At 36.5% G+C, this 61544-nt stretch overlaps 1 protein-coding gene and 1 pseudogene across 1 annotated transcript; one reads left to right on the forward strand and one right to left on the reverse strand.

Moving 5' to 3' along the window:
* Positions 1-25097: 25097 nt before the first annotated feature.
* LOC111148828 (transmembrane protease serine 11F) lies at positions 25098-60279 on the forward strand. The gene is made up of 10 exons (XM_022505649.1): positions 25098-25105; positions 26505-26656; positions 28357-28475; positions 43485-43549; positions 45151-45314; positions 47232-47270; positions 51428-51629; positions 53180-53439; positions 55405-55547; positions 60121-60279. The coding sequence occupies exons 1-10, from the start codon at positions 25098-25100 to the stop codon at positions 60277-60279; spliced, it is 1311 nt and encodes a 436-aa protein (XP_022361357.1).
* On the reverse strand, positions 33591-34321 carry LOC111149159 (annotated as a pseudogene).
* Positions 60280-61544: the final 1265 nt, after the last annotated feature.

The following is a 61544-nucleotide window of genomic DNA, read 5'->3' on the forward strand; positions in this document are numbered from 1 at the left end:
GTGATTCACAGACCTGTACCCCGGGGTAATAATACATTATATGTTAATAAAAAAAGAAAAAATTATATTAAAAAAAAAAAAAAGCAAACATGAACCAGAAAGGCTTTTCAGTAAAGACACCCAACTTTCTATTCAGGATAACATTAAATAATCATTGAATATTACCTGTATTAGGTACTCAGATTTCTTTTTTGGTGAGAAATTTCTCTTTTCATTATGACAAATATTTGTTTAAAATTTCGAGAAGGCACCTTTACCTACTGCCATGTTAACTGAAGAATACGAAAAGAGATTGGACTATTCAGTCTGTGAACATGATGTGAACATTTTTCCCTTGAGAGTAACTGCAGGGGATCTTTAAGGGATACCTTCTGATACTCCAGATAATTAACAAATGAAGTTTCCTAATTACAAACTTCCGTTCTCCATTTGGGAAAGTGATAGGTTTCCTCTACTCTCTAGAACAGACATTTCAAAGTAATGAACACGAAAAAGTTCTTATGCCATAGAGTAAGGTTTAAATGAAGTGTATTTTTTATGATTTTTCTCCCCCCACCTTGTTATAATTTAACATATGGAGATGGAATGGCCTAAACCTTGCTGAAACTTTCACCTAGAAATAATCTTACTATGAAGGAGGGTAATCTTCCTAAGTAAGGACTAAGACTTACTAAGAGAGTCTTAACATGAAAAAATAGCAAGCAAAATATACACAGGATTTTCCAAGAATACTTGCCACAAATGCATGGAACCCACCAAGATATTTGTTACAGAAGAAAAGGAGTTCTTTCCTTACATCTAAATAAATCATTTTTGTTGAATGTCGTTAAGGTCATGAACTTCATTTATAAGGGCCCATCCAGCTTAATAATGTGTTGCCAGTGACAACCTCAGGACATGGTGTTTCATGTAATAATCTGCATTGCTTTCCTGTTATCGACGCTAGAAATTAAATACCCTACAATATTTTCTAGATGCCATATATAGTTTCAATATATATTCTTTAAATATTTATTCATTTTAGAGAGAGAGAGAGAGCTCAGGTAGGAGGGGCAGAGGGAGAGAGAGAGAATCTGAAGGAGACTCCATGCTGAACATGGAGCCTGAAGCAGGGCTTGATCTCAGAAACCTGAGATCACAACTGAGTCAAAACTAAGAGTTAGCCATTTAACCCACTGCACCACTCAAGCACCCCTGTGGTCTCAATACTTATAAGCATGCACAAGTTCTCTTTTTCTCCACCATGTTTCCCATCAGCACAACCTCTTAGAAGGAGTTTCATAAATGTGTTATTTTCAGAAGTCCTAATTTCTATTTCACATGATTTTATTTTTAAAGGATGATCCTCTTTTTAACACTTTCTTTTTTGGGATTCGTTAAACAAGTTTTTGATAATGACACTACTCAGCATTATACTCTTTTCAGATTTGAGTCTAGTATTTCTACTCTAAGCTCATATGGCAATTCTAGGGGCCCCTTGATCATTTTAGTTTCCTTTCTTTGGACCTACTCTGTGTCCGTTAGCACTTTCCTTGAGTGCAGTCACTATAATTATGCATGATGTTCCAGAGGATTGATTTGCCTTTTATATTCATGAGAATTTTCTTCCTAATTTTCCTTTATAGTAAATTTATTCTTTTAGTGGTACAGTTCTGTGAGTTTTGACAAATGTATATAATCAAGATATAGACTTTATCCATTACCTTAAAAAGTTACCTGTGCCATTGATAGTGAATCTTCTATTCCTGCTCCAGTTTCTAGGGATCACTGGTCTGATTTTTGTTCCTAAAATGTTACCTTTTTCAGAGGTCATATAGATGGAGTCAAACAGTATATAGTCTTTTGTGTCTAATTTCTTTCTTAGTTTTTTGTATGTATCATAAAACCATTAAGAGATTTATCCTTCTTGTTGCATGTATAACATGTTGGCTTTTATGGCTGAGGAGGAGTACATTACATGGTTATACTACAATTTATCCATTTAGTAGTTGATGGATGTTTGGGTCATTTTAAGTTTTTGGTGATTATTGATTCTCTGTTTTTCTATTTTCAGTTTCATTAGCTTTTGCTCTTATCTTTATTATTCCTTTCTTCTACTTTGTCTTGGTTTACTTTACGCTACTTTTTTTCTAGTGTCTTAAGGTAGAGGTAAGATTCTGCCTGCCACTCCCCTTGCTTGTGTGCGCTCTCTCTCTCTCTGACAAACAAATAAATACAATCTTTAAAAAAATGAATAAATAAAAAAGCTATAAAATTTTCTCTTAAACATTGTCTTAGGTGCGTCCCACACATTTTTATACAGTAGATAATTTTTCCTTCAAAATATTTCTAATTGTAACTTCTTTTTAACCCATAAGCCAGTCACTTAGAAAGTTGTTATTTAATTTTCCAATACTTGGGGGATTTCCAAATATCTCTCTGTTATCAATTTGTAGGTTGATTCTCCTGTTAAGATTTAATTTATTTTTAATTTGTTGGGGTATGAACCAGATTGTGTTTTTTCTTGGTAAATATTCCGTAGGCAGTGGAAAACAATATATATTATGCTGTTGTTAGGTGGAGCATTCTAAAAATGTCAACTGGGGCATGATGGTTGATAATGTCCCTAAGATATTTTGTTTCCTTTCTTCAGTCTATCAATTCTATCAGTTACTAAAGAGTGTTGATATTTCAAACTATCAATGTGGATTTGTTGATTTCTGCTCTGACTTATAATGGTATCTGCTTCAGGTACTTTGAAGCTCCGTTATTCGTTACACACACATTTAGGATTGTTCTATCATTCTTATGTTGGTAAAATGACCTCCTTTATTATTATGCATCATCTTTAGTTCTCCATAATTCCCTTTTTTTGTGGTCCAATTTTGTCAAATATTAATAGAGTCACTCTAGCTTTCTTTTGATTGGTTTTGTAGAATATATAACTTTTCTATCCTTTTACTTTTAACTTATACCTTTATAAGTATAGTAGGTTATTTTATAGACAGAATTTAGTTGGGTCTTACTTCTATAACCAATCTAGTAATTTTTGCCTTTTAATTGGAGTTTTAAAAATAATTTACATTTAGTGTCATTACTGATATGGTTGTATGTATGTATCTAGGTATTTTGTTTTAAGTTTTTATTTAAATTCAAGTTAATTAACATATGGTGTAATACTAGCTTCAGGAGTAGACTTTAGTGATTCATCATTTATATACAACCTCCAGTGCTCATCACAATGTATTTAAATCTAACCATTTTGCTAATTGCTTTGTATTTGTTTCATCTGTTCTTTTTCACCTTTTACTCTTTTCTGCCTTCTTTTGGATTAGTCAATTATATATTTTTTCCACTTTATCTCTATTATATACTTTATCTCTACTATTAGTTATAACTCTTTCTTAAAAGTTTTAAGTATCTCTTTATGATTTACAATATATATCTTTATATTATTACAATTTATTTTCAAATAATATTATACCACTTCACCTGATATAAGAAGTTTATGCTGTATTGTTCCAGTTTTTCTCCCATCCCTTGGGCTATTTCTGGAAAACATTTTATTTTTTCTCATATTCTAAATCCCACAGTGTATAAAGCTCATAATATGTTGTTACTAATTTTGCTTAATACAATCATCTTTTGAAGCAATTAAAAATAATAACATTTTTTTATGTCTACCACTTGCTACTTCTTAAGCGCACCAGGCACATTCCTGATTTAGAGTCTTTGCACAAGATGTTGCCTCTGCCTAAGAGAACCTTTCCCTACCATATGCATGTCTTATTTCTTCACTTTAATATGGTCTTGCTCAAAGGCCAGCTTCACAGTGAGAGTTTCCTTAACCACTCTATTAAATGTTTTACTCCTGCAAGCTAATTCACTATTACACAAAAGTTGCTATATTTTTCTCCCATAGGAATTATTACCATCTGATATGCTATATAGTTTTTACTCATTTATTTTTCTGACTGTGTTAGAACATTCATTGTAAGCTTCATGAGGGTGACACTATTTCACTTACTGACATATCCTTAGGCTTATACCACATAGTAGGTTTCTATTTGTTCAGTAAGAAAGAGTGGTGAATGAATACTAATGGAACATTGTTAGCATTAAAAAACTTGTTTACTAGATTATTGGTCAATATGCAAATGTGTGTGCTTGTTAAATATTTAATTTTCATGGAAATAAATTTCTTTCAAATATCAGAGGCTACCAGAACATTTGGTCATTACACTGCTATGACTCTGTTTTTAATAATGAAATGGAGGTGTATCTAAGAGAGACTGAAATGATATCACTTTGTTATTACAAACCTACTGAACAGGTTTTAATAGGATGAGTTTTCAATATTAATATTACTGTGACTAACCTATTTCCATCTGTGGTTCTATCAAGTAAAACGAAAACTATTAATTTATAACAAAAATTTTACTAAAATGCTTCTTGATGGAAGAGTTTTATTACTAATCCTTTCTAACCTTTACACTAGATTTTTAAATATTTAAATACAAATTAATGGTGACAAAGCTCTGATGGGAAATTTCTCTGTGAAGAAAAGTGTTCCATGTGTCGTGACCCTCTCTCCTTGGGATCATTCTAATACCAACTAAAGGTTGTGATGCAGGTACTTCACCAACTGCTTCCAGTTAAATTTTTAAAGGAGCTCCTGGGTGGCTCAGTTGGGTAAGCAACTGACATGATTTCACCTCAGGTCATGAGACTGGGTCCTGCATCGGGCTCTGCACTGGGTATGGAGCCTGCTTAAGATTCTCTCTTTCCCTCTTCCCCTGTTTCTCCCCCACCACTCTCTTTTTCTCTTAAAAAATTTTAAAATTAAAATAATAATAATAATAATAAATATTTAAAAATAAAGAAATTTTTGAGTCAGAGTCTCTCTGTTTGGGTGAATTTAGAAGAGCATTTATTTCCCTTAGATGCTGATTCACTGCAGTGAACAAGAAAAAAATTAAATGTTACATTAAATCAATATGAGACACGACTTGTTCCCTTGAGATATTTACATTATATTTATACTACACAGCTGTATCTCTTGTTTAGCTGTATGTATATCTGAAAAATAATGAAAACAACTGAATACACCTTTGATATAAACTTGTAACTCAACTTGATAGAGGTTTGATTAATAAAATACTGAAACAGCAGCAATTGTTTTTAGGAAAGCAAATGTTAAGTTAAATGTTAAGTTCATTTATTCATCAGATGGTTACTTGATAGCTACCATCTATCTGGAATTAAGTTAATATATTTTAATGGAAGAGACAAAAATAAGTAAATATACATCATAATTTGAATAATGATAAGTACAACAAAAACAACAAAGAAGCACAAAGGGATAGAAACTGAAATGGGCTATTTTAAATTAATCAGAAATCCTCTCTGCAATGATTTTCAAATGGTCACCCGAATGAAATCATGTCATGAGACAAATAGATGTCTGGGGAAGGGATATTTCAAGCAAAAGAGCTTTTCTTTTTTAATTTGTTTCAATTTTTTTTTATTTTAGTTATTTAACATATACTATATTATCAGTTTTAGGAGTAGAATTCAGTGATTCATCACCCACATAAAACACCCAGTGCTCATCCTACCAAGTGGCCTCCTTAATATCCATCACCCATTAACCCATCCCCCATCCACCTCCCCTCCAGCAATTCTCAATTGTTCTCTACTGTTAATAGTCCCTTATGGTTTGCCTTCCTTTTTTTTCTTCCTTTCACTATATTCATCTGTTCTGTTTCTTAAATTCCACATATGAGTGAAATCATAATAGTTATTTGTTTCTCTGACTTACTTATTTCACCTAGCATGACACTCTAGCTCCATCCACATCACTGCAAATGGCAAGGTATCATTCTTTTTTGTGGCTGAGTAATATTGCATTGTATATATATACCATTTCTTCTTTATCCATCCATCAGTCAATGGATATTTGGGCTCTTTCTATAATTTAGCTACTGTTGATAATGTTGCTGTAAACATCCAGGTGAATATGCCCCTTCAAATCAGTGTTTTCCATCCTTTGGGTAAGTAGTGCAATTGCTAGATTGTAGGGTAATTGTATTTTTAAATTTTTGAGGCATCTCCATACTGTTTTCCAGGGTGGCTGCACTACTTTGCATTCCCACCAACAGTGTAAGAGGGTTTCCCTTTCCAAATTCTCACCAACATCTGTTGTTTGCTAAGTTGTTAATTTTAGCCATTCTGACAGGTGTGAGGTGGTTTTGATTTGCACTTTTCCTGATGATAAATGATTTTGAGCGTATTTTAATGTGTCTGTCTCTTACCATTTGTATACCTTCTTTGGAAAAATCTCTATTCGTATCTTCTGCCTATTTCATGATTGGATGATTTGTTTTTCTGGTGTTGTGTTTAGTAAGTTCTTTATAGACGTTGGATACTAACCCTTTATCAGATATGTTGTTTGCAAATATCTTCTCCCATTCCATAGGTTGCCTTTTAGTTTTGTTGATTGTTTCCTTCATTATCAGAAGCTTTTTATCTTGATGAAGTCCCAATAGTTCATGTTTGCTTTTTTTTAATCTTTCTACATGCATTTATTTTATTTATTTTTAGTATATTTCTAATTTAAATTCAATAATTAACATATAATCTATAATTAGTTTCAGAGGTAGAGTTCAGTGATTCACCAATCTTATATAATACCCAGTGCTCATTACATCTTGTGCCCTCCTTAATGTTCCTCACATAGTTATCACTTCTCCCCACCCGCCATGTCCCCTCCCCTCCCCTCTGAAAATCCTCAGTTTTTTCCCTATGATAAGAGTCTCCCTCTCTGGTTTTGTCTTGTTTTATTTTTCCCTTCCTTCCCCTCTGATCTTCTGTTTTGTTTCTTAAATTCCACATATGAGTGAGAACATATGATAATTGTCTTTCTCTGACTGACTTATTTTGCTTAGCATAATATCCTCTAGTTCCATCATGTCATTGCAAATGGCAAGATTTGTTTTTTTGATGGCTGAGCAATATTCCATTGTATATATACAACATCTTCTTTATCCGTTCATCTGTCAATGGACATCTGACGTCTTTCCATAGTCTGGCCATTGTGGACATTGCTACTATAAACATTAGGGTGAGGTGCCTATTTGGATCACTACATTTGTATCTTTGAAATAGATACCCAGTAGTGCAATTGCTGGGTTGTAGTGTAGCTCTATTTTCAAAGTTTTTTTTTTATTTTTTATTTTTTTATTATTTTTATTTAAATTCATTAAGCCAACACATAGTACATCACTAGTTTCAGATGTAGAGTTCAATAATTCATCGGTTGCATGTAACGCTGAGTGCTCATCACATCACTTATCCTCTTTAACGCATATCATCCAACTGCCCAATCCCCCCACCACCTCCCCTCAGTTTGTTTCCTATAGTTAAGAGTCTCTCATAGTTTGTCTCCCTCTCCAATTTCCATTCCATTTCCCTCCCCTTTCCCTATGATCCTCTGCACTGTTTCTAACATTCCACATAGGATGAAACCATATGATAGTTGTCTTTCTCAGATTGACTTATTTTACTCAACATAATACCCTCCAGTTTAATCCACACATTTGATAAGGATTGCATTGAATGTGTAGATTGCTCTAGGTAGTATAGACACTTTAACAATATTTGTTCTTCCAGTCCATGAGCATGGAACATATTCAATTTCTTTCATGAGTGTGTTATAGTTTTCTGAGTACAGATTCTTTGCCTATTTGGTTAGCTTTATTCCTAGGTATCTTATGGATTTTAGTGCAATTGTAAATGGGATTGACTCCTTAATTTCTCTTTCTTCTGTCTCATTGTTAGTGTATAGAAATACAACTGCTTTCTGTATATTGATTGTATATCCTGCCACATTGCTGAATTCTCCTATGTGTTCTAGCAATCTGGGGGAGGAGCTTTTTGGGTTTTTCACATAGAGAATCACGTCATCTGCAAAGAGTGAGAGTTTGACTTCTTCTTTGCAAATTTGAATGAATTTTCTTTCTTTTTGTTGGCTGATTGCTGAGGCTAGGACTTCTAGTTCTATGTTGAACAACAGTGGGAAGAGTTGTCATCCCTGCCATGTTCCTGACCTTAGGGGAAAAGCTCGAAGTTTTTCCTCATTGAGAATGATATTCGCTTTGAGCTTTTCATGATATGCTTCTATATATGGCTTTTATGATATTGAGGTGTATTCCCTCTATCCCTACACAGTGAAGGGTTTTAATCAAAAAATGATATTTTTCAAATGTTTTTTCAGCATCTGTTGAGAGGATAATATTGTCCTTTCTTTTGTTAATGTACTGTATCACATTGTTTGATTTGAGGATGTTGAACCATCTTTGCAGCCCAAGAATAAATCCCATTCAGTCATGGTGAATAATTCTTTTAATGTACTGTAGGATCCTATTGGTTAGTATCTTGATGAGAATTTTTGCAACCAAGTTCATCAGGGACATTTGTCTGTAATTCTCCTTTTTGGTGGGGTATTGTCTGGTTTGGGGATCAAGGTAAAACTGGCCTCATAAAAAGATTTGGAAAGTTTTCCTTTCATTTCTATTTTTTGACACAGCTTCAGAAGAATAGGTAGAAAGAAGAAACTTCTTCTTTAAATGTTTGGTAGAATTCCCCTGGGAAGCCATCCATCCCTGGACTCCTTGTTTGTTTGGAGATTTTGATTTCTGCTTCAATTTCTTTGCTGGTTATGGGTCTATTCAGGTTTTCTATTTCTTCCTGTTTCAGTTTTGGTAGTTTAATATATCCATTTCTTCCTTATCGCCCTATTTGTTGGCATATAATTGCTCATAATTTGTTCTTATAATTAGTTGTATTTCCTTGATATTGGTTGCAATCTCTCCTCTTTCATTCATGATTTTATTTATTTGGGTCCTTTCTCTTTTCTTTATGATAAATCTGTCCAGGGGGTTATTGATCTTATTAATTCTTTCAAAGAAACAGTTCTTAGTTTCAGTGATCTGTTTTGTTCTTTTGGTTTCTATTTCATGGATGTCTGCTCTGATCTTTATTACTGCTCTTCTCCTGCTGGGTTAAGACTTTATTTTCTGTCCTTTATCCAGCTCCTTTAGGTGTAAGGTTAGCTTGTGTATTTGAGATCTTTCTTAAGAAAGGCTTGTATTGCTATATACTTCTTTTTTAGGACTACCTTTGCTGTATCTCACAGGTTTTGAACAGTTTGTTTTCATTTTCATTTGTTTCCATGAATTTTTAAATTATTCTTTAATTTCCGGGTTGACCCCTTCATTCTTTAGTAGGATGCTCTTTAGCCTCCATGTATTTGAGTTCTTTCCAACATTCCTCTTGTGACTGAGTTCCAGTTTCAAAGCATTGTGGTCTGAAAATATGCAGGGAATGATCCCAGTCTTTTGGTACCAGTTGAGACCTGATTTGTAACCCAGTATGTAATCTATTCTGGAGAATGTTCAGTGTGCACTTGGGAATAATGTGTATTCTGTTCCAGTCCAATTTAGTCCAGTGAATCACTCAAAGTCCTCATTTCCTTGTTGATCTTCTGCTTAGATGATCTGCCCATTGCAGTGAGTGTCTCCTACTATTATTGTATTATTACCAATGTGTTCCTTTAATTTTGTTATTAATGGGTTTATAGAATTGGCTACTCCTAAAAAAAAAAAAAAAAAGAATTGGCTACTCCCATGTTAGGGGCACAGACATTTATAATTGTTAGATCTTCTTATTGGATAGACACTTTAATTATGATATAGGTTCTCCTTCATCTCTTATTATAGTCTTTGGTTTAAAATCTAATTTGTCCGATACAAGGATTGTCACCCCAGCTTTCTTTTAATGTCCATTAACATAATAAATGATTTTCCACCCCCTCATTGTAAATCTGGAGGTGTCTTTGGGTCTAAAATGTGTCTTTTGCAGACATCATATTTATGGGTCCTGCTTTTTTATCCAATCTGATACCCTGTGTCTTTTGATTGGGGCAGTAAGCACATTTACATTCATAGGAACTATTGAAGGATATGAAGTTAGTGCTATTGTATTACCAATAATGTCACTATTTCTGTAGATTGTCTTTGTTCCTTTCAGGTCTATGTTACTTTTGGACTCTCTCTTCATTTAAGGGATACCCTTTAATATTATTTGCAGGTCTGATTTAGGGATCACAAATTCTTTTAGTTTCTGTTTGTCCTGGAAGCTTTTTATCTCTCCTTCTATTTTGAATGAAACCTTTGCTGGATAAGTATTCTTGGCTCCATATTTTTGACATTTAGTATGCTGAATGTATCATGCTGGTCATTTTTGGCTTGCCAGGACTCTGGATAGGTCTGATGCGAGCCTAATATTTCTAACCTCATTATGGACCTCTTGTTCTGAGTTGCTTTCAGGATTTTCTCTTTGTCTCTGAGATTTATAAGTTTCATTTTTATATGTTGAGGTGTTGATCTATTTACATTGATTTTTTTTTGAAGATTTTATTTATTTATTTATTTGACACAGAGAGAGAGAGATCACAAGTAGTCAGAGAGGCAGGCAGAGAGAGGGGGGAAGCAGGCTCCCTGCTGAGCAGAGAGCATGATGGGGGGCTTGATCCCAGGACCCTGAGATCATGACCTGGGCTGGAGGCAGGGGCCTAACCCACTGAGCCACCCAGGTGCCTCTATTTACATGATTTTGAGGGAGGTCTCTGTGCCTGTTTCCTTCCTCAGATTAGGGAAGGACTTGAATGCCTGTTTTCTTCCCCAGATTAGGGAAGTTCTTGCTATAATTTGCACCAGTATACCATCTGTCCCCGTCCTCTCTCTTTCCTCTTCTTCTGGGATCCCAATTACTCTAACATTGTTTCACTTTATGGTATCCCTTAGCCCTCAAATTCTCCCCTCATGATCCTATAGTTATTTATCTCTCTTTTTTCTCAGCCTTATTCTCCATCATTTTGTCTTCTATATCTCTAATTTTCTCTTCTGCTTCATTTATCCCAAAAGTTAGTTTCCATTTTTTGGTATCCTATTAATTGCTTTTTTCATTCTGATTTGATTAGATTTTCATTCTTTTATTTCTCCAGAAATAAAGCAAGCCCAGCTAGTATGTTTATAATCATTATTCTGTATTCTAGTTCTGACATCTTACTATATCCATATTGATTAATTCTCTGGCAGTCAGTATTGCCTCTTGTTCACTTTTTTGAGGTGAGTTTTTCAGTCCTGTCATCCTGTCCAGAAAAGAATACATGAATGAGGTTGGCAACAATGACCCCAGAGAAATATACACTAAACAAATCAGAAGAGACCCAAACCTGAAAAAAAGAAAAGAAATAAAGAGAACATAATCAAACAGGTGAAAAGAACAGAGCAGTAAACTGGATCCTGTATGTATTTTGGTCTGTTTGTTAGAAAACTAGATCCCAAAATTGTAAAGAAAGAAAAACACATATAAACAAAAATAAAGTTAAATATAATGAAACAATAGAATGTGACTGTAAAAATGAAAATTAAAAGACAAAAAAAAAGAAAAAATGACAAAAGAAAGAAAAAGACAGGTGAACAGAACAGAGCAATATACTATATCCTGGTTATTTTTGGTCTGTTAGAAGAAACTGCATCCCAAAACTATAAAGAAAAACATATATATATATACAAAAATAAAATTAAATACAATGAAAGGATAGAATGTAACGTAAAAATGAAAATTAAAAAAGACTTAAGGAAAGAGTTGATAAAATAGGAAATTGTTTGACAAAGGAAAGAAAAAATTAAAATTGAAAGAGTAAAACAATCATGGGGTAAAAAAACATAAATTCTATGTACTGTATTCCCCTAGCACTGAAGTTTTGCAGTTCTCATTGATCAGTAAACTTGGTCTTGGTTGGATGTTCTTGCTGATCTTCTGGGGAAGGGGCCTGTTGTGCTGATTCTCAAGTGTCTTTGCCCAGGTGGAATTGCATCTCCTTTGCCAGGGGACCAGGCTAAGTAATATACTCTGGATTGTTCTATGTAGCTTTTGTTCCCTGCAGGCTTTCCATGATGCTTTAGAGAATGAGAATGAAAATGACAGCCTCCCAATCACCAGTGCTAGAGCCAAAACCTCAAGGTCCCACTCCTTAGTGCACCCTCTGGGAAAAGCAGTCAGTCACTCCTGTCTCCCTGGTCTCCATCCTCATTCCATGCTCACGCAGTCTGTGACCAAGTGTTTCTATCACAGCCATATTACCTTGTTTTGACTCTCTAAACCCTACAAAGCCCTGCAGCATGCACTCACACCTCTCCTCCTAGGGTAGGAAGGGTAGTCCCACTGTGGTTCTGCTGTTTGCTGGGCCCCTGGTCAGAGAGCAGTTGCCTGACCATATTGTTGTTCATGGTTTATGGCAACCCTGAGCTGAGAATCCACTCACTCCTGGGCTTGCTGATTCCAGTGGCTTTCATGCTTCAATGCCTGGGAACTCTGCCTCACTCAGCCACCACCCCGCTTCTCTCTGTGAGCCTGGGGATCCTGAGACCACACTGTCCCACCTAGGGATCTGCCCTGCTTTGCCAGTTGAGTACCTTTCAGGCAGGGACATTGCTCACCAGGGCAGACTTCTAAAAGTTCTGATTTTGCACTCTGCTCTTAATCACTTTCCAACAGCTGGCTTATGGAAACTCTCTTCCCCGGCAGTTTAACTTCCCATATATCACCTAAGATTCACTTCTCCACACCTCCTACCTTGCAAAAAGTGGTTGCTTTTCTATTTGTAGTGTTGCAGCTGTTCTTAGATCTCTGGTTGAGTTCACAGGTCTTCAGAATGATTTGAGAGCTATCTAGCTGAGTTCCTGGGACCAGAAGAAACCAAAGTCTCATACTCCTCTGCCATCTTAGACTCCTCTATCTCATGTTTGCTTTTGTTTCCCTCACCTCCAGATACATGTCCAGTAAGAAGTCGCTATTGCCGATATCAAAGAGGTTGCTGCCTGTGTTCTCCTCCATGATTTTGAGGTGTCCTGTCTCACATTTAGGTCTTTCATCCATTTTAAATTTATTCTTGTGTATGATGTAAGAAAGTGGTCCACTTGCATTCTTCTGCATGTTGCTGTCCAGTTTTCCCAATACCATTTTTTGAAGAGATGGTCTTCAGTCTGTCAGTCTTCAGTCTTCAGACTGTCCATTAGATATTCTTTCCTGCTTTGTTGAAGATTAGTAGAGTATAACAGTTGTGGGTCCATTCCTGGGTTCCTATTCTGGTCCGTTGATCTATGTGTCTATTTTTCTGCCAGCAAAAAACAAACAAACAAACAAACAAAAACCACTTTCAATGCAAAGATGCAGACTTAAAACTTTTTAGTGATTCGGGGTGAACTATTACAAAGCCAGAATAATGAGGACATATGACAGCTTGAATTATGAAATATTTGAAAATGTAACTATACACATAATCATTTTCTATCCTTTTATTCTCAATTCAGTAGAGAGTATGCAGCTGGAGAAGACATATAAGCAGAAGAAACACCATCAGAAAAGCACTTTTCAAATATTTCTGTTCAAGAGTGTTGGATAAATTGCCAGAGTGCAAAAGTGAAATCAAAGAGGATAGCTTCAACTCCATTCTGATTGTTCAGTAAGAACATAGTGAGGCAGACTTAAACCAAATCTCCGAGCTTAATTATTTATGGGTTTAATTAACAAAGGTAGATGTGTAGATTACAGAAACAATTGGAGAGTTGGAATCATAGTCCTGAATTCGAAATCTTTTCCCCATTTTTGCCAAAATTATCTTGTCTAAATTAATCTAAGTATTAGTTAAGTCATCATTAAGGAAACTATTAATAGCTACATGGTAAATTATTGGACAAATTTTAGATAAAATGTGTCAACTGCCCAACACCATGATTGACAGAGGGGAGATGTTGCAAAGTAAGAAACACACAAATCTGCTTCCCTAAATGTGAGACAGGAGACCTCAAGAATCCTAGAGGAGAACCCAGGCAGCAACCTCTTTGACAAAAGATTATTAAAAAGTTATCTGCTGGGCACCTGGGTGGCTCAGTTGGTTAAGTGTCTGCCTTCGGCTCAGGTCACAATTCCAGGGTCCTGGGATCGAGCCCCACATCGGGCTGCCTGCTTAATGGGGAGCCTGCTTCTCCCTCTCCCACTCCCCCTGCTTGTGTTCCCTCTCTCACTTTCTCTCTCTGTCAAATAAATAAGTAAAATCTTTAAAAAAAAAAAAAAGTTATCTGCTATCTGCAAGTATTAAGCAATAGGTTTCATTGTCTCTCAATACAGCAGGCAAGAATGTCGGAATTGTCCTAAGAGTATTCCTAAAATTTTTGGAAAGAAAATGTGTTTATTAGAGATTCAATGTGATAGAAGGAATGATCTCAGAAACACTTAACTGAGATGAGAGAAATTGTGATAGTAGATGTGTAAGTTTCAACTGTAAAATGTGGACTAGGCAAGCAAGGTAAAGAAAGGGAAAATAACTGTGTTCTAGAAATACAGTGCTGAGGTTTAATTATATTACAGTAAAATATCTAGTATAGTACAGGATTTATATAGAAACCACCTCTACTTGTTGAGCTTCAACCTAAATAAGGCATGAAAGAAAAAAATGGTATCAAAATGCATGATGACCATGGCTCTTTTGAGAGGACTTAATACTGTCTTTGAAAAATAATTGAATTGTTGTTACTCTCCATTCCCATCCTTAGAATTTACTAAAATCATTTTATTTTTCAAAGCAAAAAAGTCAAGTAAGAATGCAGAAAAACATTCTACTGAAGTGAGAATCAAAACTGACCATATGAAAATGACCATATTGAAAGGCAGGGAAGACACTTGGATTGAATTATACCTGGAAAAGCTGTCCTTTTTAAAAATGAAAATCAGCAAGTTAATGGCATTTTAATAATTGCAAAAACATTTATAGTACTCATGGCACTTTTCATATATAGTCTCATTTTATTTTCACAAGAAACTTATGAAGTAGTATTTTTTAAGGAAGTAGATACTATAATACCCATTTTGCTGATTTAAAAAAAAAAAAAAAACAAACTAAAGCACAGATACAGTTAAGTATCTTGCTAAAGTCACACAGCTAGTAAGCATTAAAATGGGAATTTAGAGGTAGCAAGCTCCAGAGGGTGCTTCTAAGAACTATATTTTATCTCAACTCAAATCACTCAAAGCAAACTTTATGCTTTTCAACTGACCATAGTGTGGACCACAGTGAAAGACAGGCCATTGTTGGTGATTTAATCCTACTGTGCCCTATATCCATGGCCAAACACCAGAGAGAGGCGGTCTAAGTCTATGGATATTGCTGAGTTTCACAAGTTCCTTGTGCATTCAAAATTGCATTTAAAATGAATATTATATTGTTTTCTGTTGCTGTTTCTCTCCAATAACATGTGTTCCTCACTATGTGTATGTTTTAAGGAAAGTTATTAACCTCAGTTAACCCATGTCATTAAAGAGTTATTATTAATCATGGGCATTACCAGAAATGAAGGCTTTTTGGCAAGAAGTAGAGAGAACTGTTCCCAAACAAAATATCTAATGTGTATCTGTGCTTCAGGTTGAATACAAATACGTTAAGACGTGTAAGACACAAAAAGAATTTCCCCTCAGGGTTGCTACTGTGAGAACACCTGATTAGCACATAAATATGTATGCTGTATGGAGGAGTGTGCATCATTTACCTTAAACTTGTTTATTTACATTTCTTTAGTACCAAGGATAATCAGAGATTTAAATTCTCATTCTGATGGCATCAACTATCTGATAGAGTCACTTCATCCACTTCAAATTAATTTTAGAGGGTTTCTTTATAACATTTAATGACATTAAGAACACAGAGATAATGCCCAATGAGGAAGTTATGTGAAAGTGATAAAAAAGATTGAATAATATTGGTCATACTCTGTTAAAGGATGTTTATATAATCCCCACAAAATAACTTCTCTTTTGTTACTTAAACCCTTAGCCAACTCTTCCCCTTTCCTTCATGTTACTGAGTCAAACTAACCGTATTCAACATAAATTCTTGGCTCTGTTTCTAATTTTGAGAGGCATCACTTACTTGGTTGATTTTAATCAAAGCCAAAGCCTTAAATTCAGAATGAAAAAAGCATATTTATAAAGTTATAAAGTTCTCAGGGATCTGTGCTTTCATCATTTATATTCACCTCTTATATAGTTCCTATTAATTTTTTTTTTTTTTTTTAATTCTTAAAAGATGTTTGGGAAATGCTTTCTCAGCTTATCCCTAACTGTCTTCCCTAGGCAGTAAGGACATTTAATCTTTTGGTTTGGCCAGCTGGTGGAAGAAACTGGAAGTCTTCACCCAATTTTAATTTATGTGATAACAGGGAATTAGGTTTATTAATCAGACCTATAATGGTGCTTGGCATACAGTAGGTGCTGGGCATACAGTATGTGCTCAGTAAGAACCTGTTGAATGAATTACATGTGACAGAAGGATTAGATCCATTTTATATAATCCTCAGGAAATATAACTAGTATGATAGATGTAATATTTAGGAATGCTTTCCTAAAAACCATCATCAGGTTACTTAAAGGTGAGAGGAGCTTCCTCAAAGAAGTTAAGAAGAAAGGGTTTTGGTTTTGGTTTTTTAAGATTTTATTTATTCATTTGACAGAGAGAGACACAGTGAGAGAGGGAACACAAACAGGGAGAGTGGGAAAGGGAGAAGCAGGCTTCCCCCTGAGCAGAGAGCCTGATGTGGGGCTGGATCCCAAGATCCTGGGGTCATGACCTGAGCTGAAGGCAGACACTTAATGTCTGAGCCACCCCGGTACCCCAAGAAGGAAGGGTTTTAAGAACAGGTTGGTCTAGAGTAGTGATACGATAAAGGGGACTTTAGCATTAGTAAGTGAAATGGATTAATAATAAGTTATATTTAACTATGAATTCTGAGAATCTACATATTCCTGGGTAAAGTCAAAAAAGGAGTCTTCATGTCCCTACCCCCATACTCTCAAATACATTTGTATCTGCAACCAGTTTCAATGGAAGCAGGTCTCTTTATCAAGACTTTATTCTCTAGAATCCCAGCTTTGATTTATCTCTTCTGAGGCCCTCTGACAGAAAGGGAATAAATGCCTCAGGTCAATGTCTACCACCTGATTCCTTACAGGTCAAAGCCTGCTCAGGAGTTTCCTATGTTGAAAAGACTTTATAGAGGTCCCACTTGAAAAAGTGCTCCTTGGGTGCATGACAGGTAAAGGCTGGAGAATCGAACTGAGAGAGATGATTAGGGGCTGTGTGACAGTTGTTGAGGGCTCCATCATAGGGAATCTTCAGGCTTATGTTAAAGAGTTCATAGGTCAGTGCGACATTTAGCAGTTGATTCTTGGGAATGTGTCTCAGTGAGGAAATTACATACTGGTAGAGTTCCGTATATCCTCTCTGTTACAGAACAGCTCTGTTTTAAATCAGTGTTATACAGTAGAGTTCCATGAAGCATTAATTTGAGAAAGGGTTTTCAGCCTCTTCAAAATGTTTCTTTCCCCTGCTCAGGCTAAACATGGTGGAATCCGCCTTAACACTTTCTTTCACATTCTGCACCAATTCATCAGCACGTCTGTCAGCAAGGCCTTCAAAATATATTCTGAGTCCAATTATATATTTTGATCTCCCAACTGCTAGCATCCGAGTCCAAGCCACCATCATCTCCCACCTGAACTTCTGCAGTGGTCCCCTAACAAGCTTCCCTACTTTTACTCTTCATGCTACTTTCTCCCTCTACCACTGTCTATTCTCTACAGAGTGATGCTTTTAAAAAGATCTTTCCATCCCACTGATCAAAACTCTATGATGGTTTCCCTTCTCACTCAGGATGACGTAAAAGGGTCTTTATAGTGGCTGGTTAGGTTATGAACTGTTATGTGACTCTCTCTGACCTCGGCTTCTCTCCTCTGCTTGCTCACTGCATCCTGGTCACATTGACCTTTTCATGCTTCTGTCAACATACCAAATCTGCTCCCGCTTCAGGATACCTATACTTACTGTTCCCTTTGTTTATAGTACTTTTCCCTCAAACATTTGCATGACTCCCTCTTCACTTTGTTGTGTCTGCTTGGATGTCATCTTTGCAGAGACATCTCCTCTGATCACCTTAATCACACCCCAACCCCATATTTATATATAGATTTTGTGTTGTTCACTGTCTGTCTTCCTAACCAGGAGACATGAGGGTAGAGAATATATCTTTAGTCCTGCTATATCCCTGCTACCTAAAATAGTGCCTGAAACAAGTAGATGCTGAATGAATATATGTTGACTGAATGAATTAAATCAAAGGTGTCTTATTAACAGTGTGTTTGGCAATCATAATAACCATAAAACCTTTTTCAGGCAGAAGATGTGATCATTCTAATGCAATTTTTTTAGTCATCCAGAAAATAAAAGATTTTGAAGAGCCTGGTGTGTTTTTGAAGAACACACAAAAACTATGGAAATGTTTCCCATATTTGTAAGAATTAAATTACCAAATATTATTGTTCATGTAGCTGCTTTCACAGAGGTGGAGCTGACCTTACCAATATTATAGCATGGGAAAAGGTTGCTTTTGGGTGCTTAGAAGATGGCAACCATGATTTTGAAGATAAGCTATAAAGGGGAATAGATCTTATGCTGGATCTAGAAATCATAGGTCTAAAAAAAATTTTTAAAGGGAGTTTTGGAAAGCCCATGAAATTATCACAAATATCCTAGAATGTCCTATATGCTTTTGTATTCGATTACATTATGTAAAGAGGATTTAATGCAATTAACATACCCACCCCCCTGCAATGTACAGCCTTATTACACATTACAATAAAGGAGCAGGGTGCTATCTGATTTCTGCCCACACTCTGAAACTTTGCCCTTCTCCATGACCTGCCAAACCAGTAATCTCTAGCTGATAGAGAACCCAATTTTGATGACTAACTTGTCCTTGAAATTCCCCCAGTTTCCCACCACTTTGCTAGTTCTTTATGCTGCCGTAGTCATTTACTATCACAGTTTTAGGATATGCTCTCATGGGCCTTTTGAACAAAAGGGCATTTCTTGTCAGAGTCCTTTCATTTGTGTTCCTAGTCTTTAAAATTCTTAACAAGTCTAAAGCATCATGAAAGTATGTGTCATCACTATTTAAATGACTGTATTACTGATTGACTGATTGTAATATTTTTTCACTTAAGTATAGCTGACATACAATGTTACAGTAATTTCAGATATACAGTATAGTGAGTCAGCTTCTTTATATGTCTTGCTGTGCTCACCACAAGTGTAGCTACCATCTGTCACCATGAAACACTGTTACAACGGTGTCATTGACTATATTCCCAATGCAGTGTTTTTTAAAATGCAGTGTTTATATTCCCAATTTCAGTGTATTCCCATGACTTATTCATTCCGTAACTGGAAACCTATATCTCCCACTCCCCTTAACCCATTTTGCCCCACCCTTCTCCCCTCTGGCAAACTTCAGTTGGTTCTCTATATTTATAGGTATGATTCTGATTATTATTTCTCTGTTTACCCACTTGTTTTGTTTTTCACATTCCACATATGAGTGAAATCATATGGTATTTGTCTTTCCCAGTCTGACTGCTTTTATTTAGCATAATATTTTTTAGGTTCATCCATGTTGTCCCAAGTGGCTTGACCTCATTCTTTTTTATGACTGCAAAATATTCCATTATACATACACACACACATAAACACACACCATATCTCCCTTGTCCACTAAAGAAATATCTGATAAGAGTTTAAAAAATAAAATAGATAAAAAATTTGTACAACTCAACACCAAAAAAAAAAAAAAAAAAAACAATAATGGGCAGAGGATCTGAATAGACATTCTTCCAAAGACGTATGAATAGACACATGAAAGATGCTCAACATCATCCCTAATCATCATACAAGTGCAAATCAAAACGATAATGAGATATCACCTTATACCTGTCAGAGTGGCTAAAATCAAAAAGACAAGAAATAACACGTGTTGCTAAGGATGTGTCAAAATGGAACCCACGTGCACTACTGGAAGAAATGTAAATTGGTGCAGACACTGTGGAAAAGAGTACGGATATTCCTCAAATTAAAAATAGAAATACAATATGATCCAGTAATTCCACTACTGAATATTCATTCACCAAAAAAAAACCCAAAAACAAAAACTCTAATTCAAAAAGATATATGCACCCCTATGCTTATTTTAGCATTGCTTACAATAGCCAAATTATGGAAGCAACCCATGTGTCCATCATAGATGTCTGTATTGTTTTAAATGCTGCAACAACCACAATGAAGACAAAGGAGAGTTCCTCTCCTTTACTACCCACAATCTGACAAGGTTTTGATTCACATTTTCTAGCATTGGCAAGTCTTCCCATAAAAAGAGATTTCTCAAAAAGAATCACACTACCATCAGCTGAACTAAATTAGACTGTTTAAGTCATTAACATGGTTTTCCAAAATCTCTTAAACTCTTCTTACTTATCTTCTATCCAAAATGCATGAATTGTTTTCTTTTGTTGGTTTTATCAATTTTTTATTTGCATGGTGGTGAAAAATACTATTCATTGTTTTGTTTTGTTTTGTTTTTGACTTCCCAATAAATTCTGTGGTCATATTCCTATTTAAAAAGGTGCTTTTATGATAATGATAAGTTGTTCTACTTGCAAGCAAGGAGTAAACAGGAGTAGGATGTATTTAACCACTATCACATGCTGGAAAATGCCCTTGACCTTCAAGGGCCCTGACCAGTCATCACATCTTCTAAGAAGTCTTTCCTGTATGCCTTCTTGTCCTTTTCCTAAACAACCTATATTATTTAATCCTCCATGTTTACTTATCACTGTACTTGGTAAATCTGTTATTTTTCCTATGACACTGTATTGATTTTATTATTTTATACCTTTCTACTCTACCATAATCTCCCTGAATACAAAGTGTATTTGTTTTTAAATTCTTACATCCCCACTGCTAGGAATATATTAGGTACATAATAAAAGTTTCTTAAGTAGAATTGAATTAAGTATAGCAAAAGGACATATAACAATCCTACTGACCAGATTATGCATCATGTGGGTCTGGGTATGTTCCAAACTCAGTACTAACAGAGCTTTGTCTAAAAATACTTGACATATTTTACATCAATAAACTAATTGTAATTATTATGGTAGTGTGACAATGTAACTTTGGGACCTTTAACCATGAACTCAATAGTCACACAGTAAGACTACGGGAGATAAAAAGTACTGGAAAAGCTTCTAGTCTATGTGGAGTTCAGAGAACATAGATAATAACTGAGTTTACAAGGAACAGATCAAGCTTTGCTTCTGCATCAACCAATAAAATACTATAATATAAATAATAGAGATATTTCATTTAATATTTCTATTAGTTATTGTTAAATACCTATTACATATATATGTATGTGACCTGAAAAGCATTTACAATTAGTAATTAGAGAAGCTGAGAATTAGTCTATCAATGTTAACACCAAGGGTAACACTAATGGTAAACCAACAAATAATTATTCAATAATAGCACAAATGCTTTCCAGTGATATAACCTTAGAGAATCAAGCGCGCGCGCACACACACACACACACACACACACACACACACACACACATCCACTGTAATATGAAGCCTAGAAATGGGAAAAATAATGTCAATGTATTTCAGTAATGAACTGTTTTAAATCCCAATTTCATAACTGAATTAACTAAAACAGATTAAAGTTTAAAAAGACAGTGTAGGGCGCCTAGGTGGCTCAGTTGGTTAAGCAACTGCCTTCGGCTCAGGTCATGATCCTGGAGTCCCGGGATCGAGTCCTGCATTGGGCTCCCTGCTCAGCAAGGAGTCTGCTTCTCCCTCTGACCTTCTCCCCTCTCATGCTCTCTCTCTGTCTCTCTGTCCAATAAATAAATAAAATCTTTAAAAAGAGACAGCGTACTGTGCCAAAACACATGCTGCAAAGTGTCTCAAATTAATGGCTTAAGTTATATCAAGTAAAATGACAGGCAGAATATAAATCCCAATTATGAACTTAAAAATTAATTCTTTTGCCATCTGACTCTTTTAATTATTCCATCTCAATAATGTCCAGTAGCTGTATTTGGTGATTAAGGAAGTTTCACTCTAGCTTGGGGGTGTCTCTTACCATGTGAGTGCCCTCTTGTGACTGGTACAGTCCACCTGAACCATATATGCTTACATATGTTTCTTTTTTTTTTTTTTCAAATATTTTATTTATTTATTTTGATAGAGAAGGAGAGAGAGAGCACAAGCAGGGGGAGCTTCAGGCAAAGGGAGAGGGAGAAGCAGGCTCCCCCTGAGTGGGGAGCCTAACTGGGAACTCATCCTAGGACCCTGAGATCATGACCTGAGCCAAAGGCAGATGCTTAACCAACTGAGCTACCCAGGTGTCCCCGCTTACATATATTTCAATTTAACTCTTTAAAAGGATACAAATGGATTAACTTTGAGAATTCTGGAATAAGAATAAAGTAGGCACTGGGGCACCTGGGTAGCTCAGTGGGTTAAGCCTCTGCCTTCGGCTCAGGTCATGATCTCAGGGTCCTGGGATGGAGCCCCGCATCGGGCTCTCTGCTCAGCAGGGAGCCTGCTTCCCCTCTCTCTCTGCCTGCCTCTCTGCCTACTTGTGATCTCTGTCTGTCAAATAAATAAATAAAATCTTTTTTAAAAAAAGAATAATTTAGGCACAAATAGACTATCTTCATTTTTTACAATTTAACATAAAAAACACACATGCCATTTAATGTGCAGATATATAATAAAGGGGGACTACTTCCTTCTGCATACTTCTGCTTAAATTATGCTAGTTAGAACCACAATTTATCTGCTATAAAAGTCTCTATTTTAAGAAAAGTTCTGTAAAAGAAACTGGGGGAAAGCAACTCAATTCCAGTTGCTTAAATAAACTTCCTTAAAGTTTAAGACTGAACTCTCTGAGAAGTGTCATATGTCCAAAAGTCAGCCATCTTCTATACAATAATCTTAGAGTTAAGTACAACTAGTTATTGAGAGGAGGCAAGCTTTCTCACCTATTTATTTAGGTATGACTACAGTGCTTATCATCAAAGAAACTGCCTTTAAAAGAAGACGTAGCTCTGAGACTTAATTGTTAATTCTACACAAGTGGCATGTTGTAGGGGGACTGTATTAGAGGTTATGTTTGTTCTCTTCATCAGACCATTTGTGAGGCTGTCTGCAGAGAAAGGTCTAAGATTGAACTTTTTTATGTACATCGTTTCGGTCTGGGATAATGTACTTAGTCTGCTGTATATACCGGAGTTAAATCATGAGAATGAAATAGCTGGTCTCTGGAGCGGAGAAGTCCCCAGGGAGCTCTTTTAGAGCCATTATCTGTTTGCTACAAACTCATGAGTCTTGTCAAGGTGAGCCTGGCTGGTTTTCAAAGCTAGATGTTTTGGGGACTCCTCTCTCAGGTTTTAAAAGTTGGGATGCTCAGTGTGGGATTCAAACCATTTGCTCCTCAAGAAAAAGCTCCACATTTTGCATTCCCTCCCAGTGGTGGGTCGCCATGCCAGGGTTGTGGTTTATGGTGAGATTATATCTCAGCTTCTCCTACCCACTTCCATGAGGTTTCCTTCTCACTTTCTGAGTAGTAGTTTTCAGGTTTTTTCAGAGTCCATTGTTCCATATGTAGCTATAGGTTCTGTGTGTCAGTGAGAGGAGATGAGTTCAGGATCCTCCTGGGTCACCATCTTGAACTGGAACCAACAGTTGCATCTCAGAATTATTTAGCTTTTGTATGCAAATAATTTTTCGGATCTAGGATCTGGACTGTGTTCCTCTCATTCATCTTTCATGTATTCAAAGAACAGCAACATTTATGTCAGGAATAAAAAATCTTCTTTACCATGATGCAATGTTATCATGACTTACTGTGTGTCTATAACCCCCCAAATTTGACAGAATTTGATTCCTGTCATTTTTTGCATCTTGAAGGGCTCAGATTAAAAAAAACCAAATCGCCAAAACTTAGGAAAAAAAGGAAGTGAGAAAAAAAAGTGACAACCAAAATATTCACAAACTAAATAATCAAGAATACTTAATACCACAGATTTTGTAGATGGAGACTTCAATTAGGGTGAGGAAGGAGGTATTGTATATGGGGATACTAATAAATTTTTTTTATTATATACAAATAAATTTTATATACAAATAAAATTTGTTCTGGGCTGTGTGGTGTCAACTTTAACAGTTGCTTTTATTAGAGTTATGCAAACAGGTGACACAACTGAAATAAAATAAGTCAAAGAGAAAAAGGCATTAAATGGGTACTTTCCATTTGGCTCAGACCCAAGTGTAAGGATAGCACATTGGTCATTATTAACATCATTGATGTCTGAATTGAAATCACTGTCTTTTCCTTTAATCCTTCTCATCTTGCCAGGAGGCACAATCACTTATCTAGACGTCAAAACAAGGGAGCCATAATCCTTTCCTTGTCCCACAACTAAGTAAACAGCCAACAAAAGTCAAGAATTGGAGCTAAATCGATCTCTTCTCCACCCCACTGCTTTGGCCTTGGCTCAGGTCCTCATCGTCCTCACCATCTTTCTCCTGCACCTTCAAAATAACCTTTAAACTGGCCTTCCTGTCTGCACTCCTGCTCTAATTCCCATCCTGTGATTATCCTAAATTCTCAGTCTGATTACAGCTTTTATTGGCTCCCCGTCTTCTACAGAGTCAATTTCAAACTTTTATGGGACTCCTCATGACCCAATCAGTCCACCAGCCTTAGCATATCCTCCTTCTAGTACAGTAGTGCTGAGAAAGAATGCAATCATGCACATACTTTGGAGACCACAAATTCCTCAAGGGCAAAAGCAGTATTTTATATTTTCACTCCCAGTGCTAATTACAGTAGCACCCCCCACACCCCCTGTTTATCAGAGACTTTACTTTCTGTGGTTTCAGTTACCTATGGTCTACCTGAAGCAGATGATCCTCCTTCTGACTTGTCAGAAGGTAGTAGTAGCTTGATGCTAGTCACAGTGCTTGTATCATTCATCTCACTTCATTTCATCACAGAGGCATTTTTTTCATCTCGCATCATCACAAGAAGAAGAATGAGCATGGTGCAGTAAGATGTTTTGAGAGAGATCATATATACATAACTTTTATTACAGTATATTGTTATAATTGCTCTATTTTATTATTATTGTCAATCTCTTACTATGCCTTATTTATAAATTAAACTTTATCATACATATGTATGTATAGGAAAAAACAGGGTTTCACACTATTCACAATGCCAGGCATCCACTGGGGATTTCAGAACATATTCCAAGGGAATAAAAGGGGACTACTATATTAGTAATGAATACCATTTCACATCCTTAGCACCCCCCCTTTTTTTGCACATGGTAATTTTTTCTGTTCTTTATGCCTGGAGAACTTTTAACATTCAAAGTTTAATCATGTCACCTGATAAAACAACCTGACACAGACCTCCAAAAAGTAAATTGCTTTCTATTCCTGCATCAAGTTTTATTTTGGCACATTTCACCTATATATTAATTACTTGATTCTACATCTGTATCCTCTTATAAAAGAGTGAGTTTCCAATAAGCAAAAAGTATATCTTAAAATATTTGTATCTATAGGCATCTAGAACTGCTCCTGAAACATTGTTGTAGTGTGGTAGGTACCATCCTAAGAATGCTATTATCTCATTTAATGAATAAGTTTACAATAAATATTGTTAAATAAGATTAAAAATATAAAAACATAAAATATCTTACTTGAATGATATTAAACACTGAATGTTATTCTGTTATTTGGAAAATAAAGTTAATAAATTTTGATTAATAAATAATCAAAAGATTGATAATCTTAATAACAAGATATTTTGAGTGGGGAGGTAGTACGTGAGTAGGGATAGGTAATAGTCAAATGGAAATAGTCTTCTTCGGGACTGGAGTCTTATCAAGTACAATTCACAATTTCTGATTTCATTGCGAGTGCTAATAAAATATGAAGAACCATAATCAGGTCTTCAAAAGTAATGTTGCTACTTTTAAAAGAAATCATTAAGAAAATTCTTAAGGTCATTAAAAATATTCATATAAAGTTTTTTTTTAATTTTTAATCAAGTAGAATTGATGAGATTATTGTATAATTCTTTTGCTAGAAACTCCCTTATTAAAATATGAAAATGTTATTTATAAATTACCTTTTTAATAACTTAATCTTTGTGTTTTACCATTCAAATATCAAATTGCTAATATGTCAGACAAAATGCCATAGGAAGATATTCTCACTTGAATGTCAGTATCAGTAGAACTTTAACCAAAATTTGTACTGTGATTGGGGTATTGGGAAAGTGTATACAAATTAAATCCTTGTGTTCTTTTCAAGATCTAAGTATCCTATTATTAGTTAGCAGTATAAACTATTTTTTTAGAGGAATGTAACAAGTGGACATAAAGTGGAATCATAATGACTTTCTTATTGTTTTCTTATTGTTTCTATTATCACAGACCACTTGAATTTTCAGAAGCTGATTACCCACGAGTTGAATATCAAAGAAGACAGCAGTTTTGGGATCCTATACGTCTAGCTCTTTTCACTTTGGCAATTGTAGCAATCATAGGAATTGCAATTGGTATTGTTACGCATTTTGTTGTTCAGGGTAAGTATCCAGGTCACATTTCTATTGCCTAATGCTAAGTGCTCTATGACTTAATATCTTGAAATTCTCTCGTATAAAAAATACTATTTGCATGATATTAAAATTTTAATTACTAATCTCTTGTTGATGTTAAATTATTGTTTGCTCCAGTACTGAGTTGAGTGTTACATAGTTCCAGCCAGTGAGACTTGCAACAAACATTATTGCATGGATAGACACATCGAAAAGTGATACAGTTTTGGGACACCTGGGTGGCTCTGTCAGTTAAGCATCTGCCTTCAGTTTAGGTCATGACTCTAGGATCAAGATCACTGTTCAGCTGGGATTCTGCTTCTCCCTCTCCTTCTGCCCCCACCCCCACTAGTGCTCTCTCTCTCTCTCTCTCCTCTCTTGCCCTCTCTCTCAAATAAATAAAAATTTTTAAAACTGATAAAGCTTTAAAATGAGAAAGAAGAGTGAAAATCTTAATCTTTAAAGACAAATCACACCATGTACCAAGTTTCATATTTTTTTTCCAAAACCAATATAAGGCAGCTGCTTAAGCTATAGCCAGCCAGTCAAATAATTTCTTTGATTTGCTTCTGCATCTTCTCTTTACCAATCTCCCCTTACTCCTGTTGGTGGAGGGGTCCTAATCACTTTTGGTTTGGTGTTGCCCAACTGGAATTACTATTTGTTCACATTAACTCCTGAAAATGTGAATGTGCCCCAGTTGATTTTTTTTTTTTTTTGAAGATTTTATTTATTTGAGAGAGAGACAGAGAGGGTGAGCAGAAGGAGAAGGACAAGTGAACTCCCCACTGAGCAGGGAGCCTGAACCCAGAACCCTGGGATCATGACCTGAGCTGAAGGCAGGTGCTTAACCAACTGAGCCACCCAGGTACACCAACCTAGTTGATCTTTTAACATCAACAAATAATTGATGGTTGAGGACATCCCTCGTAGGCTCAGCCAAAAGGGGTTATTTACATGACCTGAGCAAGGATTGAACAGTGGGTGGCTAAGGATAGCAGTAGAAATAAAGAGTTCTCCAAGGTCACTGAAAAAGTTTGGCCAGGGAGGAAGAAAGTTAGAATCTGGGTCCACAAAGCCTAAAATGGGGTTTCAGGGAATATGATTAAGGCTGAAAAACAATTAAGATTTTAAAAAAAGAAAAGTAAAAAGACCCTAAAAAAGGTAGCTATTACATATTACAACTGTTGTCCTTGACAACGGAAGTTTCAGTGGTATGTCAAGAGTAGACTGCTGAGAATTAAGAAGTGAATAGGCAAAAAGTGAAAACAATGAATACTAATATTTATTAGCAGCATAGAGAAAACTGATAGCCTGTTCAATGTATCTTCATAACACAGCTTACCTAGGATAAATCTATGTTACAGTTCTTTGAGGAAATTGATCATTTTTACATGACTTTCAGCAATTGCTTTCAATATTTATTTTTCATTTTGCTTGTCCAATTGTATGAAAATTTTGATATGCATAAACACTGTAAAAAAATATTCTAAAGTGTACTTGGAGGCCTGAATTTTCTATTTTAGCTGGATACAATGATACAATTACAAAATGTTTAAAAAATGTCCACAATAACTTTTGTACCAAGAAGAAATAAACTGCACTATAGTTAACCTATTTCCTGGGGTTGGGAAACTAGAAACTGACTATATTTAAGCATGGATCTTTTATTTATATTTGCCTTTCAGATGATAAGTCATTCTATTACCTTGCCTCTTTTAAAATCACAAATATAAAATACAAAGAAAATTATGGAATGAAAAGCTCAAAAGAGTTTATAGAAAGGAGTCATCAGATTGAGAGAATGGTAAGCCTAATAGAAATTTTAAAAGTTCACGTGTTTTTCTGTTTCACTTTCAGTATGGTTGCTATAAAAACTTAGTTTCTCCATGCCTCAAACTCTTCTTGTGCAAAATGTGGATAATATCTAAGCCATATGGTTGTAAGGATTAAATAACTTAATATATGTAAAATATTTAGAATAAAGTAATATACCATTAAACATATGTAGATTAGAGTAGGCTACTAATTAGCAACCAAGAAAAGTGTTGGTTGAAACAGATGTGCTTCCTATTTTTAATTCTTGATTTTCTGTCCTGGTTCATTTTCCTTCAACTTTTTAAACATAAGAATATATGATTTCCATGTTTGCCTTATCATTTTCTTACTTATGTTTTAAAAAGCATGTAAATCATCACATACAAGATATGCATCTATAATTTTTTTTTTTTTAAGAGAAAGAGAGATTGGGGCAGGGAGGGGCAGAGGGAGAGAGAGAGATTCATAAGCAGGCTCCAGGCCCAGTATGGAGTCCAGTGCAGACTGGATCTCATGACCCTGAAATCATGACCTGAGTCAAAATCAAGATAAAGACAATTAGCTGAATGAGCCACCCAGGTGCCCACATCTAAAATTTTTAATGTCAATCTCAAATCTACTTATGCCTCTCATGGTTTCCCTTGAAAACTGCATTTATCAAGGCATTTGTAATTTTCAAAGTATATTAGCAAACTAAATCTTTACCTATCATAGAAGAAAGTCAAATAGAATAATCTTCCATTTTTGTCCCATGAAAACCATGTCTGTGGAGACCATAGATTTGTCTAGCAAAACCCAGTATATTAGCCTAGAGTGTACTCCTTAAAGCTTCGGAGAGTTATTCTGGAACAATGAAGGAAAAGCTCTATAGAAAAAAGACTGAATTAGTATAATTATTTATTAGCTCAATTAAAAGATGAGTTTAGCACTTCAACCCTCCACTTACTGTACTTTCCTTTCTTTGACTTATTAACAATGTAGGAAAGTACTTCATTTTATTCATTTAATCTTCATATGGGTTGATTCTAAATATAGAAAAGCAATGAATAGCATTTTCATTTCCATAGCTATTTAAATAGTGCTTGTCCTTTAACAAAACAGTGTTTTTTACAATAATGTTGCTGCACAAGAGTGTTCCCAAAAGCAATTTTAAATAGAACTCGTTCATTTATTTTAAGTCCTCTGTTATTTTACTATATCCTCAGATATGTCCAAAGTCTTACTGTTTCTTTAATTCTGCTTTCTCAAAACTTTATGCTTTCAGCTTCAATTTGAACTGGTTGCTTTCTAGGTCCCCTTCAGAGAGGTAACCTGGGTCCAAACAGGATTGCTGTAGTGTGTGTGAGCCATTGCTTCCTGCATCTCATATTTTCCTTGATAATTGGTGGGTTATGTCCTCGAGCACCTTCCTAAAGAAAAAGTGCATGGGAGAGAACATTTCTTAATTATTTTATGTTGAATAAATCTTTTATTCTACAGTCCACTCAAGTGACAGTTTGAATGTAAACCTTTAAATTGAAAATCATTTCCCCTCAGACCACCTGAAGCTTTGGTTCACTTTTATTACTCATTATATTTATTACTTATTATACGAGAAGTTGTGTTTCTTTTTAAGTAATCTCTTCTTTCTCTAGAAACTTTTGTACTCTCCTTTTTGTTTTCTGAAATTTTGTAATGATGTGTCTTGGTATTTGGTATTTTTTCTTTCATTCATTTTTGTTGGCATATTACTATACTTTAGAAAGAGTGTAAAACATTTTAAGGTGAATATCCAAGAACCCACCACCAAATTTCAGAAATAGAACCTTACCAGTACCTAGGAAACTGTTATATGTTCTTTTTCCTCTCTTCTTTATAGTTAAAAACTGTTTTGAATTTGGATTTAATCATTCTGTGGTTTTATCACCAAGGTATGCATACTCAAATAGCATATTATATAATTTTGCCTCATTTGAAATTTATGTAAATATAATCATATTATTTCTTTCTGTGACTTCATTATTTCACTCAACATTATTTCTTTGAGGTTTTCCCATTCGGATGCATGCTACATCATTTATTTTCACTTCTGTATAGAATGTCCTAGAAAGAATATACTACTGTTTATTAATTCATTCGAAGGTGGACAAATATTTCAGCTATTTTCACTTTTATAATTATGATAATGCAGCTAATTAACATCCTTGCAGATTAGTGCATGCACTCCTATCCATGTGCAAGAGCCTTCCCAGGTCATAAGCCAAGCGGATGATTTGCTGGGTCATAGGTTTTGCTCAGACTCAATTTTAGCAGATTCTGATTAATGGTTTTCCAGGGGGTTTGTAGACATTTGCACCAACACCAGCAGGAAATGAATTCATGTTGCTCTACCTCCTCATCAAAATTTTCTACAAAATTGACTTTTGCCAAACTGGTTGGTATGTATTTATGTATGTATGTATATATGTACAGTAGTAACTCATTGTGAATTTAATTTACATTTTCCCTATTATTAATAATGTTCATCAGTGGTTATCAACCATTTGTCCTTTATAGATAGGTACTCTTTATTTTTTGCCTATTTCTTTTTCTTCTTTATCTTTTTACTGAACATTCACTGTAATATGTCCATTTCCTTTTATAATTTTGTCTTTTAATTTATTCTCAGAAACATTTTTTGGGAAAAAGAGAAACAGTTTTTGGGAAATGAATGCTTCCTTTTGAGAAATGAATCTTTTTCCATTTTGTGGCTTGGCTTTTCATTTTCTTTGTAATATTTTAATGAACGGTGTTCTGAATTTTGGTATAGTTATATACATCATTCTTTTCTTTTATTATTAGTGTTCTTTGTGTTTGTGTGAGAAATCCTTTCTGACCCTGATATCACTGTCTTAAAAAAATCATTTTTCCTTTTTGCATTTAAGTCTTCTTTATTCTACATAGAATTGATATTTGCATATGTGTTTGACTTAAGGATTTAATTTCATTTTTTCCCCTTATATGAATAAACATTTCTCTTAGTACCACTGGTTGAACAGTCTTTTCTTGCCTGATGTGCCATGCCATTTCTGCCACAAGTCAAGTTTCCGTGTGTGAATCAGGATGTTGCCCTGCTCTCTAATCTGTTCTGTTGATCAGCTTTTTTTCCACTGTGTCGATGCTACAATGTTTTATCCTCTATCGTTTCACAATAAGTGTTGCTACCTGTTGTATTAGTTTCCTAGTGTTGTTGTACCAAATTACCATAAACTAGTGGCTGAAAACAATAGAAATTTATTCTCCAACAGTTATGGAAACCAGAAATATGAAAGCAAAATATCAACAGTGCTGGCTCCCTTGGAAGGCACTAGGGAAGACCCTTCCAATGCCTCTTTCAGCTTCTGGTAACTTTAGGCATTCCCTGGCACATAGCTACATAGCTGCAATCTCTGTCTCCATCCTGAGATGGAGTTTCTCCATCTCAGGATGTTTGTGTTTCTCCAGTCCAATAAGGACATTGGATTATGAGATTAGTATCATTAGATTCAGGAGGTTCCCGGATAGCCCACATTGTTGTTATCTTAAGATCCTTAACATAGAATCTGCAAAGACTCTGTCAGATAAGATCACATTCACATGTTCCCAGATAGATGTATCTCTTTAGGGGGCCACCCTTCAACCTAGTTGACCTGAATTTATCACCATCTTCTCCAGGTATGTCTTCGTTATTCTTGACCCTTTTCTCTTCCGTATCAAGGAATACACATACACACACATACATATATGCATGCCTTCATATTGGGATTTTTATTTAGCATGCTTTAAATCTGGAGGTCTAGAGAAATAATTGACATCTTCGTTTATTTATACATATTTACTGTATTTCACTAAAACTTTAAAATATTTTCCTTAAAGGCCTTGTTCATCTTTGGTTAAATGTAATATTAGAGGCTCTTTTTTATCATTGTTAATCAGTATCTTTTTAAAGAACATTTTCTTACTGGTTTTTATTGGTGTATAGAAATATTACTGGCTTTTATAATCTCTTTTCATGCCCCTTCTCTTTTGTATTTGGTATTTTTAAGTGTTGAGTCTCTCCTAAAGTTTTTAGGGCAGATAGACTTTCTTCTTGGCTGTGTTTCTGTGACTCATTGTCTGGTCCAGGGGTTCACAGTTTTTTCTCCCAAAAGATATTTGGCAATTCCTGGAAACATTTTTTGGTTGTCACATTGGAAGGAGTGGTCCTGGCCTCTAGTGTCTAGAGTCCAGGAATGCTGCAAAAACACCCTACAAGTCACAGGACAGCTCCCTACAACAAAGGCTTATCTGGCCCAAAACGTCAATATTGCTGAGGGTGAAAAATCCTCTTCCAGCCTGTGACCTCCTCCATCGTATTTTATCAGTTATTTTACTTCACTTGTTGAGTTCAGGAAAAGAATTAAATCTGTCATCTACTAAAGAAATCTTATTGGTTTTTGTCAGTGTTACAGATTTACCTCCATTTTCATACCTTTAATATAATTGTAATGGGTTTTCACAAAAAGAGAGCATATATTGTCAATTGGCCATCTTGAACAAAAATCTTTTTGCATATAATCAAAGTTTACCATTTCAAAATTAACTACTAGTTTTTAGAATCAAAACTAAATGTCCTTCCATAAGAGTACCTCCAAATACTTGAATATTTTATTTTCCTTTTTCTTTACTATATCTCATTCTACTTCAAATTTCTCAAAGGGCAATGAATACAATTAAAATTTTATGCAATGTGGATTTGTACATAATAAGCAAGTAGGGGTTTTCTGGTTAGTTCCAATATCTTTTATGATGACAATTTATTGACCTTTTACTTTTTTATCATCAGAGACTGTTAAGGTAATATGTTCTCAAAAATGTGAAAGATTCTCTTATGTTATTTAACTGTAAATTTTTTCTTTCTCTTTCACTTTCCTTTTATGAAGCCAATTTCCTTACTTCCCCTGTCCCCACCCACCCTCAGGGCCACCTTTACTGTTCCACAGGCAGCTCCAAAAGGAAGTTAACACTGTGGGGCAAGGAATAGAAAGCAGGGTAAAGAAGGGGGATAGGAGTTAGGGCAGGTCCTGTGTGGGGTTATAGGGCTTCTATATTCCTCTAGGATCTGACCCTAGGAGACTTTGATAGATTCTGGTGAATGCCTCCAGTGGAAATGGTACTTCCTGGCTAGTTTGAGGTTGATGTATGTGACCTTCATCTCCTTGGCCTCAGGGTTCTGCACATCTTTAAACCACTTTGGTGCTCATTACCTGGTTGTTGATGTATTGGATCAGCTTCTTGAGGACCTCCGTGGGAGCCACAGGCTGGTAAATCTTCTGATCTTCTGTCCTATCCACCATCGTGTACTTCTGCAGGATGAAGGACTTTAGTTCATCTTTTCAAGGGCCTCTGAAGCATCTGGGCAGGTCCTGGTTGGGGCCATTCCAAGCTGGAGACCCCTCCTCCTTCCCCTTTACCAGAATTTGCACAACTTCTTCCAAGTCTCCCTGAACTTTGGCCAGCACCCACTGGGTCTTCTCCACTGAATAAGGAGGGAACACCTCCAAGAGTACATGCACCCTGACAGTAGCTCCTCATCAGCTCTAGCTGCCTCATCCTGGGTGTCCATGTAGGAGAAGCCCTAGCCTCTTCTTTGCGCTTTTCAGGCCACTGCAGGGGCTATGTGGAAAAAGGCACCAGACCGTGGACTTCAGAGCTCTGAGTTGGCGGGTTCTCTTTTTTCCTGGCACCACTGAACTGCCATGAGAGTTTCTGCATCATGTGCTCTATTGTACCCCTTGGAATGTAGGCAATGCCAAGCACATAGGCCATCATAATTGCAGTGAAGTCCTCCATCTCAAAGGAAGATGAATTTTATTTCTTCCCTTATGATTTGGATGGCTTTTATTTGTTTTTCTTCCCTGATTGCTCTGGCTGAGATTTTTAACAATGGGTTAAATAGAAGTGGTGAGAATGCACATCCTTGTCTTGTTTCTGATTAAAGGAAAAGTTTTCATTCAGCTTTTTCCCATTGAGTGTGTTAGCTAGCTGTGGACTTGTCGTATATGGCCTTTACTATGTTAAGGCACATGCCTAATTTATTAAGAGTTTTTAATCAGTAAAGGATGTTGAATGCTTCTGTCCCCATTAAGATGATCATATGATTTTTATTCTTCATTCTGTTAATGTAGTGTATTACATTTATTAATGTACTTATGTTGACCCATCCCTGCATTCCAGGGATAAATCTCACTTGATTATGTTGTGTGATCCTTTTATGTGCTATTAAATTTGGTTTGCTAGTATTTTTTAGGACTTTTGCATCAACATTCTATCAGGAATATTGGCCTGTACTTTTCTTGTAGTCTCCTTATCTGGCTCTGGTAGCAGGGTAATGCTGGCCTCATAAAGTGAGTTTAGAAGTATTTCTTCCCTCTTCAATTTTTTGGAAGAGTTTGAAAGAAATGTTTCGTAGAGTTCACCAGTAAAGCCATCTGATTTTGGACTTCCCTTTGTTGCAAGATTATTGATTCTTGATTCAAATTTCCTTTCTGTTTTTAGTCTCTTCAGTTTTCCTCTATATTCATAACTTAGTTTTGATAAATTGCATGTTTCTATGAATGTACCCATTTTTTCTATTTTATCTGATTTATTGACTTACAATTGTTCATAGCAGTCTCCTAACATCCTTTTTTATCTCTGTGGTATCAGTTGTAATGTTTCCTCTTTCATTCTTGATTTTATTTGCATCTTCTCTTTTTTTTCCTTAGTCTAACTAAAGATTTGTCAATTTTGTTTACCTTCTCCAAAAGCCAACTCCTAGTTTCATTGATCTTTTCTATTATTTTTCTAGTCCCTATTTCATTTATTTCTGCTCTGCTCTATTATTTCCTTCCTTCTGGTAGCTTTGGGCTTAGTTTTTCGGGGTTTTTTTTTTTCTAGTTTCCTGAAGTATAAAGTTAGGTTGTTTATTTAGATTTTCTTTTTTATTAAAAGATTATTTATTTGAGAGCTAAAGACAGAGATAGCTAGTGAGAGAGAGCATGAGCCGGGAGACGGGGGCAGGGAGAGGGACAAGCAAGTTTACTACTCACTGAGCAGGGAGCCTCATGTGGGGCTGGGATCATGACCTGAGCCAAAGGCAGACGCCTAACCAACTGAGCCCCCCAGGTGCCTGATCTTTCTTTTTTCTTAATATAGGTGTTTATCACTATAAACTTCCCTGCTGGAACTGTTTTTTCTGCATTGCTCAAGTTTTTGGTATGTTGTGTACCCACATTCACTTGTCTCAAGATTTTTTGCCTTTTTTTTTTAAAGAATTTTTTGCTTTTGATTCCTTCTTTGACCTATTTGTTATTCAGGAATGTGCTCTTTTATTTCCACATTTGTGTATTTTCTTACTTTTCTGTTGTTTTTGATTTCCAGTTTTATACCATTGTGGTCAGAAAAGATAACTGATATAACGTCAATCTTCTTAAGTTTATTGAGACTTACTTTGTGGCCTAACATATGATCTATCTTAGAGAATGTTCCATGCACACTTGAAAGAAAAATGTGTATTCTGCTGCTCTTGGGTAGAATGTTCTATTCATGTCCGCTAGGGCCATTTGGTTTATAGCATTTTTCAAATTTACTGTTTCTGCATTAATTTTCTGACAAGATGATCTGTTCATTGTTTCAAGTGGAGTATTGAAATTCTCTACTATTATCTTATTGCTGTCTATTTCTCCCTACATTTCTGTTAATATTAGTTTTATATATTTTGGTTCTCCAATGTTAGGTTCAGCAACAGTTTTTTACAGATAGTTATTTTTTCTAGTGTCATTCCCTTCCTCAAGGCCCATCTGAAGTCTCAGAGCCAGGTGTGTGGTACAGTTTGCCACAGAATGGTTTTGTTTGAATAATGGATTTATTTTTTAATATGTGCTCCATTGTTTCCAGCAGAGTTAAAAAATGCCTAATATAGTAATTAAAACAAGATAACAATTTTTTTAAACTAGGAATTATTACTTTCATTATGTTAAAATCAATGAGTGAAGTATGACTATTTAATTCAAAGCAATACAGCAAGGAATTACTGAGAACTTATTCTAAAACTGTCACTGAGCTAGATATCATTCTAACAGACTGATCCTTACTTTCCCCTTGGAGACATTAGGTAATTAGTGCACTCCTGGTAGGATTCCCCACCTGGGGGACAGTGCTCTGAAAACTTTTTTTTTAATTTAAAAATAAATATAAATAGAAGTTCTAATATTTTTTACATCCTCAATGAATCATTAGCATCACTTTGAAAATCAATGCTCAGAATAATCCAGAAGGTTAATACTAAATTATGTCATAGAGGTAATTGCACCCAGAGGTGAGAGGGCTGGGCTGTTTCTGTTATACCAACAAGGGCTGTCCAGGGAAAGTGAAGCACAAGCTCCCAGACATCAATAAGTAAGGTGCTCGAGTCAGACAAGGGCAGGCCTCTGGAGAAGAGTTGGTGTGAGCTGTTACCAATCAACACTTGTAGAAGCTGGAGTATTTGTGCGTTTGCCCGGTAAATGCAGTTTTACCAAACAAATATTTGCTATAATTCCTCTTTTACCACAATTCATCATCTGTATGTGAATTCAGCTTCTTAATAAATTTCTTAAGAGGAAAAAAAATTATTTGCTTGTAAGTGATTAGAGACAATATAATTCCTATTGGTCTAGGCCTCCAGATCATCCGAGACATGATCCTGATTTTGCTTCTTTTTCTTCTATTGCTCTGTAAATTCCCATAATAAATGAGACAGTTTGGGTAGAAAGTAACAGAAACCCAATGAACAAGTCAAAGAGGAAGGAAGGAAGGAAGGAAGGGAGGAAGGGAAGGAGGAGAGATGATGGGAAAATCTAGAGATTCATTTGACTTTGGGTATGGTGGGATTCAGAGGCTCAAAGTATGTCTTCAGGCTTTCTCCACGCGGCAGATGATATAGCTTACATCTACTCTATATTCACATGTTTCCAGGTATTAACTGAAAAAGATAAAGACAATTTTCCATAATAGTCCTTGGAGGAAAATTTGAAGAACGAATCTAGTTGGCCAAAGTTGGAATTTCTCCTCAATCCTACATTAATCAGTGTGAACAAGAGAATAAATCTGTGTCACCTTTGTGGTAGATGGGAAAAGGGACAAATTTAGCTCCATCTAGACCATATGGAATGAGTTCCCTGTAGGAAAGAATGGTTCTCTTAGCAGGGGGAAAAAAAAAATTAAAGAGGGAGAGGAGTACTGATGAATATACAATAACTCTAATTCTAAAATTTTAATCTCTAACCCAGATACCACTAAACCCTAGACTTGTGCATTCAGTGGTCTACTTGACATTTCCCACTTGGATCTCTCATAGGCATCTTGATGTTTTATCTAAATCCAATTCTTAAGTTGTTCTCTTTCTCACTCTCTGATTCCTATTTTTTCCACTCAGCCAATGACATCACAGTCCATCTAGTTGCTACAATAGTATTTTTCCTTATCCTCATGTTTAATCCATTCACAAATGATGTTTCTACTTCTAATTCACTGTCTCCATCCTGGACCTAGCTAATGTGTTGCCTCATACAGGCAGCTTACCACAATCTTTGCCTCCATTCAGGCTCTCTCTATTATCCTGTCTACATAGCAACCAGAAGATCTTTTAAAAATGTATTATATATTATTTTGCATAAAATTTCATAAGTGGCTTCCAAATGTACTTAGCACAAAATCCAAACTTTTTATGAAGTCCTCCAAGGAATTTAATGCTCTGGTTCTGACTATTCCTCCAATTTCTGCACTCTCCTCCTTGCTCACTGTTCTCTAACCATATTGGCCTTCTTTTTGGATGCTCTGCACATTCTGTTCCTTCCCCCTGGAAGATCGTCCCATGATCTTGTTCTTTTGCTTATTCATTCTGATATTTCAGATATCACTTAAATGTCCCTCCTTGGAGAACACTTAGTCTTTATATACCCACAGCCATTATCCTATATTACTTTACTATATTAGTAGTTACATCTTATAATTAATGTATTTTTGTTGACTACTGTCTATCCTTCTATTCTATGAGTCCAGAGACCACAACTTTTAGCTTAATAATTTTTATCCAGTGTTGTCACAGTGCCTTAAACATAGAATATTCTTTGTCAATTGCACTGAGTGAATAAATAAATGAGAAAAAAAAGGAAGGAGACAGAATATAATGAAAGAGTTATGAAGAGATGCATAAGTGGGCATATTTTTCTTCACAATGTTGTTTATGATTAACCACAACTGGAGAATCAATTAGTTAATGAAAATGTTATTGTACACCTATTTTGTGCAAGACTGTGAAGGATGCCAAGGTCTAAATAGTACAGTTTCTTCCTTATTGGAGTTTTTTTTTTTTTAAAGATTTTATTTACTTATTGGACAGACAGAGATCACAAGTAGTCAGAGAGGCAGGCGAGAGAGAAGAGGAAACAGGCTCGCTGCTGAGCAGAGAGCCCGACGTGGGGCTCGATCCTAGGACCCCGGGATCAAGACCTGAGCCGAAGGCAGAGGCTTTAACCCACAGAGCCACCCAGGCACCCCTGAAGTTTATTTTTTTTAATTTAAATTCAGTTAGTCAACATATAGAACATCATTAGTTTCAGATGTAGAGTTCAGTAATTCATTGGTTGCATATAACACCCAGTGCTCATCACATCATGTGCCCTCCTTAATGCCCGACCCAGCTACCCCATACCCCCACCTACCTCCCTTCCAGAAACCCTCAGTTTCTTTCCTATAGTTAAGTATCTCTTATGGCTTGTCTCCCTCTCTGATGTCTTCCTATTCCATTTCTCCCTCCCTTTCCCTATGATCCTCTGTGCTTCTCTGGTATTCCTCATATGAGTGAAACCATATGGTAATTGTCTTTCTCTTATTGACTTACTGGAGTTATAATATAGTTTGTGTATAAAAGTTGGTGCATGGCCCGAATGTTTATAGCAGCAATGTCCACAATAGCCAAACTATGGAAAGAACCTAGATGTCCATCAACAGATGAATGGATAAAGAAAATGTGGTATATATATATACAATGGAATACTATGTAGCCATCAAAAGAAATGAAATCTTGCCATCTGCGATGACGTGGATGGAACTAGAGGGTATCATGCTTAGTGAAATAAGTCAATCGGAGAAAGACAACTATCATATGATCTCCCTGATATGAGGAAGTGGAGATGCAACGTGGGGCGTTAGGGGGGTAGGAGAAGAATAAATGAAACAAGATGGGATCGGGAGGGAGACAAACCATAAGTGACTCTTAATCTCACAAAACAAACTGAGGGTTGCTGGGGGGAGAGGGGTCGGGAGAGGGGGGTGGGGTTATGGACATTGGGGAGGGTATGTGCTATGGTGAGTGCTGTGAAGTGTGTAAACCTGGCGATTCACAGACCTGTACCCCTGGGGATAAAAATACATTATATGTTTATAAAAAAATAAAAAATAAAAATAAATTTAAAAGTTGGTGCATGGAAAAGAGTATAAAGTAGATAGATTAGATAACAAGACAATATGGCAATATGAGAGCTGTCGCAGTACAGAATATAATTGTCAGATGTATATGACATGAACTAAAGGTATTTTAGGAGTTCAGAGGAAGGGAAAATCCCTTTGAACTAGCAGGAAGTTTTCTTGGAGAGAAAGGGACAGGGATTTGTTTTATTGGTGTATTTACCCTCTGTTGTTACATATTCCCCTGAGAGTAGCAGAAAATCTGCAGAACTTGCCTGACTTATTTTCATGGGTGGACCTGGAAAGGGATTCCCTAGCTGGCATCCAGTAACTACTGATCTTTCATGAGTACTTAATTTGCATGTAGTTCCCAGCCAGAGGGAAGGTGCAAGCCCAAGCTTGTGGAGGATAGTAACTGGATGTACTATTAGAGTCACACGTATTTTCAAATATGTCATGTTGTTTTTTGATGTTGGAGTTCAAACCAAGGACTCCACATAGGATCTGATTTTATGGTGAACTTTTTCCCCATCTTAGCTTAGACTCTCTTATTTTAAACAGAATAATCTCTAAAAAAAAAAAAAATCTATTCTTAGGTTTGGGCTGTGAAAAGGGAAGGATTCAATTAGTTTTTGTAATTTGGACTAAATGTAATGTTACTGAGTTCTCAGTAGAAGAGTATAAACAGTACATTAATTTTCTCCAGAAATTGCTGACAGTGGTGATTAGGTGTCCAAAAAAGGAACAGTCTTTCAGTAGCTGGAAAAAAAGTATCTCTCAAGAGATGATATTTTATGAGGTTTTGATTCTGGAAATAAAAGATGTATCTGATGTCTTCTTTCGGGGTTTCCTTCCCCAGGACTCTCTACCCATCACCAACCTGAACATCTATCATCTAAGTATAAGGGTTTTCAGTGTCACTTACTATACTTAAGAACGAGCACAAGATCTAGTGCCAGATTCCCCAAGTTCATATGCTAGAACCAGCACTTATAATGCCACGTTAGACAAGTTTACTTAAGTGTCCTGACACAGTTTCTTTATCTTAAAATGAGGCTGATGAGAATTTTAGAAATATTTCACTCCTACGGTGGTATGGGGTTTGAACAAAGGAACTGGCTCAATGCATACCCTGTACTATGGACTTAGTACATGTAAGCTATTCTTAGTGGTCACACCAATACTGTACTCTACCAGAATCTACCCATTTTTAAAACAGAGGTCAACTCCTCAGGGAACGATCATCTTGCTAATAATCACATTTTAGTTTGAATAGATTCTTAGCATTTCCTTATGGTCTGATATGATCAGAATCTTGATCTTTTCCCCAAACGCCATTATGTGCACAGTTCAGAATTTCAGAGGACAGTTATATGAAGTGCTGATGACCTTAACATCAGGTTTTCTCCCTGTTCCCTGAAATATGGAAATAAAATGAGCTCAGAGAAGCTTAGTGAAATCATAAGTGACAGAACTCAAAAGTGATCAAAATCCCTGGAACGACCATACAAAAGAGGGTCACCACTGGAGTCTCCTGGCTCCTTCCCTGCTTTCGGATTCCCATGGATTTCTGTTTATACTTGTCAACGTTGTTTGCAGATAAAACAAAACAATGTGTTATTATCCCTTTACCATATTGTTGATTCTTAATTCATTTATTCATTCATGGATTTATTCAAACATGCATCAAGTATTTACTGTGGGTCAGGCAGTGTTCAAAACTCTGAAGGTAAAAAGATGGGTCAGACACATTCCCTACCATCATACAGCTCACAGTCTAGAGTGGGAAAGGCACAACTGTGAACCAGTATGACAATCACTGTAACAGCCTCACGTGCAAGATGCTAGGGTGGCCCAAATAAAGGAGTGCTGAACTTCGAGGAGGGCAAGTCACAGATAACTTATTTGTCCCTAGAGTGTCTGGGTGCTAACAGAATTGTCATTTAAGGACTTGCCAGAGGAAAGAAGTTCATTGTAGGGAGAGGAAATGAATGTGCAAAGCCATAAAGGTGTGAACCAGTCCAGTGGGATTGGGAAAGAGCTAGTCATTCAGTAGATAAGAAAATAGGCTTTGAATGTAGAGGTGGGGCAAGGGTTAATGAAGGCATAAGACTGTGGAGCTGACACCGAGGGAGATACTGGGCTTGAAGCAGGAGTTAACATACTCAGATTTGCCTTTTAGGAATATCACCCTAGTTGGTAGCATTGTGGCAGAACAACTGAGAGGAGAGAAGAGGGCAGAATCACAGAAACGTGCCAGTGACGGGATACTGCAGAGGCCCAGGCATGAGTTTCAAAAGAGCTCAATTCAAACCACAGCAGTAGAATTGGAGGAAGGGAGGGAGATTCAATATTTAGTTGATAAAACCTACTGAGCATTATTACTAGTTTAAAGGAGTCAGAGAGAGGGAGAAATCTTGTGGGGAGGGAGGCAGTATTCTATCCCTTTCCCAAGAATGTCATATGGGGAGGGGGGCTAGATTTACTGGGAGGTGGGCCTTATGTAAACTTATGTGGACCTGTAATTTCTGATTTCTGACTCAGTCCAGTGCTTTTTACTGTGAGGCACAACCTCAACAGGTTTTGGGAATTAGGTTCCAGAAAATCGGCTCACTGAGCCTCCAAACCTTCAACAGCTCTGGCTGGAAAAGCTGAGTAATAAAATGCCAATGGTATGGAGTGTGATGAAACTTTTTCCCAAAGTTGGTCCCAGTTGTGAAAGTCTGCCTGCAACACAAAGGTGACTAACCAGTGCAGGGTATCAGAGTCAAAGGACACCCGTTGTTACTCATTGTGTCAAATGCTTTAGTAATGGGGTAATCGTTTAAGAAAACAATGAGTTGATACAAATAGTGGGCTAGTTTCCATATTTGGGAATAAGACAAATTTAGGATGAGCTTACTTAAACGTGAGGATGCTGGGGCGCCTGCGTGGCTCAGTCAGTGGAGTGTCCGATTCTTGATTTCAGCTCAGGTTGTGATCTCAGGGTGGTGAGATCCGTCTCCGCATCAGGCTCCTCACTGAACGTGGAGATTGCCTGGGATTATCTGTCTCTCCCTCTTCCTCTGCCCCTCCCTTCCCCGCAAGTGCTCACTCTCTCTCTTCCTCTCAAAAAATTAAATTAAATTAAAATATTAATTAAAAGTGAGGATGCTGCCTTTAAAAGTAGCATAGATACTTAAATTAATTTGACACTAATCAAAATGAACATTATCAATAGTTTACTATACACCAGGCAAGGTGTGAAATGCGTGATAAACATTATTTCATTTAATCTTCAAAACAACTCTATGAGGTAGATACTATTTTTATCCTGCTTTACAGAGGCTTAACAAAATTATACAATTTTGTTAAAGTTATTTGTTTATGCAGGGATTAGAACCTCTTTTAGTCTTATCACTATGATAAACCAGTTCCAATCTGGGAATAAACTGAAACGGTCTTTGCCTCAACTCTAGAAAAGACAAGGAGTAGCATTTTTTTTTTTTTTTTTTTTTGATGAATACTTCTCTTGTTTGATTTGTCTAACCAGATGTCTAGGATATTTCGACGTTCTGGAGGGAGTCGGTTTATCAAATCTCATGTCATCAAACTGAGGTATGTAAATTTAGTTTGCAACTTCAAACCTGTACCCGTAAGAAGTACTCCATCAGCAGGACTACCCAGCTCCTCCAAGCAAATCGCTGCAGGAAGACAGAGATTTCATAAACCCTGAGCAGTGCAGCTTCTACTGCATAGACATTTCCCAGTTACAATAGGAAGATGTAAAGTGCTCTATGTGAAGACGCAGTGTCAGTTATCAGGCAGTGGAAGGGGACGAATGGCACTGGTAACTTACCTACTCCTTCACCTCAGGGCTAAGAGGAATTTAGAACAGCTCTTTTCAATTATCCTCATTCTAAGCCTAGCCAACAACAACAGATGATGACTTTCTCTGCAATAAGGTTTTTCTTTAATGCCACTGGATTTTTATTATTATTTCTAATACCTTTTCATTTTTAGGTTCTGATAAAAGCCAATATGCATAAATTGAACATATATTTGTTGTAAGAGACTCAAATGAATTATTAGAATCCATCTCAAATATACTTTTTATATGATGTCCAAAATGCTTGGCATTTGCTGGCATAATATATCTTATTTTCTACCTATTTTGATAAAAAATTTTAAACTTTTTCTGTGGCTATCAATCAATATACGAATATAAGTATTTTTAATACTTATTTGTCTGCTTCACTTCTGGATGGTAGAGTAAATATACATGTGGTTAGGGAGCCCCTGTCTTTTCTTCTCTCTCCCTCTCTACTTTTGTTCCTTCCTTACTTTGCTTTCTCCCTCCCTCCCTCCTTCCTTCCTTCTTTGATTCTTTATCTGTTTTAAGATTAAAATCATCCTCAAAGGGCAACTGGAGGCTTTCTAGACCTATACATTATAGTATAGTATGTGTTCCCTTTATCAAAAGATTTCCTTTAATAAGTGCTTTCTCTAATTATCCACTTACCAAACACTTATTAACTGACCATCAAATCCCCCCCCAAATAAATGGCTTAACACAATAAAGGTTTACTTCATTTCCAAGGCAAAATCCAAAGAGTCAAAAGTGGCACTAGGGACATGGGTGCTGGGAGAGATGTGGAATGGAAATTGCCTACTGGACCTTAAGCATCTGGTAGGCAAATACAGGAAGAGTGAAAGCATGGAGGGTGGCATGAGAGGTGTCAGGGGCCAGACCAGAGGTGGGGTACATCTTTTCTGCCCACATTCCATTGCCCAGAATTCACTAGAGTTTTGATAAACTGCAAAGGAGGCCAGCAAATGAAATCTACCTCTGTGTTGAGGAGGCAAAGGTAACTGGGTTTCATGAACACAGAGCATTGTCTCTCCCATAACACTGCTGAAAAATGATGTTGGTTATGATGGCTCAGAATGTCTTGAAAAGCAAATTGTTTAAGTATATATAAAGCATGATTTGATGAACATCTCCTTCTCTCCCACTCCCCTGCAGACAATGAGCTAAGTAAAGAGCAAGAACAATTTTTTCAGCTACAAAAAATTTTCAGCCAGTATTTCTAGAGATAATTTAGAAATCTGAGATACACATATTTCATCCATTGTTTTTTAAAATTCAGTATGAATCTTAATAGGTAAAAGTAGTTAATGACTAGAGAGGTGGCTTTATCTCCTTTTTTGCTCTTCAGTCCAGATGAACACGGCGTGAAAATTCTTATGGTGCTCATGTTTCGATACCCATCTATTGATAGTGCTGAGCAAATCAAGAAAAAAATTGAAAGGATTTTATATCAAAGTCTGAAGACAAAACAATTGCCTTTGACTATAAACAAACCATCCTTTACACTCACATGTAAGTCCTTTTACTATCTTTGTGGTTCCCTTGTAATCCTGTCTATTTTTCATAAGAATTTAGGTCAGTGTCTTACATTTTAAGACTTCACCACTGATATAAACATATCAGTGTAGAATAAAACTAAAATAAAAAATCACTATAAGGCAAACTTTAATTTTAGAAATTTATTTTCATATTTGATTAGGACTTTTGCTAAGATTTCTAAGTTTTATCCAATATACCGTGTTGAATCTTTTCAAAAGCATGAGTAGATAAGTATTATTTTCTGCCTTTTTTAAAAGATTTTATTTGTTTATTTGACAGACAAAGATCACAAGTAGGCAGAGAGGCAGGCAGAGAGAGAGGGGGAAGCAGATTCCCCGCAGAGCAGAGAGCTGGATGTGGGGCTTGATCCCAGGACTCTGAGATCATGACCTGAGCCGAAGACAGAGGATTTAACCTACGGAGCCACCCAGGTGCCCCTATTTTCTGCCATTTTAAGGAAGCTGAGACTCAAGGATTAGCAAGCCTTAGGGTCAAAACTAAAGCACAGGTGTTCTGACTCCCCGAGGTCTTTACAGGTCACTTCCAGGGGTTATCTTCTACAGTATCAGGGAAACAAACATCTTTATGAAGGTTTACTCCTGGGAGACAAACCATTGAAATGATCTATGAAGAGGTTCTCTAGATTATTTCCAATTTAAAATAATGTTTCATTCATTTCCTCATTTATTCCTTACAAAAAAAAAATCTGAAAAGTTTTGGTTTTCCCCAAAAGTAGAAGAAAATGAGGTCAAAATGTTAAGAAATTGAAACTACCTCACAGGTAGTTGGAATCCAAGCAGAAAGGCATAATAATGTGTTTCAAATGATAAGTCTCAAGGTCAGTACACAGTACCTACTGTGCCTTTTTAGTTCCTTACCCGTCCCCCCAAACACTAGCATAAGTCTCGCACACAGGTGTTCCAGTTGTGTTCACTGTTCTGATTAAGTACTTCAAGGGCAGCTGTTTCTGATCTAGTACCAAGAAATAAGGCTTGCTCTTTGGACTGGAAAGTCTTTTCCCCTTAAGCATCCATGAGTTTAAGAAAAAGGTTATCCAAAGGTAATTTCTCTGTTGGAAATCAGGAAAATCCTTAAAATCCATTTTGAGATAGAAACTTCACACATATTAATGACAACTTTCATGAAGTAATTAGAAATAATGAAGAGTATGGTACCTACCTTAACTGTTAATTATATTCCAAAGTAAAACAAAACACCAAACCAAAACAAATAAACAAACAATGAAACTAAAATGAACAAGAGGAGAACTTTGAAGGGAAAAAAGATGTCAGAGAAGGGAGGCATAAAGTGGTATGGGTGGGTTCCTGGTGCCTGAGCTTCAACCTTCTACAACATCCATCTTGAGGAAGAATCTAACTTGTACTGAGTGAATTCCTATCCTTTGTAGACCAGGGCTGGAAATTGGGCTGTGAGGGACCTATGATGCCCTTATTTCTCTGGAGCTGCCCTTTCAACACTGGCCATCAGGCATACGCCTGACACACATTGGCTGGTACATCTAATACACTGAGCCCAAGCAGTGATGGGAATTGGAGGTTGCATCCTCGAGTTACACTGGAGCTCCCAAAGAAGGCAATCAGGGACATTTATCTTTAGCATTCTTTCCTAATTTCCTAATTTCTTTCTCAGATCTCATAGCAAAAATCAGAAAACAAAAATGCTCTCTTTACATTTTACGATAAAATTATACGTTTTGGACCAAATCAAATCAGAATTATGTATATATTAGTTGACTATGAAAAATATCATACTCTTGAAATACAGATGCTTTGGATAATAAACGTTTCTTACAGTGACCATTTGAACAAAATCACATAAAAACAGGAACATATTCTTCTACCAACTAATTCAATGTTTTCTTTATTCCAGCTATTGACAGTAAAAAGATGAGGAATCTTCTCAACAGCCGTAAGTTCCAAAACTCATAATTAACTATCCATTTCATAACAAAGATAGTGAATAAAAGCCACAGAAAAGTTAGAAGTAGAATTTATAAAGCCTTTTTTTGCTCACCTAATGTTTTTGTAAACCAAACACTTGGTGTTTTTATTACTGCTTATTTTTAATATTTCAAACATTTAAATTTTAAAATTTATACCAAATACAACATCGAGGTTTTTTAAAGTTTTTTTACATTTATTTTAGAGAGACAGAGAGAGAGAGACAGCACAGTGGGGAGAGGCAGAGCTAGAGGGTGAGAGAGAGAATCTCCAGCAGACTCCCCACTGAGCATGGATCCCGATGCAGGGCTTGATCCTAGAACACTGAGATCATGACCTGAGCCAAAATCAAGAGTCAGTAGCTCAGCCAACTTGTAAGATGCCCTTACAATTTCAAGTTTTATGACTTGCAGGAGGTAGTAAAAAAAAATACATATTATTATTGATACTATAAGTTTTGTAACTATCTTTCTAATGTATTTTAATAGTGGTAACTAGTTAGGTTTTCTTCTGTTATGATTTCTCAGTTTTCCTGTATTCTTGCTGAAATATCTGGCATGTACATTTTCTGCCTTCCTGCTTCCATTTCCTTTAACTCAACTTCTTATAAGATTATTGGGTCATAAACTTTAACTATAAATTCTATACACATTATTCCATTTTCTACTAGTGTTTTTTGTAGAGAAATATAAAACTGTTGCATTTTTTATTCTTACATAGGTTACCTTTTTTGTTCTGGGGTGAATGTAGGAAATCTTTTTCCCTTTAACTTTTTGCCAAGAGAGTGAGATGTAATCATATTTTGCACTGAATTTTGACTAGATATTATGAATGTTTTCAATCTGTATATATATTTTTTCTTGTTCTGGAAAAATGTTCTTCCATTATAAATTTGATGAATGATTTCCATTCCAATTGTTCTATTTTTGTTGCTGTTCCTCAGGAACACAGGTTATTTATTTGAATTCCATTTTCTGCCCTCCATGTCAATCATTATTTCTAGTTCCAGTTCAGGTGACTTTCCTCTGCATTCAGAAAGATCTTACCCATTATGTACTCCCCAAAACCACTTATCTCAGTTGTCTAGTGTCATTTTTTGTCTTCTTCCATGTGAATTTTATATCTCCTATGATTTGTCTATGATTTCTTGAATTTTATTTAATTACAGACAGCTCTTATGTTATATATACTCTCATCACTGTATATTTTTTCCCTTATGTTTGGCTGCTTTTGTTACACTAAGATCATGTTTTCTTGCACAACTTGCCTGATACCAAACACATGCTCTAAAATTTTTTGTAGAAAATAACTTTCAGAGATGTGTCTGTCTTCTGATTTTATATATCATCTGATTTGGGGGGCCCTAACCATGCTATACAGTTGGATGCAGGCTTAAGTTTTGACCGTAGATGCAGAGTTTATGAAAACTACATCAACCTCCCAGTTTGCACCACCAAATATAGCACTGATGCCAGTGCTCTTCCATTCACGGTTTAAATTGCTTTCATGGGGCATCTCATTCCATTCTTGGTGCCATAACCAAATATCATGGGCTGGGTGGTTTACAAATAGCAGAAATTTATTGCTAACAGTTCTGGAGGCTGGAAGTGTCAGATCAGGACGCCAGCACGGCTAGGTGAGGCACCTCTTCCAGCTCACAGATTTCAAGTATCATCATGCCATGAGCAGAAGGGGCTAGGGATCTCTCTGGAAACTCTTTTTTTTTTTAAGATTTTATTTATTTATTTGACACAGAGAGATTGAGATCACAAGTAGGCAGAGAGGCAGAGAGAAAGCGGGAAGCAGGCTCCCTGCTGAGCAGAGAGCCCGATTTGGGCTCGATCCCAGGACCCTGAGACCATGACCTGAGCTGAAGGCAGAGGCTTAACACACAGAGCCACCCAGGCGCCCCTCTCTCTGGAAACTCTTTAATAAGGCAGTTGGACTCTTTAATAAGGCATAATCCCATTCGTGGGATTCAGGGCTCCACCCTGGTGAGTTAAGCATTTCCCAAAGTCCTCACCTGCTAATACAATGACCTCGAAGAGTCAGGATTTTAACATAAATGTGAGGGGTTCACGTTCAGACCACTTCATGGGGTAACTGCATTTTCATAGAACTTCTCATCTTTTCTGTATGTCCTGATAGGATGGTGTGCCAGGAAATGTGGTTTCTGCATACATAGAGAGGAAGAAAAGAGTTTATGAGTCACAGTGGGATGGTTTAAACTATAGTTTCTGCTTGGCTAGGAACAAGTGCAGTGTAGCTTAATTTCCTGGGCCAAGGAATCACAACAGCAGGGAGCCAAAGGCTTTGTCAAGCTTACCAGGATTCCCCACACAATTCTGGTTCACAGGTTAGAGCTTGCGTAGTCCAAGAAATTGCTTTCAAACCCCTTTGGATATTGCAGTTTTTACCAGAATTTGTAAAATTTTTTTTCTTATCTTTCCATAAGTTTTCATGAATTTTCTCCTTTTGCCTTTGAAAAATAGCATAGACTCAGATTTTTCATCTACAATATGAGGATGACACCTAACATAGACAGTTGTTATGAAAAGTGGAGAAAATATGGGACGCCTGGGTGGCTCAGTTGGTTAAGCAGCTGCCTTCAGCTCAGATCATGATCCCAGCGTCCTGGGATCGAGTCCCACATCAGGCTCCTTGCTTGGCGGGGAGCCTGCTTCTCCCTCTGTCTCTGCCTGCCATTCTGTCTGCCTGTGCTTGCTCTCTCTCCCTCTCTCTCTGACAAATAAAAAAAAAGAAATCTTTAAAAGAAAAGTAGAGAAAATATATGTAACACGACATATAGGGCCTGGCTCAAAACTAGTAGATATTATTTATATTAGTGTTACTTCTATGCCTATTTTAAGAGGAAGTTGGGCACTACCAAAATGGCATTATATTAATCCAGAAATCCTATTTGTTCAATTTTATGGTCACTTTAAACTGGAGCTATTTAATTCTGAGAAAATTATGATGAATCTATAAATATGATTTCAGGCATATATTTTAACCTGTTTCTGAAAAAATTCCTTTTTGAAAAAACTAGTATTTTTGATAAAAATATAAATAATTAAAAGTTCCATTAATAGGGGCTCCTAGCTGGCTAGTCGGTAGAGCTTGAATGTGGGGTCATGAGTTTGAGCCCCACATTAGGTATAGAGCTTATTTTAAAAAGATAAAAATAAGGGTGCATGTGTGGCTCAGTCAGTAAAGTATCTGACTTGATTTTGGCTCAGGTAGTGATCTCTGTCAGGGTCCTAAGATTGAGCCCCATATTAAACTCTGGGCTCAGCACAGAGTCTGTTGTCCCTCTTCCTCCCCCTCTGCTCTTCCCCTCACTAACCCCCTCACTCCTTTCTCTCTCTCTCATAGATAACTAAATATATAAATACATAAATAAATAAAATCTTTAAACAAATAAATAAAAAAATAAAAGTCACATTAATAAAATATATCAATATGTTTTCAGGTCTTATTGAGGTTGATTGAACTCTAACAAATTCAGAGTTTGTTGCCAGGGAGTCAGATTTTTTTTTAGAAACTAGACTTTAAAGTTTTAGAAAACCAAAAATATCATTATTAAGACTATTTAAATTCCGGGCTTGCAAAGGCAATGTATAATGTATAAATTCAATGTATAATTTCATGTCAAGGGAGAAGCATGACCTGCATTCAGTACTGGGCTCTCTCTCAGGGGCAAGAACACACAAATTTGATGTAGATCCTCTTAATCTTAAGTCACTTACCAGCTGGGTGACCTCTATTAATTTAAGTTCTCTTTCCAAGGCTCCGTTTGTGTTGTTATAAATAAACCTAAAACATTTAGTAGAGGATCTATCTATTTTTAATGCTCAATAAATGTTTTATCTATTTATCCATCTATATATGCTTAATAGAGAATCTAATTCCCGGGCTGGAGGCCTTGGCCTGTTAGTATTTCTTTTAAACCTCAGCAGGATCAGGTTGACCCCTATAGACTAACCTCAGATGCTGAGTCCTAGGAAGGGGTTAAAAACAGCAAGTACAATGGACTGCCAAAGCATCTGTACCCAGTGCAAATCAGCATATGTTCTTTTCCTCCTCTTTTCCATGAAGACGAGCTAACATATATTTCTATGACAGGCTGTGGAATAAGGATGACATCTTCAAATATGCCTTTACCAGCATCCTCCTCTACTGAAAGGATTGCCCAAGGGAGGGAAAAAGCTCTGGAAGGGGAGTGGCCATGGCAGGTCAGCCTCCAGCTCAAAGGGGCAGGCCATCAGTGCGGAGCCAGCCTCATCAGTAACACCTGGCTGGTCACAGCAGCTCACTGCTTCCGCAAGTAAGTTCGCAGGGCTGCTGTGAGTCTTCCTTGCCCCGTCATCGCCTGTCACCAATTCAGCACTTGGGAAGAGTCCAGCTCAGCAGTTTCCCCTCTACTCCATTCCAAATGGGTCCTGCTCTGTCCTCTGAATGCATGACGCTTGCTCTACACTTCCTTCACGCGCTCCCCTCTCTCTTTTCTCAATATTTATGAAGTTTGGTTTGTATCATTCTCATGGTTCCTAGAACATATTTTCCTATATTGTCATGACACTAGCTTTATCTTTCCTACTATATCATAAATTATTTTAGTGTAAGGACTGACTGTTATACACATAACAAGTATAAACTCTTCCACATGCTCAAGGAGAAAATTCAGCTGCTTCTGTTATCATTCTTTTCTCCTGAGTAACATATACAGTTGGATGCAGGCTTAAGTTTTGATCTTAGGTGTAGAGGGCCTCTAACAGAGGGCTATCCTCCCTCTGTCAACATCCACCATCACTTTAAAAATAAGAAAAAAATAAAGGGTATCACTCTTGGAGCTCTTCCTTCAAGAACCCATGTGGGCTCTGTGGTCCAGAAAGGTGTATAGATGACTGGAGGGACCTATCACCTGTCCCATTGTCCCCACCATATTGAAGACTGGTCCTATACGACCTGATAAGAGTGCGATGCTTAGGCTTTCACAGCTATAGTTTTTAAGACTCAACTGTGTTAATTTACATGCATGCACCTGGGGCACCATGTTGCCCCAGGAGGTCAAGCACACATCATCTTTCCTCCCTGAGATTTCTTTTAAACTCTCAAAAGACAAAAGCTCTGAGTAAAGCCCTGGCCAGTGGCACTGTTCACATTCCCTTTCAGAGAAAACTATGCTTGGTAATATGAGGAGAGTCTTGACCATTCTTCCAAGGGTAACACCCAAATTGTTCCAAGGTGGCTACACCTTTCTTTATGTGTAGAGGTATAATGAGAATGACCTCAGGAATTTAAGGTGATTGTCACTCTCTCACTAGAGAAGAAAAAAGAGATTCACTTATATACATTTACAGTCCTCAGAATAACTAGCATTATGCCTTGGAGGAACTTGAGTTCCACTAATTAAAGGCTTTCTGATTTGGGGGGTTAACATAGTCCTCCAAGCTTTGTACTTGTTTTGGAGAGTGACTTCCATTTTAGTTTATGACAGACCTTTATTTACATAAATTTAACATAAATAAACCCAGAATGTCAATTTATTAATATCTAGTGAGGAATATAAGATACAGGGATTGAAGTACACATCTCAGCAGGTCCAGGGCGGCCTCTGTGTGACAACAGACCTAACAGGAACCAGCCACTGAGTGTGATAAAGTAGAGATAACTGGTGACCTTTATAAAAGAAATCAGTATTGTAGTATAATGGGGATGGGAATAAATTTAAGACAGAATGGAAGAAAGACTGGGATACTGTGAGTTTAGAGATTTTTCAGGAGCATAATCCCAATAGTTGGGAGAAATACAATCTCGGTCTCTTTTAAAGGGTGCCCTTAAACATCACAAGCCTGACCCTTTCATTTTTTGCAGAAATAAAGACCCAAGTCAATGGGTTGCTACTTTTGGTACAACGATAACACCACCTGCAGTGCAACGAAGCCTGGGGAAAATTATCGTTCATGAAAACTACCACAGAGAAACAAATGAAAATGACATTGCTTTGGCTCAGCTTACTACTCGAGTTGAGTTTTCAAATATAGTCCAGAGAGTTTGCCTTCCAGATTCATCTATAAAGTTGCCACCTAAAACAAGTGTTTTTGTCACAGGTTTCGGATCCATTGTAGATGATGGTGAGTAGTTCAATCTAATATACTTAGTGCAAATTTGTCTTGAGCTCTAATGAGCTGTCCTAGGGAATCCATTTTCAAACTTTTCATAAAAATAATGTTGATATCTCCAGTGTATATGGCCCAGAGTAGAATTGGAAGCTGCAGGTTAAAAAAGGAAAAGGAATCAGGTCTCTTTCGTTGAGTTCACAATTAATCATAGCAGTGGAGAGAAAGGGGAGAAGCTAATATAGAAGAAAATAACAGACTGTTTTAGGTGCTACAAGAAGGGACAAAATACTATGGGCTACAGGGGAGTAAATGATTCTAAATTGTACATTTCCCAGATGTAGAAACTCCTAGTTAGCATATAGTTCAGATCACGATCTTAATGATAGCTTTTTTAAAAAAGATTTATTTATTTATTTATTTTAGGGAAAGAGAGTGTATGCATGCAAGTGAGAGGAGGGACAGAAGCATAGGGAGAGAAGGAAAAAGAGAGAGAGAGAGAATCTCAAGGAGATTCCACACTAAGCACAGAGGGCAACACAGGGTTCGATCTAACAACCCTGAGACCATGACTTGAGCTGAAACCTGAGTCAGAAGCTTAACAAGCTGAGCCACCTAGGCACCCAGTGATAGCTTTTTTCTTTTTGCTTTTCCTTTTTTTTTCCTTTCTTTTCTTTCCTTTTTTCTCCTTCTCTCTCTCTCTCTCTCTCGCTCTTTTGTCTAAATGTTTCCTCATTTTAATGAGGATTTCTGACGATTATAAATGTAAAAGTGTTTTGTGAATGTTTTGAGAATTTTCATTTCGGTTAGTTAATTTAACATATATTTTCATCTGTCTCAGCTCCTGGGTGGGTGAAAGAAACAAGTTCTATAAATGAAAGACCAGAACTGAAAATTTTTAGTTATTAGCTCATTCCACTCTAAAGAGAGAGATTAGCTGAATGTTTTAAAGTGGGAAATAAGAAATGTTTAGGGTTCTATCAAAGATCATCCTGAAGAGAGTTAAGAGACAAATGCTAATATATCTTAATCTGGCTTTTTTTTTCTTTGTTTTTCTTTATTTTTAAAGATTTTATTTATTTATTTGAGAGAGAGAGAGAGACCACAAGCAGGGGGTTGGTGAAGAGGGAGAAGGAGAAACCGACTCCCTGCTGAGCAGGGACCCAGATGCAGGGCTGGATCCCAGGACCCTGAGATCATGACCTAAGCTGAAGACAGACACTTAACCAACAAAGCCACCCAGGTGCCTCTGGCTTTTCTTTACTTGACAAAACTCTATTATACATAAAATTTCCCAAAATGCCCCATGCATGTCCAACTGGACTTTGTGAGATGTTGCTAAGAGTCTCCTTTCATGTTCTCTGCCCTTATCACTAGTTTAGGACTACTCACCAACAGTTTTGTTCTGGAGTCCTAAGCTACTTCTTTCCTTCCCATAACCACCAGCCTTGCTCTGTACTGGCATCAGATTGCTGGCATATCTTGGGCAGTGGTTGTTTCCCAAGCTTCAGGGCACCCCTAAATAATGCACATAGCACAGAATAGGGCAAGTAGCTCTGTGCAGCTCATGCACTGGTTTCTTTTTGACTATCTCAGAAAACAAATGGACTTCCCTTAGCCTTGATTTCCTTATATAGAAAAGGGTACCAGTTGGTCAAGATGAGTGGAATGAACCCTCTCTTCATGGAAAAAATGTGTATACACACACTATTACATATAATTGTAGGGGTTCTAATAACTTGAAGATTCACAAATATGATATAGTATTGGGGTATGTAGGTTTATAGTTCCTTGCATTTAGGCATTTATCATACAGAACATAAATTGGGCAATAAGTAATTATAATTAATGTTTATATTCTTTTGCTTTTGTGTTTTTGTTCCTAGGAATATACAACATATGTGTTTTCCATGTTTTAGATACAGTTATATTCAAAGAATACATGTTTTATTTGTATGTGTATGTTTGCTTGTGTAATAGGACCCACACAAAATAAACTTCGGCAAGCCAGGGTGGAAACCATAAGTACTGATGTGTGTAATAGGAAGGATGTATATGATGGCTTGATCACTTCAGGAATGCTGTGTGCTGGATTCATGGAAGGAAAAGTAGATGCATGTAAAGTAAGTCCAAAGTCAAGGGCAAAACTTGGAAAAGAAAATTTCCACTAGCTATTTCTAAATTTGGCATATATTTCCCCTAGGTGAGGAAAGAAGTCACTTATTTCACTAAGAATTCAGTTTATTTAATAATCATAATATTAAAAATTCTTGTATTGAGTGCTTATGTAGGCCAAGCCAAGTGCTAAGCACATTATATATATTATTTCATTTACTATAGTGAAATTGAAGAGGTACTGTTATGCCTATTTTATAAATTAGGAGATTGAAGTCTTTTGCTCCCTATTTCTGATTCAAACAATTACTCTTCTGTTGTTTTTTGTTTTTTGTTTTTAAACGAGATTGGAAACAGAAGACAGAGAAACCTGTCCTCTGAAGACCACTTTATTCAGCTTTGGCATCATCTCTCTTGCATCTTATTTTCATCCCCTGGACTCCAAGTCTCTCTCTTTGTCCCTACCACTCTTCAATGACCTTGACGCCTGAAACACGCTTCCTCTCCATCCCAAGACTGCAGTAGTAACACAGACCCGTTGAAATGCTGGACTCTCAGATACTAGACCTCCTACCCCCCATTGATCTTCACTTCTTCTCAGTCACTATTTCTAGGATCGCATCTTGAGCCTTGTCACCAAAAATTGTTGCATCTCCAAAAATACGAATTCCCCAAATCTTCCTATTTAACAATTATCTTCAATCCTTCCTGCTTGCATTTCAAACTATTCCTGCTCCCTAGGCCACACTCTCTATTACACCCCAACCTACCAGTCTTCACCCCCAAACATACATGCCACACATATGTAGACTGAATTCTTTCATTGTTTTATTTTGCCCTTTAGCTTTTATCACCATCCAGTATACAAGATATTTTATTTAGATAGTTGATTATTTCTCCCACTAAACTAGAATATAAACTCCATGAAGGCACAGATTTTGAGACGGTGTCTGTTTGATTTACTACTGTATTACCAAGAGCTAACACAGTGCCTGGCACCAGAATTTGTTGGCTGAATAAAATATCACTTATCTTCAACTTCATAAGGACCTACAGACCATTGCTTCTCTGCCTTATCACGTTCCATTAATCCTTCCTCCCACTATCAATTTGTCCAACTTAGATTTCACTATTAATCACTTTCTGAACACTTCTGCTAATATTTCAAGTTCTCTTGTTGATCTCTCTTTTCAGTGTTTCTGTCTGACGAAGTCCCAAAGCTGGAAGAACTTATCTAATCTCTTTTTCTCTCTGCCTACACCTATGAAGTCAAATGCTCCTGGAAAAAATACAACAGAACACATTGGTTCTAGATAATAAAAGTGACAATCCTACTATTTTTGTTTGTTTTTTTCAAATCCACCTTTCTCTGAATGTTCCCAGCATTTTCCACTTTCCCTAATTTCTGTGGGGTTTTTTTACCTTTTTGTTCTCAACTGATGATTTTGTTTTCCAGTTTTCAAAGAAAAATGTAAGTCATAAGCAGAGAATTTCCTCATCTTCCTAACACCAAGCAGGCAGACCTACCTTCATTTGAACCCATTTTATCCACCTTCAGCTTAGGTCACAACAGAAAAGTAACCTATTTTCTAAGGCTGATCCCTTCTCTGCTCAGGTTCTTCTTGGCCTTTTGGGGAAGTTTACATTAACATTATTTTCTCTCTTTTCATAGTCAACATTTCTCTTGTAGCTAGATCCTTTTCTATTTATCTCTCTTAAGTTAGGTGGAAAAACAACAACAACAACAACTTTTTCTTGACCCATAATGCCTCCAACCAGCACCACACCTTATCTCTTTACTATGAAATATTGGGGGAAATGTCCATACCCATTATCTCAATTTTCTCACCTCCCTTTAAACCATCCCAATATGGTTTCTGCCCTATCACTTCATCAAAATAGCTCTTCCTGAGGTTTCCACTGACCGCCCCATGACCTCCAATAAATGTATTTTTTCCATTTCATTTTATTTTATTTCTTTTCAGTATTCCAAAATTCATTGTTTATGTACCACATTCAGTGCTCCATGCAATACGTGCCCTCCATAATACCCACCACCAGGCTCACCCATCCCCCACCCCCCTCCCCTTCAAAAGCCTCAGTTTGTTTCTCAAGTCCACAGTCTCTCATGCTTTGTCTCCCCCTCCTATTTCCCCCAACTCACTTTTCCTCTCCATCTCCCCATGTTCTCCATGTTATTCCTTATGCTCCACAAGTAAGTAAAACCATACGATACTTGATTCTTTCTGCTTGACTTATTTCACTCTTCCAGTCCCATCCATGTTGATATAAAAGTTGGGTATTCATCCTTTCTGATGGAGGCATAATACTCCATTGTATATATGGACCATATCTTCTTTATCCATTAGTCCATTGAAGGTCATCTTGGTTCTTTCCACAGTTTGGCAACTGTGGCCATTGCTGCTATGAACATTGGGGTACAGGGGGTCCTTCTTTTCATTACATCTGTATCTTTGGGGTAAATACCCAATAGTGCAATTGCAGGGTCATAGGATAGCTCTATTTTTAATTTCTTAAGGAATTTCCACACTATTTTCCAACTTGCATTCCAACACTGTACCAACTTGCATTCCCATCAACAGTGTAAGAGGGTTCCCCTTTCTCCACACCTTCTCCAGTACTTGTTGTTTACTGTCTTGTTAATTTTGTCCTATTCTTACCACCCCCCCCCACCTCTTAGCACCATTTAATAATGATTACCTCTCCCTCTTTCTTGTCTTCCTTGGCTTGTAATGATTTTCATCTTAAATCTCTGCTTTTTCTCTTTCCTTTCCTTTCAAGTTCATTCTCTTAATCCTAGCCATTAAATTTTAATCTATTCTGTCCCTGCTCCTCTTTTTATGCTATACTTTCTCTCTAAAAGATCTAACTTTCTTCCTTAGCTTCAAATGCCATCCTTTGACAGATGATTCACAAATTTATACTTTTAGTCCCAACCTCCCCTTTGATCTCCAGACTTACACATTCAACTCCTACTTGGCAACTGCTCTTGGATATTTCAAAGGTATCTCAAATTCAGAATAGTACACCTGATTTTGCTTTTCTGCCTCCCCACCTGATTTTCTTTCTTTGTCTCTAGGAACAACATCTCCTTTAATTCTGTTCAGCCCCAGATAGAAGGCACTCTAGCTTTCTTTCCCTACCCCTTACCCAATTGATTACCTAATCCCAAGGATTTTACCTCCTTAAATATCTCTGTCATCTCTTGCTTCCCTTTCCCTACTTTTTCCTTACCGCTCCCTCAAAGGAATTAGACATCTAGCTAATTTCCTTGTATTCACGCTTATGCTCCTTTACTGCATTAGTCAAATGAAAGCCAGGATGATTTCTAATAAGGTGCTAATCTGATCATGTCAAAATCCTTAAAACACTTCAGTGGCTTACCTTCTTTCTTAAGATAGAAAATATAACTTCTAAGAAAGATCCACAGGGTTCCTCAAGAGCTAGTCTCCTGACTTCTCCGGCTTCATCACATACCACTTGCCCCCTTGCTGTCTTCTCTTCAGTCCCCCTTTTTTATTCCCCAGACTTTTGCATATACCAGGCTCCTCCATACTACAGAGCATTTGTAGTGTTGTTTGCTCTGCCTAGAACATGTTATATCACCACCTTCCTTTTCATGGTTAAATCATTTAGATATCAACTCAATTACATCTCATCAAGAAAAACTCTCTTGACCTCCCTGACCAGTCACATTCCCCTATGTATGTTTCCTTAGCATTTATCATAGCTGTCACTTTGCATTTATTTATGGGCTTGTTTAATGTTTTTATAACCTAAACTTCAAGTTTATGAGTATGGGGACCATTCACTTTCAGTCATCATTGAATCCTGAATGCCCTTCAAAATGCCTGGGACACATAATTGGAACTCAATAGATAGTTGATAAAAGAACAAATGAATGAGACAGAAGGGGCACAGAGAAGTTAAGTATCTTATCTTATCCTAAGTCATACAGTCCGTAATTAATAGAGCTAGTCCTGAAACCTAACAGTTCAACTACTAAGACCACTCTTTCAATCTCTACATGTGTATCTGTTTATTTACAAAGTTGTCCTTGTTCCATACAGATTTAAAGGGGCTTATATAAAATTAAGCAAGCAAGCATAAATTAGAATTAAGGGCATGAAAGACAAGGAGACCAAGAATCAATCTATAATATAGAGTCTACCTAACAATATTCAGAGAGCATCAAAACTTTTCACCTATTCTTGCAAATGTTAACTTCATATTTAATATTTTATACACATACTTACTAAACCATGCATGAAGTGTCTAATCAAACTAACAAAAAAAAAATCTAAGAATGCTGAACCAGAAATAATGTAAAAATTCCATGTGAATGAGGTTTAGTTTTTCTGGTAAACAATGCACTTTAATGTTTAGGACAAAATTGCATCTCAATTCAGAGAAACATTATATAACCTATATCTAATCTGGATGCCTATGCCATGTACTAATTTCCTTTTTTTTTTTCCCTGTGGAAGAGAGAGGATTGTAATGACCTTCCTCCTAAATTAAATTAAAGTTAATAATTTTAAATATATTTTTTTTTCCAAGGGTGATTCTGGTGGACCGCTGGTTTATGATAATCATGACATCTGGTACTTAGTTGGTATAGTAAGTTGGGGACAATCATGTGCTCTTCCCAAAAAACCTGGGGTTTATACCAGAGTGACTCAGTATCGAGAATGGATTGCCTCCAAGACTGGTATCTAGTGTGAACTGCCCATGAACTCTATCCATGGCACATGAAGCTGAAATGCCTGCATATTGTATATTATTTATAATCATGTGGTTTGGATCAGTGGTTTTTCTGGATGTCAAGAAATCCTCTGACTCAGACCAATCTAGTATCACAAGGTGATCTTTGCATACAAGTGACTGAACTCTTTCTCTGCCCTGAGGGAGGAAGACACAGCAAACAGCAATAACACCAACTCTTCACTCACAAGAGAAACTGTGATACTTATTAATAAGATCAGTATTTATAAATGGTTTCCCCCAATGGAAGACAAAGAACATCATTTTTCACAAGATATGAGGAGCTGCTGGGGCTGCCAAAAACCTACTGTACCTGGAGCACCTGTAACTCTTGTTGCAAAATATCACTCCCTGAGAATTCAGAGTTTCAACATTCTGGGACTGATAGCTGGACATTCAATGGCTAGAATGGAAAAACACGGATTTACAATATAACTTGAACTCCAACCTGGGTTTGTGAATAATAATACAAAGGATTATCATTAACAAGAAGAGTTGCCACTTAAAAATATTTGAGTATATCTGAACTTACTGTTAATATTGTTATATATGCAAAAACTAGCTTCAGGAAGCATGTTGTATTGTTAAGAAACATTTCTGATTTATTCTTTAATAGCATCTTGCCATTCATATATCAATTGAAGTTAGACCAGAAAGAAGGAAAAAGAAGAAACTTGGGAGCATTCTTCCATGTGTATGAGAAAGATAAAAAGATGAGACATAGGTTAGCATAGATAAAAAGACGGGACATAGGCTAGCAGAGTTGCTTTCAAAAGATTAACAGCAGGAAAAACACTCCTCAGATTTTTGGTGGAATGAGCTATCCAATTATTTATTTAGAAATATCTACATTAGCAGATGGTAACTGGTACCTCTGTAAGTCTTTAGCTCTCTGACAGGTCAGATATTTATCATGTCAGGAGAATTGATTTGTATAAGCACTTAGGACAGTACTTCATATATATTAAAGACAGCATGGATGTTTCCTGTATATGGAGGAAAGGAAAGCCTCTGTGAGCTTTAAGATAAATTAATTTAATTTGTCAAATGAGTAAATGACGTTGGGGCTTAAATATAGCCCAGAGTCTAGTGGTAAAGAGCACAGGCTTTGGAAACAGACTGCCCAAGCTTAAATATTGGCTCTGCCCCATATGAACTGTGTGTCCTTGCACAGGTTTCTTTCTTTTTTTTTTTTTTTTTTTTTTTTTTTTTTTTTTTTT

The sequence above is a fragment of the Enhydra lutris genome, unplaced genomic scaffold, assembly GCF_002288905.1.
Source record: "Enhydra lutris kenyoni isolate GAN:26980312 unplaced genomic scaffold, ASM228890v2 scaffoldscaffold21, whole genome shotgun sequence".
Classification (NCBI taxonomy): Eukaryota; Metazoa; Chordata; class Mammalia; order Carnivora; family Mustelidae; genus Enhydra; species Enhydra lutris.

Coding starts and splice junctions, on each gene's coding strand:
- LOC111148828 (XM_022505649.1), top strand. Junction 45,315..47,231: donor ACCATCCTTTACACTCACAT/GTAAGTCCTTTT, acceptor TCTTTATTCCAG/CTATTGACAGTAAAAAGATG. Junction 51,630..53,179: donor GCAGCTCACTGCTTCCGCAA/GTAAGTTCGCAG, acceptor CATTTTTTGCAG/AAATAAAGACCCAAGTCAAT.